Raw genomic sequence first — 72,089 nt, 5'->3', positions numbered from 1 at the left:
CTCTCATGTTATCAACATTCTAATGAAAAAACTTGCCCTTATATCGACTTTAACACATGAAAAGAACAACAAATTACATCTCTGTACAAAGTAGGCTTATGCCATATCTCTCTGTCAAGATCTTTGTTATAAGCAACAGTTGTAAAGCGCATGCTGGATGCTGGTAAAGTGTCACTGTTAAAGTGTAAACTAATATAGTTCGTGTGAAAGTGTTCTGGACATCAAAATGGAGGCAGACAGATACGAAAAAAGCCGCCTATACTGTCGCAGTAAGTAAAAACTAAATTTACATCGATATCGAAAGATAAGGTATAGTCATGGCGATACATTGAAGTGTGACCCATCTTTCTGCCATAGAACCAGCACCCAGCATTATGCTACTACCAGTAATGATGTAACTTCCCGGATTCTGCCGAAATCATCTGAAGATGAACCTGCAAGGGTTCGAAAACCGGTTAATGTAATAAAGCATTATTAATGAAAAAGTGACTGGTTGCAGTTGTGTATAATTTATTTACAAACGATAGTTTAATTTTGTGGCACTTCTTTAATCTTACTGCTTACGGTCTTGGAACAGTTTCTACATCTATACCGATTCCATAGTTATCATTACTATGAGTGGCATATCTATGGCGAACCAGTTCCACAGTTCAAGTTTCCATCGTTAGCTGCTGCTACCGTCGTGCGGGAGATTCAAAAGTTCAAGATCGCAGATCCTCGGAAATTTAAAAACTGTCGGGAAATTTAAAAATTAAAGACTGCGCTGGTGGGAAATTTAAAAATGCAATACGCTCACATTTTCAAAATAAATTTTATTAAATCCAAGATGGCGGAATTAGACCATTTGTACTTTGCCCCCCTTCCTACCCATCTCCCCCCTGCTCTGCAAACAATCACAGTGTAGTATTAAAATGAAATGTGAAAGTGTTCATGCAAAATGGGAGACCTCTGAATTATGTATGTGAGAGCGTGCATGTGCGCGCGCGCACACACACACACACACACACACACACACACACACACACTTTTTAAAAAATGGTTCAAACGGCTCTTAGCACTGTGGGACTTAACATCTGGGGTGATCAGTCCACTAGACTTACAAGGGAACCTCCCCATCGCACCCCCCTCAGATTTAGTTGTAAGCTGGCACAGGGATAGGCCTTGAAAAACTGAACACAGATCAATCGAGAAAACAGGAAGAAGTTGTGTGGAACTATGAAAAAAATAACCAAAATATACAAACTGAGTAGTCCATGCCCAAGATAGGCAACATCAAGGACAATGTGAGGTGAGGAGCGCCGTGCTCCCGTGGTTAGAGTGAGCAACATGAGGTCCTTGGTTCGAGTCTTCCCTCGAGTGAAAATTTTACTTTCTTTATTTTCGCAAAGTTACGATCTGTCCGTTCATTCATTGACGTCTCTGTTCACTGTAATAAGTTTAGTGTCTGTGTTCTGCGACCGCACCGCAAAACCGTGCGATTAGTAGACGAAAGGACGTGCCTCTCCAATAGGAACCGAAAACATTTGATCGCAAGGTCATAGGTCAAACGATTCCTCCACAGGAAAACACGTCTGATATATTGTATACGACACTGGTGACGGCATGTGCGTCACATGACAGGAATATGTTGTCGACCCATCTAACTTGCACGCTTGGCGAATGGGTAAAAAGATCTTCTACCTTGCCCGATTTAGGTTTTCTTGTGGATGTGATAATCACTCCCAAAAAAGTGATGAAAACATAAGAGTTTGTCACATAAACTGCAACAAATGAATGCAACAGTTTCACAGTCGCACAGTTTTCCCTGTGCTCTGTCAAAACATATGTTTTTCTACGTTTTCAAATGTTTCCGTGTGTAGACCGTCAAATCCTGCATATGTCCAAGCAAATCTGAACATGTCCTGGAATTTTGGAGAGCGAAGTTGATTATGTGTGAGTGCCTGAACTTTGATAATTGTCTGAAAATAAAAAATTAAACTTATCACTCGAGAGAAGATTTGAACCAAGGACCTCTCGTTCCGCAGTTGCTTTTGCTAACCACGGGACCACGGCGCTCGTAAGCTCACACGTTCCTTGATGCCTACCTTGTACATGGACTACTCAGTCTGTATATTTTGGTTACTTTTTTCATAGTCCCACACAACTTCTTCCTGTTTTCTCGATTATTCTGTGTTCAGTTTTTCAGGGCCTATCCCTGTGCCAACTTATAACTAAATCTGAGGAGGGTGCGATGGGGAGGTTCCCTTGTTAGAACTACTTAACCCTAACTAACCTAAGGACATCACACACATCCATGCCCGAGGCCGGATTCAGACCTGCGACCATAGCAGCAGCGCGGTTCCGGACTGAAGCGCCTAGAACCGCTCGGCCACCGCGACACACTTTTTAAAAGAGACTTTTTAAAACAGGCAGAAAAATTTTAAAAATTGCGTATTTCTTTGTCAACAAATCTCAAAACACATATACACAGACAACCAAGTACTTACAAAGTGCTCGCCGTACGGGGTAGCCGCGCGATCTGAGGCACGTTGACACGGTTCGAGCGGCTCCCCCCGTCTCAGGTTCGAGTCCTACCTCGGGCGTGGGTATGTGTGTTGGCCTTAACGTAAGTTAGTTTAAGTTAGATTAAGTAGTGTGTAAGCTTAGGGATATTGCCACAAATTTCCAAACAAAGTGCTCAACAGCATCCGAATCCACTTCTTTGTGTCATATTCAAATGGATCTGCCCAAAAAAATCGCGTAAGTGCGCACACACACACTCACACACAGACACACACAAATTATAGACATCCAAAGGAAGCTACCTGCACACTTAGTTGATTGTGCACGTTTGTATACAACAAGGACTATTCAAAGATTAGATTTCTACACTTTTTCACACTGCAGAAATACTCTTACTGGATGACAGGAACTGATATTTTTACATACACAGTTTTCTACTAGGTATAAACGTTAGTTCTTATCGCTGTTTCTGAAATAGACTGTCTTCATGTTGTTCATTCTTCCGCAGTATGTCATTCACGTGGTGCTGTTGTTGAGAAAGTTAAGTTAACGTTCGCTGACAGCCAAGGATCTTGATGTTAGACACATCTTGCAGTCCTTCAGATAAGCCAGCCCTGCCACTCCAAATATGACATTGATCAATGTTGCGCTCAAGAGCTGGTGTCTTTCTCCCTTCGCAAATGCTGACATGCTTCCGGTGTGTATTGCACTTGTGCCATCAACCAGATACTTCAAGTTATGTGACATGGAAATAGAAAAATTCCTGTTGTCTTGATTTGATCTCACTGTGCTTCTTTTCTCCTCTGACAATATCCAACGAGGTATTTTCTTATCCAGCATTAGGCACAGATGGATAAGGCTCTGAAATTGAGAATAATATCTTCATTAAGTGATGGTAAGAGATCATACAAATATTGCATTTACTGTTCTATATTACATACTGATTCATTGTATTTGTTGCAAATATTGCATTTACTGTTCTGTTCTACATTGATTTATTTTATTTTTTGTGGATGACAGCAGTAAATATGAAAATTAATTCACATTAAAATAATCACTCAATTACTTTATATAAAATAATATTTCCTTAGCTAATTTGTCTATGGAATTATGTGCTATTATAAATATTACTAACGAACCCAAAAATGCTTTGCAGCTGTTAATTATGTACAGGAATTGTATTTTTCTTCTGGCAGGCTTAGATGCGGCCCGCCACGAATTCTTCTCCTGTGGCAGTCTCTTCAGTTCAGAGTAGAACTTGCAACCTACATCCTCAGTGGTTCGCTGGATGTATTCTAATCTCTGTCTTGCTCTACAGTTTTTACCCTCTATATCTCCATCTAGTACTATGAAAGTTATTCCCTAATGTCTTAGCAGGTGTCCTATCATCCTGTCCCTTCTTGTTGTCAGTGTTTCCCATATATTTCTTTGTTCTCTGATTCTGCACAAAACCTTCTCATTACTTACCTTATCAATCCACCAAATTTTCCACATTCGTCTGTAGTACCACGTCTCAGATGCTTCGATTCTCTTTTGTTCCAGTTTTCCCACAGTCCATGTTTCACTACCATACGATGCTGTGCTCGAGATCTTTGTATGACAGTGTTAATCAATGGTTCGTCTTTATGCAGTAAGTTTATCACATTTTGTGAAAATGTGAAGTAAATCAAAGTAAATCATCAAGAAATTTTCGAGATTTTTTATTACAACATTTTCTCGAAATCTATTACATATATTTATGTATTGTTTACTTTAAAAGTATTTATAATCTCTGTGCACCTGAATGCTTATCAAAAATTGTGTAAAAAAAAGAACTTTGCAAGATATTTGGTAATAACTTTAAACAACGACTTGTATCTATATATCAGTATAGATCTATGTTTAACTCCGCCCAAACTGGCCTTGGAAGGCCCAGTGTACCGACTGGGCTCAATAACTGTTCGAGATTTTGGTAGGAACTTGGTATTACATACCATATATAATTAAAACATTCGTAGTCTCTGTCTGACCAAACATCTATCAGCGGATTGTGTAAATATTTTAAGTAAATCAGTAAAGAACTTTCGAGTTTTTTGCTAACAATTTTTCCTCCCTTGTATATAGTACACATTTATTTAACACCAAATATGTTTAAAAATGTGTAGCACACGTCTGTCTGAATGTTTATTACGGTAGCATGTAACAAACTGAAGTAGATCAATTACAAACCTTTCAAGATTTTTGATAACGACATTAAACTACAACTTGTCTATAATTGGTAGTATGTATTACCATCATCATCAGTTTTCATTTTCTGACAGAAATTTTCTGATCTCATAAAATTTATTCCATGTTTATTAGAAGCCTTCCTCATTGTCATGTTTCTGTTTCGCGTCTTCTTATAATTTATCATGTTGCCTTCACATAAACTCATGCTGATCTTTGGTTTCTTGCAGTCCTTGACATAGACGATGACCACCACTCTGAATTTAGTTATGATCAGGAACTTTTTTGAAGAGACTACTTGCAACACTGACGGAGAAGAAGTTTTCAGAATACTTCAGTATAAAAATTTTAGAGACTATAGTTAGTCACTTCCTTAACACTTAAATTTTGAAGCTGAAGATGGTTATGTATGTCAGGACTCAAAATCCCTTGATGACCAGACACAGGACAGCACCAGGAACAACACTACTGATGACTTACTTCTACTGGTAGTTGTCCCATATCTATATGTAATTTTCTGCTGAGACATCAATTGCTGACAAGTTCTGACAGCTGGTCAATACTTTTGCAATCTCCCATACGTCACTGCTCTGATAAAAATGCATGTATGCTTTTCTCAGAACACGTTGAAGCTCGAAAAAAATTCATAGTTGGCGATTTGAGACCTGCTGATGCCTTACAGGTCCCCATCACTTGTGTGCGATCACATGTACATGCAGCCCTCACACATACATGCATCTGCTAAGCTCTCACCTTCTGTGACGAGAAGCTAGTAATAACAGGGCCATAATTCATCCTATATTTTCAATTCTCCTCTGAAATCGAATATGATCTCTCGCCATGTGCTCCAAAGGTCTAATGTGTGCCATTCTGTATGCAATAATTATATTAACAGTTTCCAAATTTTTCGAATTTGCGAATGTACCTTTTGTGGAGCTACACTCCTGGAAATGGAAAAAAGAACACATTGACACCGGTGTGTCAGACCCACCATACTTGCTCCGGACACTGCGAGAGGGCTGTACAAGCAATGATCACACGCACGGCACAGCGGACACACCAGGAACCGCGGTGTTGGCCGTCGAATGGCGCTAGCTGCGCAGCATTTGTGCACCGCCGCCGTCAGTGTCAGCCAGTTTGCCGTGGCATACGGAGCTCCATCGCAGTCTTTAACACTGGTAGCATGCCGCGACAGCGTGGACATGAACCGTATGTGCAGTTGACGGACTTTGAGCGAGGGCGTATAGTGGGCATGCGGGAGGCCGGGTGGACGTACCGCCGAATTGCTCAACACGTGGGGCGTGAGGTCTCCACAGTACATCGATGTTGTCGCCAGTGGTCGGCGGAAGGTGCACGTGCCCGTCGACCTGGGACCGGACCGCAGCGATGCACGGATGCACGCCAAGACCGTAGGATCCTACGCAGTGCCGTAGGGGACCGCACCGCCACTTCCCAGCAAATTAGGGACACTGTTGCTCCTGGGGCATCGGCGAGGACCATTCGCAACCGTCTCCATGAAGCTGGGCTACGGTCCCGCACACCGTTAGGCCGTCTTCCGCTCACGCCCCAACATCGTGCAGCCCGCCTCCAGTGGTGTCGCGACAGGCGTGAATGGAGGGACGAATGGAGACGTGTCGTCTTCAGCGATGAGAGTCGCTTCTGCCTTGGTGCCAATGATGGTCGTATGCGTGTTTGGCGCCGTGCAGGTGAGCGCCACAATCAGGACTGCATACGACCGAGGCACACAGGGCCAACACCCGGCATCATGGTGTGGGGAACCATCTCCTACACTGGCCGTACACCACTGGTGATCGTCGAGGGGACACTGAATAGTGCACGGTACATCCAAACCGTCATCGAACCCATCGTTCTACCATTCCTAGACCGGCAAGGGAACTTGCTGTTCCAACAGGACAATGCACGTCCGCATGTATCCCGTGCCACCCAACGTGCTCTAGAAGGTGTAAGTCAACTACCCTGGCCAGCAAGATCTCCGGATCTGTCCCCCATTGAGCATGTTTGGGACTGGATGAAGCGTCGTCTCACGCGGTCTGCACGTCCAGCACGAACGCTGGTCTAACTGAGGCGCCAGGTGGAAATGGCATGGCAAGCCATTCCACAGGACTACATCCAGCATCTCTACGATCGTCTCCATGGGAGAATAGCAGCCTGCATTGCTGCGAAAGGTGGATATACACTGTACTAGTGCCGACATTGTGCATGCTCTGTTGCCTGTGTCTATGTGCCTGTGGTTCTGTCAGTGTGATCATGTGATGTATCTGACCCCAGGAATGTGTCAATAAAGTTTCCCCTTCCTGGGACAATGAATTCACGGTGTTCTTATTTCAATTTCCAGGAGTGTATTTCATCTAACATAATATCCTCATATGCAAATTACTAGTCTTTCACTTTAGTGTTTTCGACAGTTAGTGCTGTAAACTGTAAGCAGTAGTTGCTTCTTCTCGGAGTTCCTGTCGAATAGATATACTTAATTATCATGAATTACTGCAGTGGTAAGGAGGTTTTAAATGTTGTGTCTACCTTAATAAAATCGAAATGGCACAGGCCATATAAAACATGAATATGTACCTTTAACATAACCACTAAACAGTTTGTTAAACTGAAACGGAATCCATTCAGTGTAATTAATAGACTCACACTTATCACTTACTTCGAAATTTTTGAACTACCAGACTGCGTCTTCCAATCGTAAACGTCATCATAATCATCTTCTACATCTTCTTATCCTCCAACTTCTTGTTCTTCTCCTCCTTCTCCTCCTCCTCCTCCTCCTCCTCCTCCTTCTTCCCCTACTCCTCCTCCTTCTTCTTCTTCTTCCTCACTGGAATCATCCCCTTCATCTTCTTTCTTCTCTACCGTATTTTTGTACATTGGTTTTGATGTCTTCATCTTGGTCAGTCTTCTTCTTTCGGAGTAGTTGCCTCACTCTCTGAGAAACAGGTCTGATGGGAAGCTGAAGTGCACTATACATTCAGATGCTATGCTTAGATCTGATTCATTTCGACTCCTTACTCTGATTTTCAGTGAACTAAAGGGATTTTCAAATTTTCTGCAGCCTTTCTAATTGGTAAACCTTCAGCAAAATAGGTTGTTTAGCCATTCTCAAATCTTTTGTAGTCGATTTTCTACCAATGTGAAACACAAAGGAGGTACCATAGGGTCAATGACGGTCAGTTGAGAATGTTGGTCTATGTAAAATTATGGTCATTGCAGATTGTTGGTCAATGGCTGATGATGGTCAGTGGTGAGTACAGCTGATAGAAGTAGTAAAGCAAGGGGAGTGTCACCAAACTCTCCATTGTTGCCAAATTTATTCCAGATGGCGGATCGAAGATGGCAGCGATAGATACGGCAACAATGCAATATGTCGTAGTGGGAAGTTCAAATTCTGGTGGGAAAATAGGTCAACTGGGCTACCTCCACTAACCTAACCCCTCCCCTTCCCCAGAAAATGCCGTGAAGTTCAAATTCCATAAGGACAAAGCAACACACCACAGCTACCTCCACTAACCTAAGAAAATGGGGGGAAAATAGATCACTTGGGCTACCTCCACTAATTTAAGGCATCCGACCACCACCTCTTCCCAGGAAATGGCGGGAAAAGGATTCAGACTGTGCTGGGCTGCTTGATAGAGTTGACATAAGTCTTTATTTTGCAGGCAGTCTTTATTTAAACAATTTGAGGCAGTAGTTCCATCCAATGTGTCCACCATGAAGTCCGGAGTCCAACTGACCTAGTGCACAGCACTGTCACCAGACGGGGCTGTCATCCCTTCTGTGACATAATCCAAGATGGCGGTCTGGGGGGTAAAATTGGCGGGAAAAGGACTCAGCCTGTGCTGGGCTCCTGGACAGAGGAAGGAAGGGGTGTACTTTATTTATTTTGGAACAATTTATTTAGGGACACAATTGACATATTATATTTATTTCACTGATACAAAACACTTGCCCTGACGTGCTTTGGGTCACGTTACATAGCCTACATATCTGCAAACTACTCGTAAATTATCGAAATAATGCAGCACGCTGATCTGCAGACATGAAAACAGCTCGTAAATTACCGAAATAATGCAGTACACAGCAGACAGAGCTGCAAAATACTTGTAAATCACCGAAATAATGCAATACACTGATGTACAGACACGTAGAAAACTCGTAAATTACCGAAATAATGCAGTATGAGCATACAGACATGGAAAACACGCGTAAATTACCGAAATAATGCAGTACACTCATGTGCAGACATGAAAACAACTCGTAAATTATCAAAATAATGCATGTAAAACGCACTGCAGACACACTCACTAATTCTAAACTGTCCAAACAATGCAGTTCATAGCCTACAGACCAGCAAGCTACTCGTAAATTATAGAAGCAATGCATATACAGGGTGTTTCAAAAATGACCGGTATATTTGAAACGGCAATAAAAACTAAACGAGCAGCGATAGAAATACACCGTTTGTTGCAATATGCTTGGGACAACAGTACATTTTCAGGCAGACAAACTTTCGAAATTACAGTAGTTACAATTTTCAACAACAGATGGCGCTGCGGTCTGGGAAAAACTATAGTACGATATTTTCCACATATCCACCATGCGTAGCAATAATATGGCGTAGTCTCTGAATGAAATTACCCGAAACCTTTGACAACGTGTCTGGCGGAATGGCTTCACATGCAGATGAGATGTACTGCTTCAGCTGTTCAATTGTTTCTGGATTCTGGCGGTACACCTGGTCTTTCAAGTGTCCCCACAGAAAGAAGTCACAGGGGTTCATGTCTGGCGAATAGGGAGGCCAGTCCACGCCGCCTCCTGTATGTTTCGGATAGCCCAAAGCAATCACACGATCATCGAAATATTCATTCAGGAAATTAAAGACGTCGGCCGTGCGATGTTGCCGGGCACCATCTTGCATAAACCACGAGGTGTTCGCAGTGTCGTCTAAGGCAGTTTGTACCGCCACAAATTAACAAAGAATGTCCAGATAGCGTGATGCAGTAATCGTTTCGGATCTGAAAAATGGGCCAATGATTCCTTTGGAAGAAATGACGGCCCAGACCAGTACTTTTTGAGGATGCAGGGACGATGGGACTGCAACATGGGGCTTTTCGGTTCCCCATATGCGCCAGTTCTGTTTATTGACGAAGCCGTCCAGGTAAAAATAAGCTTCGTCAGTAAACCAAATGCTGCCCACATGCATATCGCCGTCATCAATTCTGTGCACTATATCGTTAGCGAATGTCTCTCGTGCAGCAATGGTAGCGGCGCTGAGGGGTTGCCGCGTTTGAATTTTGTACGGATAGAGGTGTAAACTCTGGCGCACGAGACGATACGTGGACGTTGGCGTCATTTGGACCGCAGCTGCAACACGGCGAATGGAAACCCGAGGCCGCTGTCGGATCACCTGCTGCACTAGCTGCGCGTTGCCCTCTGTGGTTGCCGTACGCGGTCGCCCTACCTTTCCAGCACGTTCGTCCATCACGTTCCCAGTCCGTTGAAATTTTTCAAACAGATCCTTTATTGTATCGCTTTTCGGTCCTTTGGTTACATTAAACCTCCGTTGAAAACTTCGTCTTGTTGCAACAGCACTGTGTTCTAGGCGGTGGAATTCCAACACCAGAAAAATCCTCTGTTCTAAGGAATAAACCATGTTGTCTACAGCACACTTGCACGTTGTGAACAGCACACGCTTACAGCAGAAAGACGATGTACAGAATGGCGCACCCACAGACTGCGTTGTCTTTCACATCACTTGCAGTGCCATCTGTTGTTGAAAATTGTAACTACTGTAATTTCGAAAGTTTGTCCGCCTGAAAATGTACTGTTGTCCCAAGCATATTGCAACAAACGGTGTATTTATATCGCTGCTCGTTTAGATTTTATTGCCGTTTCAAATATACCGGTCATTTTTGAAACACCCTGTATAACGCTCTGCCAACATACTTACAATGCTTAAACAGCCAAAAATAATGTAGCGCACAAAGACTACGTGCACGTGAAAAACGCTTTCGAGCTATCGTCAACCACAACGTATCAGAGGCTCCAACGCACACATGCACCGATACCGTGGGCCACCACCGGACAGACGAATACAGGGGCGCAAGATATTGCTCTCAGGCCGCTACCACATACAGCCAGTAGGTGAAATTCGCACCTACTTTCAGGTATACAGTTATAATTCTTCGAGTGTTATCCTGACGTCACATGTCAAGTCACCCTCTGGACGCGCATGTGTTTACCATTGCTGGCGCAGTGCCTCTCTACCTGTTGATACTGACGTCACAGGTCGTGCCATAGAAATCTGTTCCAATGCTTCCCAGAATAGCACAGGGTGCATTGTTCCTAGCGATCCTAATGGGGCATCTCTGGCAGCAGGAAATAAATAGTAAAGTGCTGCAGAAGTAGTTAATGGTCGGTTTTGTAGGAGCTTTGTTGATGTCTCAACTTGTACACATGGAAATTCTTGTCCTAACAGAACCTGTTTACGAAAATAGCCCAGAATAATGCCGAATGCATCCCTGCTCATGGTCCTAACGTGGCACCCCGTCCATCATGTTTTACCCTTCCTGGAAATCGTTAAGTCACATCTCCGAATTTACAAACGTTCTCACAACTATGTAGAGCTCCTATGTCGCAGCACAAAGTATGTCTTATGAATAAATGGAGCATTCGGATTGGCTCTCACTGAATCTGCCCACAAAAATTACTGATGCTGACAGTGTGGAAGCACTGTCTGCCTTTTTATCTCTGCAGACGAGATTTTCTGTGGCAAAACTATTTTGTACAGATCGTCGTATTGCACTGACAATTAAACCCCACAAGAGTGACGTAAATACCGTGAAATGTGGAAAGACTCGTGCTTAATTACAGTGCTCTGCCACTGAGGATAGAAGCTTAAATATTGCAGCATAAAGTGATCTCCAACCTGACAATATATCACCACATACTGAGTTGATGCAGTAAATATAAATTTCGTATCATGCACCATACAAAATCACCTCTTTTGCATAATTCATATAGCTATCGACCGCCAGATACTTGCACATATACCACAAAGACAGACAGCATAAGCACATGCACCGTAGGTATACCCCTCGCAGTACTCGATATTTTCCTGCGAGGTTGGGTGGTCATCCAGTGCAACTGATGGTCACAAGTCATCCGCCCCAGCCTCGTGACCATAGCACCACCAGCAGACCGATGTGACTCTCCAAACTGTTGCATAAAGATGGGCTTGTCTTCCCTGGCACAAAGGCGTTAGTCTTTCTGGCCCTGACCTGCATGCTTGCTTGCACCCATCTCGAGACTCTGAGATTACACCAACATTTGTAACATCACATACAATTTACACCATACTTCTCGATATCAAGCACACAGCAATATCGCTTGGATAACAGTAGTATCGCTCAAACAGTATGAGTATAATTCCGAAGATAGAGACTCTGTAGAAACCTAAACTATACAGGGCTATTACAAATGATTGAAGCGATTTCATAAATTCACTGTAGCTCCATTCATTGACATATGGTTACGACACACTACAGATACGTAGAAAAACTCATAAAGTTTTGTTCGGCTGAAGCCGCACTTCAGGTTTCTGCCGCCAGAGCGCTCGAGAGCGCAGTGAGACAAAATGGCGACAGGAGCCGAGAAAGCGTATGTCGTGCTTGAAATGCACTCACATCAGTCAGTCATAACAGTGCAACGACACTTCAGGACGAAGTTCAACAAAGATCCACCAACTGCTAACTCCATTCGGCGATGTTATGCGCAGTTTAAAGCTTCTGGATGCCTCTGTAAGGGGAAATCAGCGGGTCGGCCTGCAGTGAGTGAAGAAACGATTGAACGCGTGAGGGCAAGTTTCACGCATAGTGATGTGAAAGATTCAGTGTTTAAAGCTCCTCTACCAAGAAACGTGCCAGAACTGCGAGCTCGCATCAACAGTGCTTTCGAACTCATTGGTGGGGACATGCTGCGCCGAGTGTGGGAGGAACTTGATTATCGGCTTGATGTCTGCCGAATCACTAAAGGGGCACATATCGAACATTTGTGAATGCCTAAAAAAACTTTTTGAGTTTTTGTATGTGTGTGCAAAGCATTGTGAAAATATCTCAAATAATAAAGTTATTGTAGAGCTGTGAAATCGCTTCAATCATTTGTAATAACCCTGTAGCTAAGTGTAGCATGCTGTAAACCACTGAGTAAGTTGAAACTTATTCCGGCTGCAAAAACCTTTACGTGAGAACTCAAAAAAAAAAAAAAAAGAGGAAGCTGATATTTTCACTCACGAATACCAATGTGATGTAACAGATTCCAAATCATCGCTATAATTTACAAAAGTCAACTAAGGTGTTTCTCATGTCTAGAAAACCATCAAACGTGTCTTCCACCTGTCTTTCACCTGCTAGATGCGCACACCACAATCGATGTTCTCTCGACTAAATAAAGGCGCGAAATGTGCAGAAGTAGTCAATCGGACAATTATCACGGGAGGGAATAATGGTCCAGTGCAAACACACGTCCATATTGAATCTTCTCAAATTTCCATTCGATCACGAAAGCTGTCCATCACCAAGTATTAGTTCGCTATTCAGCCATCTACAGGATGAGTCAGTTAAGTCAGACTGCGTCCCAACAGACTTCTCCTTTCGCACAGCTCCTACCATTAGCCAGAAATGTGAATCATTCCCCTCAGCGCCAGACTCTTCGTTTCTCGCCCAGAGGTCGCCTACCGAAAGGATGTTATGAAGGTCCACCCGTGGCAGACCCATAAGGACCCGCGAATTCAGAGGCCCCCCACACCTACCTCCTTCAACCGTTCCCATATGCAGAACTGTTAGACAGAAAGAAAGTAGTACTGGAAACAGGATAAAATGGGTTGTAATCAAAATAAAACTAACTTCAGCAGCCATCGAATCTTACAACCACTCACTTTTCATGTCCTCATTAAAACTGGAACGCAAAACTGAATTATTTACACACGATGCGCTTATACGTTGATTAAAAAATGAGAAAAAGGCCAAGGTGGGGCCGACGCCTCACGTGGAGAAGGGAGGAAGACACTCCATCCTGAGCGTAAGACACATCAACCCCCGATTTGGTGTAGTAGTACTGGTCTCCCTGAAGGACTGCAAGCTACCATCAAAAGTCTTAACTATCAGCAAAGGCGAACTTAACTTCCTTGACTGTGGCACTGTGAGTGTGATACATTGTGGAAGAATGAAAAAAAATGGTCACAGCTGGTTTCGAAAACAATGAAACGAATAAAAGTTTGTATCTAGTAGAAAAGTGTGCGTACAAAAATATCAGTTCCTATTCTTAAGGTATCAGGTAGCGAGAGCAGGTTTGTAGTGTGAAAAATGTAGCAAATTGAACTCCGGATATTCCTTATTTTTCGTAAATGTGCGCAGTCAAGTAAGTGTACATCTAATTTTCTTTTGCATGTTATAAATTTGAGATGAAATTCGAGATGAAATCCACTACTGATTGAAGAGTGTTTGACATAAAACGCACAGATGATGAGGTAGTATGCCACCGTGCAGAGTAAAACTTGCCTCGTCCACCAGAAGAATATCCGCTGGCGACTTGTCATCCATTTCCATGCATGCCAAAAAACACTACGGGTAGAGTCACAGCACTCTAGAGTCACAGCACTCTAGCCTATCTTGGGACTTCGTTTGGTGCACATTCTGAATCTTGTAGCAATACCAGTGCAAAATGTGTCGGAAATTCTTTTGAACTATTGATCAAGGGAGACACAATTCCCCTGACACAGCTCAAGTACTGGCTGCAGCATTTGAGCATTTAATGCACGGTCGGCTGTAGCTACAGAAACTCCATTAGCAACTGCCACGGGAATGGGCTGCTACCTTCTCCCTGCTGCAGCACCTAATTCACCTGTTTCTTCAAGTTCCATGATCGTATTCCTTAGCACAGTTATTGATGTGGGGGTTTCTGCAGATGTTTGTCAACGATATTCTCGCAATGCAACGCTCCCATTCTGATAAAACAACTTTGCCAGCAGGGCACAGTATTTCCCTTCTCAATAGTCACTGTGTTTCATAACGAAAACTTCAACCTTGTTAACCCTTTTTGCAGCAACAGTCATTTCACAAAGGAAATCAACACGTGCAACGAAGCGAAAAATAGTATACTGACGTCAAAACAGGAAGCGTTTCACATTCTGACTGCTTACAGCATCATATTTTCATCTGGTACCAGAAAATGGAACTATAATTTTTCGGTATACTCTGTGAGCACACCAATTAATGAAGATACTTACGATGTTCCAGCGTCCTGTGATGTATACATCCTACATAGCAGCACTCGGAACAACCTCAATTTAATTATACAGGAAGATGAAAGTCACTGGTAAGCCAGAAACGTATGTGACATAAACCATATTTTGAATTGCGTGTAAAACAGATGAAAGAATGAAATTTACTGATGAGATAGAATTTTAAGTACTTCGTCTACATCTACATCTACATCCATACTCCGCAAGCCACCTGACGGTGTGTGGCGGAGGGTACCTTGAGTACCTCTATCGGTTCTCCCTTCTATTCCAGTCTCGTATTGTTCGTCGAAAGAAAGATTGCCGGTATGGCTCTGTGTGGACTCAAATCTCTCTGATTTTATCCTCATGGTCTCTTCCCGAGATATACGTAGGAGGGAGCAATATACTGCTTGACTCCTCGGTCAAGGTATGTTCTCGAAACTTCAACAAATGCCCGTACCGAGCTACTGAGAGTTTCTCTTGCAGAGTCTTCCACTGCAGTTTATCTATCATCTCCATAACGCTTTCGCGATTCATGAACCATGAACCTTGCCGTTGGTGGGGAGGCTTGCGTGCCTCAGCGATACAGATGGCCGAACCGTAGGTACAACCACAACGGAGGGGTATCTGTTGAGAGGCCAGACAAACGTGTGGTTCCTGAAGAGGGGCAGCAGCCTTTTCAGTAGTTGCAGGGGCAACAGTCTGGATGATTGACTGATCTGGCCTTGTAACACTAACCAAAACGGCCTTGCTGTGCTGGTACTATGAACGGCTGAAAGCAAGGGGAAACTACGGCCGTAATTTTTCCCGAGGGCATGCAGCTTTAATGTATGGTTAAATGATGTTGGCGTCCTCTTGGGTAAAATATTCCGGAGTTAAGATAGTCCCCCATTCGGATCTCAGGGCGGGGACTACTCAAGAGGACGTCATTATCAGGAAAAAGAAAACTGACGTTCTACGGATCGGAGCGTGGAATGTCAGATCTCTTAATCGGGCAGGTAGGTTAGAAAATTTAAAAAGGGAAATGGATAGGTTAAAGTTAGATATAGTGGGTATTAGTGAAGTTCGGTGGCAGGAGAAACAAGACTTTTGATCAGGTGAATACGGGATTATAAATACAAAATCAAATAGGGGTAATGCAGGAGTAGGTTTAATAATGAATAAAAAAATAGGAATGTGGGTAAGCTACTACAAACAGCGTAGTGAACGCATTATTGTGGCCAAGACAGGCACGAAGCCCACACCTACTACAGTAGTACAAGTTTATATGCCAACTAGCTCTGCAGATGATGAAGAAATTGATTAAATGTATGATGAAATAAAAGAAATTATTCAGATAGTGAAGGGAGACGAAAATTTAATAGTCATGGGTGACTGGAATTCGAGAGTAGGGAAAGGGAGAGAAGGAAACGTAGTAGGTGAATATGGATAGGGGCTAAGAAATGAAAGAGGAAGCCGCCTAGTAGAATTTTGCACAGAGCATAACTTAATCATAGGTAACACTTGGTTCAAGAATCATGAAAGAAGGTTGTATACATGGAAGAATCCTGGAGATACTAGAAGGTATCAGATAGATTATATAATGGTAAGACAGAGATTTAGGAACCACGTTTTAAATTGTAGGACATTTCCGGGGGCAGATGTGGACTCTGACCACAAGCTATTGGTTATGAACTGAAGATTAAAACTGATGAAACTGCAAAAAGGTGGGAATTTAAGGAGATGGGACCTGGATAAACTGACTAAACCAGAGGTTGTACAGAGTTTCAGGGAGAGCATAAGGGAACAATTGACAAGAATGGGGGAAGAAATACAGTAGAAGAAGAATGGGTAGCTTTGAGGGATGAAGTAGGGAAGGCAGCAGAGGATCAAGTAAGTAAAAAGACGAGGATTAGTAGAAATCCTTGGGTAACAGAAGAAATATTGAATTTAATAAATGAAAGGAGAAAATATAAAAATGCAGTAAATGAAACAGGCAAAAAGGAATACAAACGTCTCAAAAATGAAGTGGACAGGAAGTGCAAAACAGCTAAGCAGGGATGGCTAGAGGACAAATGCAAGGATGTAGAGGCTTATCTCACTAGGGGTAAGATAGATACAGCCTACAGGAAAATTAAAGAGACCTCTGCAGAAAAGAGAGCCACTTGTATGAATATCAAGAACTCAGATGGAAACTCAGTTCTAAGCAAAGAGGGGAAAGCAGAAAGGTGGAAGGAGTGTATAGAGGGTCTATACAAGGGCGATGTACTTGAGGACAATATTATGGAAATGGAAGAGGATGTAGATGAAGATGAAAAGGGAGATACGATACTGCGTGAAGAGTTTGACAGAGCACTGAAAGACCTGAGTCGAAACAAGGCCCCGGGAGTAGACAACATTCCATTAAAACTACTGACAACCTTGGGAGAGCCAGCCCTCACAAAACTCTACCATCTGGTGAGCAAGATGTACGAGACATGCGAAATACCCTCAGACTTCAAGAAGAATGTAATAATCCCAATCCCAAAGAAAGCAGGTGTTGACAGATGTGAAAATTACCGAACTATCAGTTTAATAAGCCGCAGCTGCAAAATACTAACGCGAATTATTTACAGACGAATGGAAAAACTCGTAGAAGTCGACCTCGGGGAAGATCAGTTTTGATTCCGTAGAAATGTTGGAACACTGAGGCAATACCGACCTTACGACTTATCTCAGAAAAAAGAAATATGGAAAGGCAAACCGACGTTTCTAGCATTTGTAGATTTAGAGAAAGCTTTTGACAATGTTGACTGGAATACTCTCTTTCAAATTTTAAAGGTGGCAGGGTTAAAATACAGGGAGCGAAAGGCTATTTACAATTTGTACAGAAACCAGATGGCAGTTATAAGAGTCGAGGGGCACGAAAGGGAAGCAGTGGTTGGGAAGGGAGTGAGACAGGGTTATAGCCTCTCCCCAATGTTACTCAATCTGTATATTGAGAAAGCAATAAAGGAAACAAAAGAAAAATTCGGAGTAGGTATTAAAATCCATGGAGAAGAAATAAAAACTTTGAGGTTCGCCGATGACATTGTAATTCTATCAGAGACATCAAAGGACTTGGAAGAGCAGTTGAACGGAATGGACAGTGTCTTGAAAGGAGGATATAAGATGAACATCATAAAAGCAAAACGAGGATAACGGAATGTAGTCAAATTAAGTCGGGTGATGCTGAGGGAATTAGATTAGGAAATGAGTCACTTAAAGTAGTAAAGGAGTTTTGCTATTTGGGGAGCAAAATAACTGATGATGGTCGAAGTAGAGAAGATATGAAATGTAGACTGGCAATGGCAAGGAAAGTGTTTCTGAAGAAGAGGAATTTGTTAACATCGAGTATAGATTTAAGTGTCAGGAAGTCGTTTCTGAAAGTATTTGTATGGAGTGTAGCCATTTATGGAAGTGAAACATGGACGATAAATAGTCTGGACAAGAAGAGAATAGAAGCTTTCGAAATGTGGTGCTACAGAAGATTCCTGAAGATTAGATGGGTAGATCACATAACTAATGATGAAGTATTGAATAGAATTGGGGAGAAGAGGAGTTTGTGGCACAACTTGAAAAAAAGAAGGGACCGGTTGGTAGGGCATATTCTGAGGCATCAAGGCATCACAAATTTAGCTTTGGAGGGCAGCGTGGAGGGTAAAAATCGTAGAGGGAGACCAAGAGATGAATACACTAAGCAGATTCAGAAGGATGTAGGTTGCAGTAAGTACTGGGAGATGAAGGAGTTTGCACAGGATAGGGTAGCATGGAGAGCTGCATCAAACCAGTCTCAGGACTGAAGACCACAACAACAACAACAACAACAAATGATCCTGTAACGAAGCGCGCTGCTCTGCGTTGGATCTTCTCTATCTCTTCTATCAACCCTATCTGGTACGGATCCCACACCGGTGAGCAGTATCCAAGCAGTGGATGAACAACTGTACTGTAACCTACTTCTTTTGTTTTCGGATTGCATTTCCTTATGATTCTTCCAATGAATCTCAGTCTTGCATCTGCTTTACCGACGATTAATTTTATACGGTCATTCCATTTCCATTTTAAATCATTCCTAATGCCTACTACCAGATAATTTATGGAATTAACTGCTTCAAGTTGCTGACCTGCTATATTGTAGCTAAATGATTAAGGATCTTTCTTTTTATGTATTCGCAGGACAATACACTTGTCTACATAGAGATTCAATTGCCATTCCCTGCACCACGCGTCATTTCGTTGCAGATCCTTCTCCATTTCAGTACAAATTTCCATTGTTGCAACTTCTCGATATGCTACAGCATTATCTGCAAAAAGCCTCAGTGAACTTCCTATGTTATCCACAAGGTCATTTATATATAATATGAATAGCAACGGTCGGTCCTGCGGCACACCTTAAATCAATCTTACTCCGGAAGACTTCTCTCCATTGAGAATGACATGCTGCTTTCTGTTATCTAGGAACTCTTCAATCCAATCACACAATTGGTCTGATAGTCCATATGCTCTTACTTTGTTCATTAAACGACTGTGGGGAACTGTATCAAACGCCTTATGCGTTTTTGGTGAGCAATTTGAATATAGAAGTGCGTGTGTGTGTGTGTGTTCGTGTGTGTGTGTTCGGTGTGTGTGTGTTCATGTGTGTATGTTTCTGTGTGTGTTTGTGTTTGTGTGTGTGTGTGTGCGAGCGCACAGTTACATAACACTTACATAACCTTGTCCTATTTACAGACCATTTTAATACTATGCTGTGATTGGCCGCAGACGAGGAGGTGTTGGGATGGTGGAGTGGAGAGGTAGGAAGTACAGGTTGACTAATTCCGCGGTTTTGGATTATTTCTGAAAATCGCACCACTTTGAATTTTTAAATTTTTCCACGGCACTGTCTTTATTTTTTAAATTTTCCACCAATTTTTAAATTTCCCGTTATTTGCAACCTTGAATTTGTGAATTTTCTTTGTGACTGCAGCACCGCCTAACAACGGCAACTTCAGCTATGCCCCATGTTCGCTGTAAATAAACGACTACTGTGGAAAAACAAGTATTAGTGTGGAAAATCAATGTATTTAGAATGATTTCAAAACTATTTATACCAGTAATATGAATGTCGATGCGACAGTTAGATCATCAATGAAAGAATATCATCTTAATGTACAGTGAAGCACCAAAGTAACTGGTACAGGCGTTCGTATTTGGACACAGAGATGTGTAAACGGGAGAATACGGCGCTGCAGTCGGCAACGCCTATATAACAAGTGTCTGGCGCAGTTGTTAGATCTGTAACTGCTGCTACAATGGCAGGTTATCAAGATTTAAGTGAGTTTGAACGTGGTATGTAGTCGGCGCACGAGCGATGGGACACAGCATCTCCGAGGTAGCGATGGAGTGGGGATTTTCCCGTATGGCCATTTCACGAGTGTGCCGTGAATATTAACTCCCCGACATCGCTGTGGCCGGAAAAAGATCCTGCAAGAACGAGACCAACGACGACTGAAGAGAATCGTTCAACATGACACAAATGCTAACCTTCCGCAATTTGCAGCAGATTTCTGTGCTGGGCAATCAACAAGTGTCAACGCGCGAGCCATTCAACGAAACATAATCGATATGGACTTTCGGAGCCGAAGGCCCACTCTTGTACCCTTGATGACTGCACGACACAAAGCTTTACGCCTCGTCTGGGCCCGTCATCATCGACATTGGACTGCTGATGACTGGAAACATATTGCCTGGTCGGACGAGTCTTGTTTCAAATTGTATCGAGCCGATGGACGTGTACGGGGATGGAGACAATCTAATGACTCCACGGACCTGCATATAAGTAGGGGACTGTTCAAGCTGGTGGAGGCTCTGTAATGGTGTGGTGCGTGTGTAGTTGGAGTGATATAGGAACCTGATAGTCTAGATATGACTCTACATGTGACATGTACGTAAACATCCTGTCTGATCACCTGCATCCATTCTGGTCCATTGTGCATTGTGACGGACTTGGGAAATTCCAGCAGGACAATGCGACACACCAAACGTCCAGAATAGATACAGAGTAGCTCCAGGAACTTTCTTCTGAGTTTAAACACTTCCGCTGGCTACCAAGCTCCCCACTGTAACACTTCCGTTTTATATTCGACCCGACCTGATCTGATCGAATAGCAGCCCAATAATTGTTATTAATGTGACCGTGTACCTAATGGAGCTGGCAATCGGAATTGACTGCTACGCAAGTTGTTACTTTCCAGTTCGTCCTTCTCAAATGCTGTAATAACGAAATGTCTGGTAACAAGAAAAACACCAACACAGTTTCACTAATCAAGAACCTATATTCGTCTCAAAAACACCAAAAGGAGGAGACAGCCACTGCCTTCGTCATACATATCTAGTTACGGCTAATCTCAGCACAGGCTTCTTCGTTTTTCATTATCGTCACACGTTAATCCATCACTGCAATCCAACACTGCAATCCAAAGAGATGCCGGCGCAGTAGACGCGAAACCAAAATATCGGCACTAGACTATCACTAATCACTTTCGTAACAATACTTCTTTACTTTCCCGGTATTATTCTAGCACAAAGGGGTTAAACCACGGCGATGGCAACTTCCTTTGTCGTTAAAGCCTTGCATTACAACAACTGGCCTCCACACACCTCTACCCGCAACATGGGACTGGCTCAACTCCACACTCGCTCTCGCAACACGACACAATCGATTGTTCGCCCTATCGACCTGTGCCGAGTGCAAACCTATAGTAAGGGCCTACGGACCCCTTACACCACGCATGAACATTATTGACCATATCTGGGATCCCTCATAATGTGCTGTTCAGAAGAGCTCTTCACACCCTCGTACTCTTACGGATTTATGGACAGCCCTGCAGGATTCATGGTGACAATTCCCTCCAGCACTACCTCAGACATTAGTCGAGTCCACGCCACGTCCTGTTACGGCACTTCTGCGTCCTCGCGCGGGCGCTACACGATATTAGACAGGTGAACCAGTTTCTTTGGCTCTTCTGTGTTTATCACTCAATCGCTAAAACGGTCAACCATTCCGACCTACGGATTAGCTAACAGCTTTCAGGTGCAACACAAAATCGATTCTTCAGTATTTTGTATAATTACTGACTGAATTTAAGAATTTAAAATGCTGTCATATTCCGCTGATTAAGAGGTGCAACGTTACGGTACAGCGATAATATTGAAGCTGGATACTGTGTACGTGTCTTGAGGGAAGGTAACTTTAACGGTGGGCAAATTACCCGGACTATATTCGTCCAGTATTTGAGATGACAGCACTTGCCTGGTTCTGAGAAACTCACTGAATTCCAAACCTTTTAGAATCTCTCTCGCTTTTTTGTCTCACAGAATAATGAAAGTAAAAAAAAAATCGCTTAATACAATTTTGCTGTTATGCAATCAAGTTGTAGGATCTGGTATGACGCTTGAACTTATTACGCCTTTATTATTAACTGTATCTGCAACATATTTTGCAGAGAGGTCGCATATACTATTGTTTATACAGTACCTACAGAATAACACCACGGTACGAAACATAGCTCAAGAATTAAGACGTCACAAAGTTTGAGATGCGGGGAAGACTAGCTTAACACATTAACTTATTTGTGAAGTTTTAACCAGTTTATACACGGAAGTTTAATTCTTTGAAGAATCCAGAGTGGTGGGGTTACCGGCCATGGTGTTACCACAGGAAGACAGCGACATTGCCCTGAAGTGGCCTTGGCAAGAGCAGAAGATCTGGATCAGAATACTGAAGCAAAGAGAACACGCCTTAACTGCTCTCTAAACTCTATATACAGGGTGAGTCACCTAACGTTACCGCTGGATATATTTCGTAAACCACATCAAATACTGACGAACCGATTCCACAGACCGAACGTCAGGAGAGGGGCTAGTGTAATTGTTTAATACAAACCATACAAAAATGCACGGAAGTATGATATTTAACACAAACCTACGTTTTTTTAAAATGTAACCACGTTGGTTTTGTTATCACATCTGAACATATAAACAAATACGTAATCAGTGCCGTTTGTTTCATTGTAAAATGTTAATTACATCCGGAGATATTGTAACCTAAAGTTGACGCTTGAAACCTCCGACGTTCAGTTGCGTGTTGTAACAAACACGGGCCACGGAGGACGCATCAATTGACCAGCTCGTTCTCCTGATGTTACACCTCTGGATTTCTTTCTGTGGGGTACGTTAAAGGAGAATGTGTACCGTGATGTGCCTACAACCCCAGAGGATATGAAACAACGTATTGTGGCAGCCTGCGGCGACATTACACCAGATGTACTGCGGCGTGTACGACATTCATTACGCCAGAGATTGCAATTGTGTGCAACAAATGATGGTCACCACATTGAACATCTATTGACCTGACATATCGGGACACACTCTATTCCACTCCGTAATTGAAAACGGAAACCACGTGTGTACGTGTACCTCACCCCTCATGGTAATGTACATGTGCGTCAGTGAAAAAGACCAATAAAAAGGTGTTAGCATGTGGACGTAATGTGCTGTTCCAATCTCTTCTGTACCTAAGGTCCATCACCGTTCCCTTTGGATCCCTACGTAATTCGGTGCTCTCCGATACACACGATCGAACAGCGGAGGAGTGGTACTCAAGCGTCAACTTTAGGTTACAATATCTCCGGATGTAATTAACATTTTACAATGCAACAAACGGCACTGATTACGTATTTGTTTATATGTTCAGGTATGCTAACAAAACTAACGGTGTTCCATTTAAAAAAACGTAGGTTTGTGTTAAAAAACATATTTCCCTGCATTTTTTTATGGTTTGTATTTACCAATTACACTAGCCCCTCTCCTCACGTTCTGTCTGTGGAATCGATTCGTCAGTATTTGATGTGGTTTACGAAATATATCCAGCGGTAATGTTAGGTGACTCACCCTGTATATGTCGGTCATTAGGTATTAAGCTTTGTCACATTCCTAGAGTTACATTTACAGCTACACTCTGCAGACGACTAACATATGTGTTGCAAAGGGTAGGTATTTCATGTCACAAACGTAAGGGCTTCTTATCGTTACATGTCCAGGTGGATCTTGGGAAGAACGACTTCCTCTACGCTCTATACACGCTGATATATGGCTACTTTTAACTTTGTGAAACTTACAGGTTTGATACGTAGCGAACTGAAGGACATTTGCAGTTTCGTCTTGAAAGCCAATTCTTGGAATTTCCTGAGTAATTGTTCGTGACATATTATCTTATAGGGTTCGACCGTCCAGATTTTTTTGTGTTTTTCTTTGATTCTCCCACCAGTGAAACAAAACTAGCACCTGACTTTCCGCCCTGCTTTGCGTACTCTCATTGTGTGATATGGATCCCAGATATTTGAACAATATTCTCACATGGATTGTAGAAGCGTTTTGTAAGCAATTACTCTTGAATAGAGGCAACAGTTTTCTGTTTGTGAACGTGGACTTTTCGAGCGTATACTACTGATTAAAAGATTTCGGTGATGAAATCTTTCCAGGCGAGTCGTGACGTCGTGTTGTCGCAACGTTTCGAAGAGTTTTCTACACGTCATCTTCGGGAAAAGATGACGTGTAGGAAACTCGTCGAAACATTGCGACAAAATGACGTCACGACTCGACTGATAACCTGGAAAGATTTCGTCAGTGAAATTCGCTGAGAATGCCTGCATTCCCAAAGAGCTCTCTGGTTGCCAGCCAGGTGCGAAGCTTTAGAAAATCGTGGGCACGTTACTTGTCGATACGTGGCTCCACGTTGGATGGAAGCCTGAGAGCTGTCCCTCTGCAGTTTCCCGTTCCCCAAAACAAGCATTGACGCCATCTTCTTGACAAACAACTGAGGTTGATCTGCGATCGCACATCTTATCTCTCTACATCGTTACCCCCAGACATTAATGTTACATTTTGACTCTAATTGAGACTCAGTAATCGTGTAGCCAAAGTCTGCCTCACTGCTATCAACGTACTGTGTAGTTAACAAGTTCATGTGTTGTATCCAGTAATTGTACAATGCTGGTATTATGTCAAAATCTAACTGGAGACAAATATATTGTCATAAAACCTTGACATCGCTATTGATACTATCATTTAAGTTACAAATTTGAAAGACCAAGAGAATTGTTTGTATTCACTGACAGAAATGGACAGTTATTCACTATAAAGCACCAGTCGGACATTTATCAAACGTTTTGAAGAGTTTCTTCGCGTAACGGGTACTATGCGATTAAACTTTCAGACCATTCAGGGATGATGTCCACCATGAGCGTCTGTACGGTGAATGGCCCCCACATGCGCGAATACGATGTTGTATTGATGGCGTCAAGAAAGCAGACCGCCTCCGAATGTCAGTTAGAGGAACGTCTAGCGATGCCTGAAGCGCATGTTGTGTCAGTTCGCGAAGACTTCTAGCTGAGGTTGGTCTCTAAATTGCATAGCAGACATGCTCTTTGGGTGACAAAAAAGGGGGCCCGACATTCTTCAAGGCACTCGAGGTGTGAACTGCAATTTGAGGTCTTGCGGTTTCGTGCTGGTTTATGCCATTTGTTCTCCTGCTCATGAAAGTTGCGGCAATGTTGTTCGCCATTCTCATTACATACTGGCGAGCATTCACATACAAAAATTAATAAATCAGTCCTGTTGTCGTATCTAATAGCTGTCGACAACATGATTCCGCGTGCTGGAGAAGTGTGATGCTTTTGAAAACAGTCTCGCCACATATGTAATCAGTAGTGAAACTTCCAGTTAATCAGAAAGTTAAATTATATCGGAAAAATTGATATACCATAGCAGTACTAATTGTCAGTAGATAACTAATGCATTCTTGCTGTTTGGTTACTGTTAAGGTAACTTGCCAGTGAACGGCTCAAAAAACAGTAATAATTTTCATAAAGTTTATGAGGGTCTAACTACATAATATGAACTCTGAATAGAAAGAAATTTTAGGACACTGAAAGTGTTTTAAGGATGAAGATTTTGGCATAAGAATAATCACAATAGTTTTGATATAAACGTTATTATATAAACATTTATGTCGGTCAGTAATTTAAAATTTTTCCTGCCAGTCTACGTTCGAAGTCTATAGACTCATTAACTACTTTTCTTAGATGCTTAAAACTTTGTGCACACGTTTATGACATTGTTATCTAAAAAGTAGACTACACTCAAATGATTTCAATCAATAGTTTTTATACTAGAAATACATAAACTAGACAATCGAAATTAAGGTAATTTTTTATAATTAATAAGGGTATTTTTTCCTCCTGGTGATAGTAAGCTGGTGTCTGTAGCCTACTTTTCTCCAAAAAGTTTGATTCTTGGGAATTCAGTTTAAATCTACACTCCTGGAAATTGAAATAAGAACACCGTGAATTCATTGTCCCAGGAAGGGGAAACTTTATTGACACATTCCTGGGGTCAGATACATCACATGATCACACTGACAGAACCACAGGCACATAGACACAGGCAACAGAGCATGCACAATGTCGGCACTAGTACAGTGTATATCCACCTTTCGCAGCAATGCAGGCTGCTATTCTCCCATGGAGACGATCGTAGAGATGCTGGATGTAGTCCTGTGGAACGGCTTGCCATGCCATTTCCACCTGGCGCCTCAGTTGGACCAGCGTTCGTGCTGGACGTGCAGACCGCGTGAGACGACGCTTCATCCAGTCCCAAACATGCTCAATGGGGGACAGATCCGGAGATCTTGCTGGCCAGGGTAGTTGACTTACACCTTCTAGAGCACGTTGGGTGGCACGGGATACATGCGGACGTGCATTGTCCTGTTGGAACAGCAAGTTCCCTTGCCGGTCTAGGAATGGTAGAACGAAGGGTTCGATGACGGTTTGGATGTACCGTGCACTATTCAGTGTCCCCTCGACGATCACCAGTGGTGTACGGCCAGTGTAGGAGATCGCTCCCCACACCATGATGCCGGGTGTTGGCCCTGTGTGCCTCGGTCGTATGCAGTCCTGATTGTGGCGCTCACCTGCACGGTGCCAAACACGCATACGACCATCATTGGCACCAAGGCAGAAGCGACTCTCATCGCTGAAGACGACACGTCTCCATTCGTCCCTCCATTCACGCCTGTCGCGACACCACTGGAGGCGGGCTGCACGATGTTGGGGCGTGAGCGGAAGACGGCCTAACTGTGTGCGAGACCGTAGCCCAGCTTCATGTAGACGGTTGCGAATGGTGCTCGCCGATACCCCAGGAGCAACAGTGTCCCTAATTTGCTGGGAAGTGGCGGTGCGGTCCCCTACGGCACTGCGTAGGATCCTACGGTCTTGGCGTGCATCCGTGCGTCGCTGCGGTCCGGTCCCAGGTCGACGGGCACGTGCACCTTCCGCCGACCACTGGCGACAACATCGATGTACTGTGGAGACCTCACGCCCCACGTGTTGAGCAATTCGGCGGTACGTCCACCCGGCCTCCCGCATGCCCACTATACGCCCTCGCTCAAAGTCCGTCAACTGCACATACGGTTCACGTCCACGCTGTCGCGGCATGCTACCAGTGTTAAAGACTCCGATGGAGCTCCGTATGCCACGGCAAACTGGCTGACACTGACGGCGGCGGTGCACAAATGCTGCGCAGCTAGCGCCATTCGACGGCCAACACCGCGGTTCCTGGTGTGTCCGCTGTGCCGTGCGTGTGATCATTGCTTGTACAGCCCTCTCGCAGTGTCCGGAGCAAGTATGGTGGGTCTGACACACCGGTGTCAATGTGTTCTTTTTTCCATTTCCAGGAGTGTACTTTTCATTGTAGCAGCAGCGCGGTTCCGGACTGAAGCGCCTAGATCCGCTCGGCCACAGCGGCCGTCCTTTGTTGCTCCATGTGAACTCATACGGCGAGAGCTGGGGACACGGAATGCACCCAGGAACATTGTAGAACATGATCGTTTTGGTTTTCGAGGTGTTATGGTGTGGGGAGGCATATTGCTCCATGGGCGCACTGGCCTCCAGTTCTTTCAGCACAGTACACTAAGCGGTCACCTTGTTCTGACGATGTGTTCCCTCGCCAGATCCGTCTTTTCACTGGTGGTTTCGGCCCTTACTTCATTTCCGCTGATGACAACCCGCCACCACATCGAGCGAAGCAGACGGGGGAGACAGAGAATAATCTGCGAATGGCCTGACATGCCCGTTCCCTCGACTCATATCCCATCCAGCACGCGTGGGGAGCGTTGGGGAGCCGTATTGCTGCACATTCACATACACCAACGAGCATCCAACACTTGGCAGCCGCCATGGCGGGGATGTAAAAAGCCCCACCACAGACGCTGCTCACCAGGCCTTGTGGCCAGCATGGGAGCGCGTTGCGCAGCGTGCACTGCCGTGCATGGTGACCAAACAGTCTGTTACGAAGCACGTCACGCCTTTTGTACACTACTGGTCATTAAAATTGCTACACCAACAAGAAATGCAGATGATAAACGGGTATTCATTGGACAAATATATTATACTAGAACTAACATGTAATTACATTTTCACGCAATTTGGGTGCATAGATCCAGAGAAATCAGTACCCAGAACAACCACCTCTGGCCATAATAACGGCCTTGATACGCCTGGGCATTGAGTCAAACAGAGCTTGGATGGCGTGTACAGGTACAGTTGCCCATGCAGCTTCAACACGATACCACAGTTCATCAAGAGTAGTGACTGGCGTATTGTGACGAGCCAGTTGCTCGGCCACCATTGACCAGACGTTTTCAATTGGTGAGAGATCTGGAGGATGTACTGGCCAGGGCAGCAGTCGAACATTTTCTGTATCCAGAAAGGCCCGTACAGGACCTGCAACATGCGGTCGTGCATTATCCTGCTGGAATGTAGAGTTTCACAGGGATCGAATGAAGAGTAGAGCCACGGGTTGTAACACATCTGAAATGTAACGTCCACTGTTCAAAGTTTCGTCAATGCGAACAAGAGGTGACCGAGACGTGTAACCAATGGCACCCCATACCATCACGCCGGGTCACACGCCGGTATGGCGATGACGAATACAAGCTTCCAATGTGCGTTCACCGCGATGTTGCCAAACACGGATGCGATCATCGTGATGCTGTAAACAGAACCTGGATTCATCCGAAAAAATGACGTTTTGTATTCGTGCACCCAGGTTCGTCGTTGAGTACACCATCGCAAGCGCTCCTATTTGTGATGCAGCGTCAAGGGTAACCGCAGCCCCGGTCTCCGAGCTGATAGTCCATTCCATGCTGCTGCAAACGTCGTCCAACTGTCCGTGCAGATGGTTGTTGTCTTGCAAACGTCCCCATCTGTTGACTGGGGGATCAAGACGTGGCTGCACGATCCGTTACAGCCATGCAGATAAGATGCCTGTCATCTCGGCTGCTAGTGATACGAGGCCGTTGGGATCCGGCACGGCGTTCCGTATTACCCTCCTGAGCCCACCGATTCCATATTCTGCTAACAGTCATTGGATCGCGACCAACGCGAGCAGCAGTGTCGCGATGCGATAAACCGCAATCGCGATAGGGTACAATCCGACCTTTATGAAAGTCGGAAACGCGATGGTACGCATTTCTCCTCCCTACACGAGGCATCACAACAACGTTTTACCAGGCAACGCTTGTGAAATGCTGTTTGTGTATGAGAAATCGCTTGGAAACTTTCCTCATGTCAGCACGTTGTAGGTGTAGCCACCGGCGCTAACGTTGGGTGAATGCTCTGAAAGGCTAATCATTTGCATATCACAGCATCTTCTTCCTTTCGGTTAAATTTCGCGTTTGTAGCACGTCATCTTCGTTGTGTAGCAGTTTTAATGGCCAGTAGTGTAATTTCCAGGGGACTCTCATAAATCGCAGTCACTTCAATGTAATCGTTGTCTTTGAATAAAAGTGTCATTTCCGTTCGTCTCATTGTGTATTTCTTTGAGTTACATTCTGTATCGTCTTGTAACAGTTCTCTCTGTATATGGTCCAAGTTTTATCGAGCCGTGCCAGCGACACGTGGTGCGAAAATTACTTTCCTCCTTAAGTTTTGCACGCCAGTGCACTTGTATGTGCTGTGGTGTTAAACAGCAATTTCTGTATGCAGACGCCGGTCGTAGGGGTGGAGGTTCTTCTATGCAAATGAGGGTTGTGATGAGTGGCGGTATTCTATGCAAATAACGTGAGGGCGGGAGAGGGATTTTTTTTCTCGCTGCCTGTCAGCAGTAGAGATGGGCAAAACTGTTCTTTTCAGAGATTGGATCAGAACTGTTCACTCCCTGAAATGAATTAGCTCTTTTTCATGACTCACCACTCATTTAGAATGGAAAATAAATGGAAGGCACATTGCCCTTTAAACTTGGTTTATTCCAGTACTATACCTGTATTTTGATCTTATTTGATCCTATTTTGAAGTAACACAGATAATGAGTAAGAATTTTGTATTGTTTATTGAATATTCCATGATATGACAAAGTGTTTGATTATTGATTTATTTTGCACTATCGTGGTTTTTTGGGTGATCGGAAAATGTTGTAACTTGAGATTTACATTAACAATATATTTGGCTATAATGTATTAAAATTTCATTAACCTCATACAAATACATCGCAAGCCATATATTTTTAAAGTGAACGTTTCCTTCCGAAGACGCCTAAAATCGCAAAATCCGTACCAGAATAAGAAAAAAATATATAAATTTGACTGTAAAACGAAAGTGCTGCATATAGCCTTACGCAGAATAAAACAAGGAAAATATTGGTGTATCACATTTTGCGATACGTTTATCGGTTCGCTCGTAATTAAAGCGTAAATTCGAGTGTCCATAATAAAAATCCTATAGTAAGAGGAGTCATCAGGAACCTAATCTAATCAGTTTAAACAAATAAAAATAAAATAAAAACAATTGATGTATACATAACATAATAATGTAATATACATAGCGGTATTACTATGAAGAACAATATCCAGTAGGGACGAACTCGGATGCAGAGGCGCTGAGTCGAGCAGGTCGAGCTGCGAGCTGTATTTCTGCGTGAGCTGAGACCGCAGAGACCAGAGTGACACCTGAGTCGCTTTGCTCAACGCTCTGGCTAGAGTCGAGACGGTGGGGTGAGCGTTGAGCGGGCGAGTTCCGAGGGTGGAGGGAGCGGTGAACTCACCTGCTCCGAGACAAATCGTCCGTTCCCTTGCGAGCAGGTTGTTGCAAGTAGTTCCTATGTTATCCGCTAGGTGGCTCTCTGTCCTGTTGCTCGCATCAACTGCCCAGAGGGCAGGACGTGCGACTGAAACGATCGCCGACAGAGTGCGATGCCAAGTTAAGCTGCGCCAGACACTCACTGCACGCGACAGAGGACGCACAGAGACGGCACTGCATATGTGAAACACAAAATCCAATGGGGCATTGCACAATGCAGGCAGCCAAGGTAGAAGCAGGGCAGAGGCTGGCGCTGGCTGTGTTGTCTGGTGTGCACTGTGCTCTGACCAGCAGAGGCGCTGCTGATATGCTCCGTCTCTCCCTCCCTCTCTCTCTCTCTCTCTCTCTCTCTGCCGTGGGAAACGTTTGGAGCTACCGTTCTTTTTTTCTGAATCACTGATTGTTCACTGCTTTGAAAGATTCAACTCTATGAATTAGTTCAAGAGCGGATCCCCCATCTCTAGTCAGCAGTAGCTTCAGCCCACCACCACTGAGCTGCACGAAGCAGCGAACGGTAAGTGCTTCGTGCGCCGTTCCCAAAAGAATGCTCAAAGAACTGTCAAACGACACTGATATCTGGACATCACTCAATGATACAACTCAGAGCAGAGAAAGAAATATACGTTCTTTTGTCATCATGGTCCCTACGTCTTTGACATATGACCATCCAGCATTCACTGAATCTAAAACTGCCAGCCTGACTGACTCATAAAATATCTCAATGTGAGACTTTTTTGTATAGTTTCTCATCAGAGACTACGTTTACATTCCTTCGCTTTCTCTAATATGTAAAGAATTGAGATGGAATCGTGCCATGGTGATCCTGAACGTGGTCATACACCTGCTCGATAGGGCTCGGTAAGAACGGAACAACCAGAAATGTTTTGTGTAAGAGCATTTGAACAGCTTTAATGAATGTTGGGAACAGCATCATGCAATAGATAGCTGTACCCAATTTTATTTTGACAGTTTATTTAGGACGTAATCTGACCATCCTCGGGCAGTAAGAGGTGTGTTTAGCTGTTTATTTCACAACTGCAGTAACCCACCAAAATCTTGTAATGCTTCATTTTGGTATAACTCGTAATATCACACTCATGTACTTCTGTCTTCCAGAGAAGGCGCTAGTGTTGTTCCGAGAGACTTGATTGTTTACATCGAAGGATTTTAATATTTTGATTAATTCTTGCAGTTGAACAATGGACAGTTAAACGCTTCTTTTACGGCTCCAGAATGGTTGGATCGCGACCGAAATCTGATGTTAAAATAAAATTAAGCACAGCTGTGTGGTTAATGACGCAGTTCCTGATGAAACAACCCTCTTAGAGTTTATTACATGGCATGTTCCCTCAAACATCAATCGTATACGTACAGCTAAAGAAACAGGAAAAACATTCATTGTTCAAGTTGACGTTAACGTCACACACTTCACGTAGTTCATTATTTGTGAGAACACGGTTCTTTAAAATCACCTAATACAACCAAATTACGTAGTGAGCCTCGAAACGCCGTAGCTGACGTATTATGTTTCAGATCACATGTGGATGGCTCAAATAGCTCTGAACACTACGGGACTTAACTTCTGAGGTCATCAGTCCCCTAGAACTTAGAACTACTTAAACCTAACTAACCTACGGACATAACACACATCCATGCCCGAGGCAGGATTCGAACCGGCGACCGTAGCGGTCTCGCGGTTCCAGACTGTAGCGCCTAGAACCGCACGGCCACTCCGGCTGGCTCAGCACTATGGGACTTAACTTATGAGGTCATCAGTCCCCTAGAACTTAGAACTACTTAAACCTAACGATCCTAAGGACATCACACAGATCCATGCCCGAGGCAGGATTCGAACCTGCGACCGTAGCGGTTTATCAGGGTAAACATTTTATGGTGACATGAGTTAAGCACAGAAAACATGTGCACTTCACGAAAATGTGCAGCAGTGTAAACACAAGCCATGTTAATCAATTGATTCTTCCGTCACGTCTTGGTACAACTTCTTGAGTATAAGTGAAAAGCACAAAATTTTGGATATTCTATCGGGTTTGTGTGCTGTAGCGCATCCACAATATTGTACTTTCCGTTTACAAAAATCAGATCAGCTAAGCTCTAAGGCGCAGGGTAATATACCTCCTGAGGTACTAACTTAGTCCAACTTCGGCATATTGGAAAGTCGTTGAGAAATAATCTCCAACTTTTACTTATATGGAAAATGCACAGTTTACCAGTAAGATAGCAAATCTGCTTATAGCAGACTTCTACTCTCGTCCACAGGCATTGGCCCAGAGTGAAACTACTACAAGTTTCAACTCAGACGCCACCGAAACATCCAAAGATCGCCGGCCAGGTGAAGAAGCAACAATTGAAGACTTCCTTCCAGCTCCAGGGAAAAGTGACTCTCCGCAGACCATCAGCACCCGACCAGTACCCCGACAAATATTTGCTTGATAGTTGATGTTTACGTGAATGAAACTGAATGCACTTGCAACTACTAATTTACAGATGTGGGTTATCGCATGCCGGCCGCTGTGGACGAGCTGTTCTAGGCGCTTCAGTCTGGAACCGAGCGACCGCTACGGTGCAGGTTCGAATCCTGCCTTGGACATGGATTAAGTAGTTCTAAGTTGTAGGGGACTGATGACCTCAGATGCTAAGTCCGATAGTGCTCAGAGCCATTTTTGGTTACCGCACTTTTACTCTTTCACGTCAATATTCTTATAGTATCCTGATGGCGATTAAAATCTCAGAAACATGAAAGCGGCACACAACAAATGTCAAATTGGGATGAAGTGCACTATGTGCTTGTATAAAATGTATTCGTGCAAGGTAAGTGGGCGTAACGCCATTTACCTTACGTATATTGAGGAGTTTCTGATTCAGAAATCGCGTTGTTAATGTTGACTGTTTGTGAGAAGATCGTGTTATGTTTCGAGTATGAAGGAGAAACATCTCCCGGCATGTGTCGAAATTCGGCTCATGAAGGATCATGGTGTATCTGCTGGATCTACCACAGGTGGGTGCCGAGGAATAGGTGCGTGGCTGCTGAGACAAAAGGCATGTGTGATCAGCAGCACAAGCAATCTGAATAGCACAATAACTTCACTTAACTTGACACAGGTAGTCCTTTCTTGTTTTTTTTTTTTTTTTTTGGTCATCAGTCTACTGACTGGTTTGATGCGGCCCGCCACGAATTCCTTTCCTGTGCTAACCTCTTCATCCCAGAGTAGCACTTGCAACCTACGTCCTCAATTATTTGCTTGACGTATTCCAATCTCTGTCTTCCTCTACAGTTTTTGCCCTCTACAGCTCCCTCTAGTACCATGGAAGTCATTCCCTCGTGTCTTAGCAGATGTCCTATCATCCTATCCCTTCTCCTTATCAGTGTTTTCCACATATTCCTTTCCTCTCCGATTCTGCGTAGAACCTCCTCATTCCTTACCTTATCGGTCCACCTAATTTTCAACATTCGTCTATAGCACCACATCTCAAATGCTTCGATTCTCTTCTGTTCCAGTTTTCCCACAGTCCATGTTTCACTACCATACAATGCTGTACTCCAGACGTACATCCTCAGAAATTTCTTCCTCAAATTAAGGCCGGTATTTGATATTAGTAGACTTCTCTTGGCCAGAAATGCCTTTTTTGCCATAGCGAGTCTGCTTTTGATGTCCTCCTTGCTCCGTCCGTCATTGGTTATTTTACTGCCTAGGTAGCAGAATTCCTTAACTTCTTTGACTTCGTGACCATCAACCCAGATGTTAAGTTTCTCGCTGTTCTCATTTCTACTACTTCTCATTACCTTCGTCTTTCTCCGATTTACTCTCAAACCCTACTGTATACTCATTAGTAGTCCTAGAGTGTCTGTTATTCAGGGCCAAATCGTCATAAATGATCGCAGTAGAGAGAGACTTCTACAAACACTACTGCGGCTTCGGTTCATAGACTTGGCTGGCCTCGTTGCTGCATCTGCTCATGCCGGCTCGATGGTGGCTTAGATGCATGCATAAGGTGTGTACTCGAGCCGACCGCGGATTGGCAGGGCTGTTCCACGGTTTACTACCAGCCTCGGAATGCGTTTACTTGGTGTGGTATCGATACCGTATGGCCGGCCGGAGTGGCCGAGCGGTTCTAGGCGCTACAGTCTGGAGCCGCGCGACCGCTACGGTCGCAGGTTCGAATCCTGCCACGGGCATGGACGTGTGTGATGTCCTTAGGTTAGTTAGGTTTAAGTAGTTCTAAGTTCTAGGGGACTGATGACCTCAGCAGTTAAGTCCCATAGTGCTCAGAGCCATTTGAACCATTTTTGATACCGTATGACACCACACTCCTCCCCACTTTGTCCCAAAACTCGAAGGCCTGCTGGGCGCAGCTGTCACTGAGGAGGCAGCAGCCGCCGAAACTGAAAGAATGCTGGACATTTGCCACGCCAGACATTTGCCACGCCGGACATTTGCCACACTTGCCCCTTCGCCAGGTAGTGATCCCTCAGGTAAAGGACACCCTTCCTCGTACTTTTGACCGCTTTCAAACCGCCGTCTCCACATCTTACTCGATACAACCAGTACGTAAGGGACCTTCTTCTTCGACATCTTGGCGAAATACAGAGCTTGTTTTCCGAAATCGAAATATTTATATCTTTTGGGAAACGAAAGCAATTCTGACGATTATGTCAGTATGTAATTAGTTCTGCCAAGTATAAATATAGATCCCTCTGTCTGTACGGTAGCTTCCTTTCACGCTTACTGATTGCGATAGAAACAGTCCATCGCCATGGGAGCAACAAGACAGGAATGCTGTAAAGAGAATGCGAATGTACGCTAATCATTTCTTTTTGATCGCTGCATTTGTGCCTACTTTAATTACTACAACTGTATGCCCAAAAGACAATAATGAAAGAAGAAATGGGTATGTAAATGTTTGAAAAGAAGAACGACATACTCCATATTAATTTACTCTTTTAGTGGGACAATGTTCAAAACATTATTGAAAGTACATTCATAAACAGAGATAAGAACATCTATGATTGACATGTCATCTAAAGTCGATGTACAATTTTAAAATGTTAGAAATAAGGAAATGAAGTAATACAAAATGCTATGCTTGTAACTTACGTTGTTGTTCTACATTGTTTAGCTCTGGTATTAACAGGGTCGCAGAGAAAGCATCCTAGGTTTTGGAGTGAAAAGCCGTAATTGTAATGATCTCCACTACAACAGAAACAAGAAGCACAACTTAAGGATAAATAATGTAATGTGTGTTCCAGCTCACAAGCGACATTGAAGCACGTAGTTCCTGTGAATTAGTATCGACAGAGGTTATATTTGACAACTGGAATAAATTAATAACTGACTCCTTTTACCGACCCCCGGTCTCGGATGAAACAGTTGCTGAACATTTCAAAGAAAACTCGAGTCTCATCGCATATAGGTACACTACTCATAGTTGGCAGTGACTTCTGTTCTGTCGCAGAGTTCCATATGTTGACAAAAATACATTTTCAGACCCTACTGTAGACAGAAAACAACTTCCATAATTGTTTGTAAATACTTTTTATAAAATTATTTTGAACAATTAGTTCATGAGGCCATTCAAATTGTAAATGGTTACGAAAACACACTTGACCTCTTAGCCACAAATAATCCTGAGCATCACGACGGGTACAGGATTTAGTGAACACACAGAGCCGTAGCAAGGCTCAATTCTGTAACAAAGAAATTCACCAAAACTAAACGCGAAATATATATATTTATAAAAGCAATTAAAAATTCGGTTGACGGCTTTCTAAGAGACAGTCTCCAATCCTTCCAAACTATGTAAGTGAAGACCGTATGTGGCTTAAGTTCAAAGAAATAATATCAGCAGCACTCGAGAGATTCATACCAAATAAATTAATATCAGACAGAACTGATACCCCACGGTACACAAAACACGACAGAAAGCTGCTGCAGGAGCACTGAAAAAGGCACGTATAATTTAGATGAGCACAAAATCTCCAAGATTGGCGAAGTTTTACTGTGGCTCGAAATTTGGTGCAGATTTCGATGCGAGATGCATTTAATAGTTTCCACAACGAAACTCTCTCTAGAAATGTGGCGGTAAATCCACTGAGATTCTGGTCCTATGTTAAGTAAACCAGCGGAAAGGATCAGTAAGGAGGAGGAGGAGGGGCAAACAAGGGACCCAACCCTTCGGAGCAGGTAAAATCGTGTCAAATGTCCGCCGTGGCAAATATCCGGCGTGGCAAATGTCCGGCGTGGCAAATGTCAGCACACCAACTGAAAGCAGTGCTGTGCCGCTGCCCGCCCCCTAACACCGATCTTGCGAACGGCCGGAAACGCCCGGCTGAGGAACCAGGGGTGAGCAATCACGCCCAGGGACGGCACACCTTCCTCCATTGGTTAAGGCGCTACGGCGCCTGGAGGGTCCACTGAGGACCAATGCAAGGCAGCAGTATTCTACCAATGAAGAGGACTCTGCTTACCTCTTTCTACCTATGATCTAGCTAGTGTAACAGTTCCATTTGATACCCGCACGAACTGTTACACTCAGGTATTTGCTTGACTTCACAGATCCTGACTGTGACTCATTGATATTGTATTCACAAGATACTACGATTTTTCGTTTCGTGAAATGCACAGTTTCACATGTCCGGACATTTAAAGCAAGTTGCCAATCTTTGCACCACTTTGAAATCTTATCAAGATTCGACTGAATATCTGTGCAGCTTCTTTAAGACAGTATTTCATTATACATAACTGATCTGCAAAATGTCTTAGGTTGCTGTTAGTATTGTGTGCGAGGTTATTAATTAACAATATGAACTGGAAGGCTCCCAATGCACTTCTGTGTGGCATACCCGACGAAACATTTACACCTATCGGTGGTTCTCAAGCCAAGATAATATGCTACGTTCTCGCTACCAATAAATTCCCAAATCGGTCACATATTTCGCCTCATATCCCATACGATAGTACTTTCGATAATAAACTTAGGTGTGATACTGAGTCATATGCTTCTCGGAAATCAAGAAATGCTTCATCTACCTGATTGTTTTGGGCTCAAATGGCTCTGAGCACTATGGGACTTAACATCTGTGGCCATCAGTCCCCTAGAACATAGAACTACTTAAACCTAACTAACCTAAGGACATCACACACATCCATGCCCGAGGCAGGATTCGAACCTGCGACCGTAGCGGTCATGCGGTTCCAGACTGAAGCGCCTAGAACCGCAAGGCCACACCGGCCAGCCTGATTGTTTTGATCCATGGCTTTCAGGATGACATTTGAGAAAAGTGTGAGTTTGGTTTGACATGATCGATGTTTTCGGAAAACATGATGGTTAGCAGGGAGGGGCACAATCTATTCGAGATTTGCTATAAGACTGAAAACCAACACTGTAACTTATTTAAAAATATTGAAGGTACGTGCTCTTCAGGGACAACACTTTTAGATTTTTTTTTTTTTTTTTTTTTTTTTTTTTTTTTTTTTTTTTTTTTTTTTGCTAGTTTATTCAAGTTGCGAAGACATTTAGATTCTTGAATGTCAGTTTAAACATTAAAAAAAAGAATGGCTCATTAGTAAAAGACTATCCTTCACTTGAATTTAATCGAACGTTATCATTATATTCAGACTTAAAATTTCAATACTGAGCTTCGTTATTCACATAACATACGAATCGCTATAGTTACGTTATTAACTGCATTAGATGTGTGTAACTGTATTAGGTGGTATATTCGAAGATTTTTGATCTGCATTGTTGATCGTGTCCAGCTTCGTGAAGACATGTGGTGTTGTCTTGAGATTTGTTGTTGTTGTGGTCTTCAGTCCTGAGACTGGTTTGATGCAGCTCTCCATGCTACTCTATCCTGTGCAAGCTTCTTCATCTCCCAGTACCTACTGCAACCTACATCCTTCTGAATCTGCTTAGTGTATTGATCTCTTGGTCTCCCTCTACGATTTTTACCCTCCACGCTGCCCTCCAATGCTAAAATTGTGATCCCTCGATGCCTCAGAACATGTCCTACCAACCGATCCCTTCTTCTAGTCAAGTTGTGCCACAAACTTCTCTTCTCCCCAATCCTATTCAATACCTCCTCATTAGTTACGTGATCTACCCACCTTATCTTCAGCATTCTTCTGTAGCACCACATTTCGAAAGCTTCTATTCTCTTCTTGTCCAAACTAGTTATCGTCCATGTCTCACTTCCATACATGGCTACACTCCATACAAATACTTTCAGAAACGACTTCCTGACACCTAAATCTATATTCGATGTTAACAAATTTCGCTTCTTGAGAAACGCTTTCCTTGCCATTGCCAGTCTACATTTTATATCCTCTCTACTTCGACCATCATCGGTTATTTTACTCCCTAAATAGCAAAACTCCTTTACTACTTTAAGTGTCTCATTTCCTAATCTAATTCCCTCAGCATCACCTGACTTAATTTGACTACATTCCATTATCCTCGTTTTGCTTTTGTTGATGTTCATCTTATATCCTCCTTTCAAGACACTGTCCATTCCGTTCAACTGCTCTTCCAAGTGTCTTGAGATATGTATCTGTTTAATGACCTGATTGTGTATTACCTATTACCTGATACTTGGCAAGTAGTAATCTATGTTCAACGTGAAGCAAATATTTTACATACTTCCTGGTTAGTTCGGAGTGTGCAAATCGTTAATGTATGTTTCATTTATTCTAAAGTTTATGGCGAAATATGGTTTGAGTGGATTTGTATCACGTACCGTATGTAACATGAATAGGAGCTTTGTTTCGTTAGTGCACTAACTCTGACAATGCAACAAGCCTCCTCCAGTCCCTGGATGATAATCGAAGAAAGATCTGGCATGAAACAGTGGGGTCCCTAGATTACACCCATTCTAGCAGAAAAGCCTGGTCTATCGTCAGGAAATTAGACTCATCAAACCCTACAACAAAAAGATCAAAAAATGCCATCAATTTGAATGACTACGCTAAACACCTTGTGTCATTTACAAAGAATATAAAGGACAAGCAAGTCAAAAGGGATATCAAACTACAGCTGAACACCAAGAAAAGAGCAGCCCTACAGTCTTCCGAATTCTCTACTCCATTTCAAGAAGAGGAAACTAAAGCTGCAATCAAAAGTATGAAACTTGGAAAAGCAGCTGGATATGATGGAATATACCCAGAATTCCTGGCTCACTGTGGACCAGCTACAGTAAAATGGTTGACCAACTTCCTTTCAAACATCCTGCAAACTGGAAACATCCCACATCTGATGAAGAAATCAAAAATATTAGCCATACTGAAACCAAATAAAGATCCCACAAAAGTGGAAAACTATCGTCCAATAGCACTCTTAAGTATCACTTATAAACTCCTTGAGCGTCTGATCTACAACAGAATCTGTGAAACAATCAACCATCATATTCCTATCGAGCAAGCAGGATTTAGACCTGGGAGAAGTTGTAACGATCAGGTACTATCTCTCACTACGCACATTGAAAATGGGTATGAGAAGAAATCAGTAAGTGTGGCTGCCTTTTTGGATCTATCTGCTGCCTATGACACTGTTTGGCGAGAAGGACTCCTTTTAAAATTTGTGAGTGTTATCCCATGTCGTAAACTCACGGCCTTACTCAACAATATGCTAAGCAATAGGTACTTTCAGATCTACTTAGATAATGATAGGAGCAGAATGTTTAAACTAAATGACGGCTTACCTCAAGGGTCTGTTCTGGCTCCCCTCCTTTTCAATTTGTATATACACGACTTACCAGAAACATCTTCAAGGAAATTCATATATGCTGATGATATTTGTCTGGTGACTCAGTGCTCCAATTTTGCTGATGCTGAAACTATCTTATCCACTGATCTGGAAGCCTTAGACAAATATTTCAAGAAATGGTGCCTCCACCTAAATCCTCAGAAAACAGTTATATCTGCATTCCACCTACGTAACAGACAGTCAAATTACAAACCAGAAGTTGTATTCAGAGACCAAGTGTTGCCATACTGTAGTACACCAAAGTACCTGGGATTAACACTAGATAGAACTCTGTCTTTCAAGCAGCATTTATCAAATGTGGCTGCTAAAGTTAAAACTAGAAATAATATTCTTCAGAAGCTTGTTGGTACATCATGGGGAGCCAATACTAACGTCCTGAGATCTACAGCATTAGCTCTGTCATATTCTGTTGCTGAATATTGCTGCCCAACCTGGATCAACAGTGTTCACACTAAGAAGATAGACGTGCAACTCAATCAGGCAATGCGATTAATCACAGGATGTATTCGGAGCACAAACACGCTGTGGCTGCCTGTTCTAAGCAATATCCCACCTCCAGCCCTAAGAAGATCAGAAGCTCTCCTAAAGACGTGGAAAAACATTCAGCAGAACCCCCAGCTCCCCATCCATCAAGATATTGTACAAGGAACACACCAACGCTTGAAATCGAGGAAACCACCATGGCGCACAGCACTCGACCTTGAAGGATCTGCTTTCAACATTAACAGTTCATGGAAACTCCAGTGGGAACAGTCTTCAGTAGCCAATAAACATCTAGTCGAGGACCCTTCCAAGCAGACGCAAGGATTTGATCTTCCAAGGCGTCAGTGGAGGATCATTAACCGCATTCGAACTGGACAAGGCAGATGTGGCTATCTACTGCACAAATGGGGATGGGTTGGCTCTGCAAATTGTGACTGTGGTGCCCCCTCACAGACGATTCATCACATTGTTGCTGACTGCCCTCATCGTACTTTCAGAGGAACTTTAATGGACATTCACCGTACATCGAATGATGCAGTCAAGTGGATTGAAGAACTAGACATAGAGCTGTAAAATTGTACGAACTTGTGATTGTACATTTTAGTCCTGAAAATATTGTATATAAATGTAAATCAATGTACACATCATACGATAAATAAAATAAATTGCTTAATTAAACTCGTAAGAGTTAAATTGAACCCTTATATATTGCTGATTTGGCTATTTCTGAGGATATTCCTTAATACGCATTTAAATAATACTCACAGCAATGATTTTAATGTGTTTCGTCACCTGTTTTAGCGATCGACCAGAGAGTAGTGATGTCCTTAGGTTAGTTATGTTGAAGCAGTTCTAAGTTCTAGGGGACTGATGACCATAGATGTTAAGTCCCATAGTGCACAGAGCCATTTGAACCATTTGAACCAGAGAGTAGTTGCGTGCGCATCTTGGGGTGCAGCATTTAAAAAGTAGATGACCCGATAGCCAACACCCGACGGTCACAAAATAAACTCACGCGAATGTTCGCAGCACAACCCCAGTTTGGCTTAGGTGTAGGTGAGGAACCAAAAAACAGATCATTAAAGTAGGAACGGAATGAAATCAGGTTACTATCGCTACGCGTGGACCTAAAGAACATTCTTTTCAGTGTCACGGTTAATGGTGTGTTCGATTTCGTTAAACTGTTTCAGTACCGTAACAGACCAGTGGGGCCGGCCGAGGTGGACGAGTGGTTTTAGGCGCTACAGTTTGTAACCGCGTGACCGCTACGGTCGCAGGTTCGAATCCTGCCTCGGGCATGGATGTGTGTGATGTCTTTAGAGTAGTTAGGTTTAAGTAGTTCTAAGTTCTAGGGGACTGATGACCTCAGAAGTTAAGTCCCATAGTACTCAGAGCCATTTGAGCCATTTGGAGATCAGTGGGTGAAAAAAGGTAATGTGGCTAACAAAAGTGGAAATAAGACTAAGGCTAGTTTATGTTGAGAAATGGTAGGGAAGTCTTGAAGTTAACTGCCATTGTCATTTAAGATGTATAACGAAAAGCAATAAAGAAAATGAACGACTCTGAAAGTAGGAATAAAAATGCAATGGTAACAGTCAGCGCTACAGTCATTAGACGGCATAAGGTTTCTGAACGAAGAATGTAGACGATTTGAAGGAATTTTCATTTACAATGGACGGCCTATTGAACTTAGGATTTGATTTATGGATAAAGAACAGTGAAAGATAAACCAAAAGATTTATCCCGAATGAGATTTTCACTCTGCAACGGAGTGTGCGCTGATATGAAACTTACTGGCAGATTAAAATTGTGTGCCCGATCGAGACTCGAACTCGGGACCTTTGCCTTTCGCGGGCAAGTGCTCTACCATCTGAGCTACCGAAGCACGACTCACGGCCGGTACTCACAGCTTTACTTCTGCCAGTACCTCGTCTCCTACCTCCCAAACTTTACAGAAGCTCTTCTGCGAACCATGCAGAACTAGCACTCCTGAAAGAAAGGATATTGCGGAGACATGGCATAGCCACAGCCTGGGGGATGTTTCCAGAATGAGATTTTCACTCTGCAGCGGAGTGTGCGCTGATATGAAACTTACTGGCAGATTAAAACTGTGTGCCCGACCGAGACTCTAACTCGGGACCTTTGCCTTTCGCGGGCAAGTGCTCTACCGTCTGAGTTACCGAAGCACGACTCACGCCCGGTACTCACAGCTTTACTTCTGCCAGTACCTCGTCTCCTACCTTCCAAACTTTACAGAAGCTCTCCTGCGAAACTTGCAGAACTAGCACTCCTGAAAGAAAGGATATTGCGGAGACATGGCTTAGCCACAGCCTGGGGGATGTTTCCAGAATGAGATTTTCACTCTGCAGCGGAGTGTGCGCTGATATGAAACTTCCTGGCAGATTAAAACTGTGTGCCCGACCGAGACTCGAACTCGGGACGTTTGCCCTTCGCGGGCAAGTGCTCTACCATCTGAGCTACCAAAGCACGACTCACGCCCGGTACTCACAGGTTTACTTCTGCCAGTACCTCGTCTCCTACCTTCCAAACTTGACAGAAGCTCTTCTGCGAACCATGCAGAACTAGCTCTCCTGAAAGAAAGGATATTGCGGAGACATGGCTTAGCCACAGCCTGGGGGATGTTTCCAGAATGAGATTTTCACTCTGCAGCGGAGTGTGCGCTGATATGAAACTTCCGGCCATGGCAATGCGGAGTTGCTTCTTGTGTGCGTGCGTGTTTTTTTTTTTGGGGGGGGGGGGGCGGGGGAGGGTAAAATGACGATAAAATGTCTGTTGCTTATGGCAAAAATATGGCCAGGTGAAGATACTGCGCATAATGGAAAAAAGGCAATTTTAAAAAGGGTGATGTCACGAAAGTGTAGATAGGATGTGAAGTTTACACCACACTGATGCTAAGTGGACTAAAACCATTGCACAGAGGGGTAGTAGGCACATACCAGTGTGGACGCTCAACCACCGAGCATATACTCATGCTAAGGCAAATGATGCAGAAGTTTTATAAATTAGATAGAGACCTACACCCTATATTCATAGGTGAGACGTAGAGTTGGCCTCAATAGGGTGATGGAGATGGCTGGAAATGAGACAGTCCTTGCATTTGCAAATGATGTGGCGATCTAAGCCGGGTGCAGTCGTCCACCCTGTTCAAGAGGAAGCTTCTCGGCCCGCAAGGTCTGGGCATTCGCAGAGGGTGGGATTGACGGTAGTTGGGAGCTCCAACGTTAGGTGCGTAAGGGGCCCCTTAGGAGCTGCCAAGGAGGGAAGGAAGCCAGAGTGCACTTCGTGTGCATACTGGGGGGAGTCATTCCAAATCTGGAAAGGGTGCTTCCGGATGCCATGGAGAGTACAGGGTGCAGGTGGTGGCTCATGTCGGTACCAATGACGTGTGTCGCTTTTGATCGAAGAGATTCTCTCTGGCATGGTAAAGACTGCCGGTCTTGCTTACGAGATTAAGACGGAGCTCACCATCTGCAGCATCGTCGATAGAACCGACTGTGGTCCTCTGGTGCAGAGCCGAGTGGAAGGTCTGAATCAAAGGCTCAGGCGGTTCTGTGACCGTGTAGGCTGCAGATTCCTTGACTAGTGTCATCAGGCGGTGGGTTTCCGGGTTCTGCTTAATAGGTCAGGAGTCCACTACACACAGGAAGCAGCTACACGGGTAGAGGGGGCTGTGTGGAAGGGACTGGGCGGTTTTTTTTAGGTTAGAGTCTCTCAGGAAGTCACAGAAAGGGCGTCCGTCTAAAAGGGGGCAGGTAAAACACGGTAAGGTAGTTGTAGAAACTATCGATATTGTAGCTGTAAATTGTCGTAGATGTGTTGGGAAAGAACAAGAGCTCCAAGCCCTAATACAAAGCACTGAAGCTCAATAGTTATAGGTACAGAAAGCTCGCTGAAGCCGGAAATAAGTTCAGCCGAAGTTTTTGAAGCAGTCAAACAGTGTTCAGAAAAGATAAATTAAATACAGTTGGTGGCAGAGTATTTATTGCTGTCAGAAGCAGTTTACCTTGTAGTGAAACTGCAGTAGATAGCTCCTGCGAAATATAATGGGTAGAGCCTATACCTGACAATCTATCTAAACTGTTAATTGGATCGTTTTACCGACGGCCCCGACACAGAAGATATAGTTGCTGAACAGTTCAAAGAAAACTTGAGTCTCATTTCAAATAGGTACCCCACTCATAGAATTATAGTCAGTGGTGACTTCAATCTACCCTCGATATGCTGGAAAAATTATACGTTTAAAGCTGGCGACAGGCATAAAACGTCATCCGAAACTATACTAAATGCTTTCTCAGAAAATTATTTTGAACAATTAGTACATGAGCCCACTCGAAGCGTAAATGGTTGCGTAAGCATACTTGACCACTTAGTAACAAAATGGCTCTGAGCACTATGGGACTTAACATCTGAGTTCATCAGTTCCCTAGAACGTAGAACTACTTAAACCTAACTAACCTAAGAACATCACACGCAACTATGCCCGAGGCAGGATTCGAACCTGCGACCGTAGCAGCAGCGCGGTTCCAGACTGAAGCGCCTTGAACCACTCGGCCACATCGGCCGGCAAACGAGATGCAAAATATTTAGGTAAGATACCTGTATGGTGCGAAAAGTGGCAATTGGCTCTGAAGAAACAAAAGTGTGAAGTTATTCACATGAGTACTAAAAGAAAACCGCTAAATTTCGATTACGCGATAGCTCACACAAATCTGAATGCTGCAAATTCCACTAAGTACTTATGGATTACAATTACAAATAACCTAAACTGGTATGATCACATAGATAATGTTGTGGGTAGAGCAAACCAAAGACTGCGATTCATTGGCAGAACACTTAGAAGGTGCAACAGGTCTACTAAAGAGACCTTGTCCGCACTATTGTGGCGCATTGCTGTGCGGTGTGGGATCCGCATCAGGTGGGAATGACGGGTGACATCGGAAAAGTACAAAGAAGGACAGTCCGTTTTGTATTATCGCGAAATAGGAGGGATAGTGCCACAGACATGATATGTGAGTTGGAGTTGCAATCATTAAAAAAAAGGCGTTTTTCGTTGCGACGGGATCTTCTCATGACATTTCAATCACCAGTTTTCTCCTCAGACTGGCACCCACCTACATAGGAAGAAATGATCATCACGATAAAAGAAGAGAATCAGGGATGGCACAGAAAAATTTAAGTGCTCGTTTTTCCCGCGCGCCGTTCGAGAGTGGAACGGTAGAGCGACAGCTTGAAAGTGGTTCACTGAACCCTCTTCCAGGGTATTTTATTGTGAATAGCAGAGTAATCACGTAGATGTAGTTGTAGATGTGGGCGAAACTCTAATGAGATGACAGCGCATACATCTCGATTTATACTAGAAATGGGCAAACTAGAGTCACTCGCCAACAATGAGAAAACAACATGTATGTTAGTCTCGTCGACAAAATTATATAGACCCCACCAGTATAGACGGTCACAATTTAGAAAGAGTCGAAACAGTCAAGACCTTTGGGTCAATATTTTCGAATAAAAGTGAGACAGAGAGGTAAATTCGACAACGACTACTAAGAGCGAACCAGGTGTACTACAGTTTAAACCATCTATACATGTCAGGCATTGTAGCCCAGTAAAGCAAGATGCAGCTGTACACGTCACTAGTGCGATTGGTTTATGATCTGGAACGTTGTTGTTGTTGTTGTTGTTTTTGTCGTCGTCTGCAGTCCCAAGACTGGTTTGATGCAGCTCTACATGCTGTCTATCCTGTGTAAACCTTATCATCCCCGAATAACTATTACAACCTACATCATCCTGAATGTGTTTAGTGTATTCATCTCTTGGTCTCCCTCTACGATTTTTACCACCGACACTTCCCTCCAATACTAAATTTGTTATCCATTGATGTCTCGGAATGTGTCCTATCAACTGGCCGCTCCTTCTAGTCGGGTTGTGCCGCAAATTTCTCTTCTCATCGGTTCTGTTCAGCACCTCGTCATTAGTTACGTGATCTACCCATCTAATCTTCGGCTTTCTTCTGTAGCACCACATTTCAAAAGCTTCTATCCTCTTCTTGTATAAACTGCTTATCGTCCTGGTGACACTTCCTTACATGGCTACACTCCACATAAACACTTTCAGAAAAGACTTCCTAACACCTGAATCTGTATTCGATGTTAACAAATTTCTCTTCTTCAGGGACGCTTTTCTTGTCATTGCCAGTCTACATTTTACATCCTCTCTACTTAGTCAGTAATCAGTTATTTTGCTGCCCAAATAGCAAAACTCATCTACTATTTTAACTGCCTCTTTTCCTAATATAATTCCCCCAGTATCACCTGAATCTGATTTAGAATACAGAAATTGTAAGATGGGAAAGAAGTCACAATGAAGATTCGTTTGTTGTTGTTCTGGTCTTCAGTCCCGAGACTGGTTTGATGCAGCTCTCCATGCTACTCTATCCTGTGCAAGCTTCTTCATCTCCCAGTACCTACTGCAACCTACATCCTTCTGAATCTGCTTAGTGTATTCATCTCTTGCTCTCCCCCTACGATTTTTACCCTCCACGCTGCCCTCCAATACTAAAGTGGTGATCCCTTGATGCCTCAGAATATGTCCTACCAACCGATCCCTTCTTCTGGTCAAGTTGTGCCACAAACTTCTCATCTCCCCAATCCTATTCAATACTTCCTCATTAGTTATGTGATCTACCCATCTAATCTTCAGCATTCTTCTGTAGCACCACATTTCGAAAGCTTCTATTCTCTTCTTGTCCAAACTATTAACCGTCCATGTTTCACTTCCATACATGGCTACACTCCATACAACTACTTTCAGAAATTACTTCCTGACACTTAAATCTATACTCGATGTTAACAGATTTCTCTTCTTCAGAAACACTTTCCTTGCCATTGCCAGTCTACATTTTATATCCTCTCCACTTAGACCATCATCAGTTATTTTGCTCCCCAAATAGCAAAACTCCTTTACTACTTTAAGTGTCTCATTTCCTAATCTAATACCCTCAACATCACCCGACTTAATTCGACTACATTCCATTATCTTCGTTTTGCTTTTGTTGATGTTCATCTTATATCCTCCCTTCAAGACACCATCCATTCCGTTGAACTGCTCTTCCAAGTCCTTTGCTGTCTCTGACAGAATTACAATGTCATCGGTGAACCTCAAAGTTTTTATTTCTTCTCCATGGATTTTAATACCTACTCCGAATTTTTCTTTTGTTTCCTTTACTGCTTGCTCAATATACAGATTGAATAACATCGGGGAGAGGCTACAACCCTGTCTTACTCCCTTCCCAACCACTGCTCCCCTTTCATGTCCCTCGACTCTTATAACTGCCATCTGGTTTCTGTACAAATTGTAAATAGCCTTTCGCTCCCTGTATTTTACCCCTGCCACCTTTAGAATTTGAAAGAGAGTATTCCAGTCAACATTGTCAAAAGCTTTCTCTAAGTCTACAAATGCTAGAAACGTAGGTTTGCCTTTCCTTAATCTTCCTTTAAGATAAGTCGTAAGGTCAGAAGATTCGTATCGGCTCTTTAATAAAGCTGATACTGGGAGACTGATTCCAAGGAGAAGACTATAGTGTGCAGGACATGTTCTCTGAACAGAGGGTACTCACCCTAAATGCATCAGCCTGCTGGTAGACACCCAAGAGGTCCTCCGCGAACGAGGTGGAAAGACAGGACTTTAAGAGCCTCGGAAGAAGCAGATCCAACATTGAGGATGCCCGAGACAGAAGGGAATGGGCAGACACATGTAATCAATTTTTGTGTTGTTACAGTTCTATTTAGTCATGATTCATAGACTAGATGTGTTGATCATTATATTTTATGTTTACGTATATGTGTATTTTTGTCTTCTGCATTGGGCCTGTGACCTGTTTATGCACAATATATGATGATGATGTGATGATAACGGTATGACTTCAGGCTTACTATCGAAGTTGTTGTATTGAGTTACTTGATTCATTTGTAGAAGTTTATCTCTGCTAGAGCGAAAATGTAGAATACAAAAGTGCTTTAGGTACGTTCCAATAATACAGATTCTTTCTTCGTTTTGTATTTTACGGCTCTGTAATATTCCTCTACGACTGCTAAGATTGGTTCAGGTGTTCTGGAATCTCCTTGAGTGATTCCCTTTTCAATCTCGAATTTCTCATTGTCGCGATGAAGTCTAACGGGAGCCAGGACACTAACATATCATACATTTTACAGTTTCCTAGCACATGTTGAATGAATATCTTATTTTCCACGACCTGCTGAATATTACAAGTTTTATTTGCACTGAGACACATTCTCTCTTAGAGCTTGTGATACTCATTATTGCGTTCCAGAATTTCATTCACTACTGGCAAATTACATGTTTTGCTGCACCTGCTTAAAAATCCAGTTTGTTCTTGACAGAAATGTTTCTTTCATTGTGGTTGCTGACACATTTAATGAATGCCCTGTACGTTAGAGCAAGACGCTGACTGGCCTGCAGCTTCCTGTGGGCGTTCTCTGTCTCTTTCCTTGTCAAACAAAACTGTTAGAGCGTAGTTCAAGTACTGGGAAATTTTATACCCCACAGACGTTCTACAAAGAAAAAATCTCCACATACACGATTTTCGTTTCACTAACGGTAATCTCTTTGAGAAGAAAATCACTCTCTTGTCGACTTCTGGTTACAGTTCACATTTTATCAACGAATTGTGTAGTATTTGATATTCTTTTCTTATCCATGTAAATATTTGTGCAGCTGTTGACGCATTCTGTTTATCGTGTGTGTACGCGCGCTATGTAAATATTTGTTTCCATGTGTTGCAGTGGTATCTCCGTTCTATATATCACATTTAAGTAAGAAGGACAGAGTTTAATTTCAATTTGTAACGACTAGAGGCATTTCGTTTAATAATTATTTTTTATTTGTTCGTATCCACAAATGATAATGTGTAATTTCTACTGCGTCTTGGTTAAAACTTGTGCTGTTTCTCTTTTTCCAGATATATTTCTGTAAAACTCGCGTAGACAACAGGTTTCTCTGCAAGTATGTAAAAATTAGACAGATGCACAGTGAGACAGATTGTTTTTGGTGACTTCCGCCCATTTGTTATGACATGTTTTACATTATATACAATAACAGAATAGAATAATAACAAATAAAAATAGGAACGCAGATAAACTGCTACGAACTGCATAGTGCACGAACGCATTATTGTAGCCAAGATAGACACAAAGCCTACACCCACCACAGTAGTACAAGTTTATACGTGAACTAGCTCCGTAGATGAGGTGGAGATTGAGCAACTACAGGATGAGATAAAAGAAATTATTCAGATAGTTAGGGGAATCGGAAATTTAATAGTCGTGGGGGTCTGGAACTCAATAGCAGGAAAAGGAAGAGCAGGAGAAGTAGTAGGTGAAAATGGATGCTCAGAGAGTAATTGAATCATAGATAGCACTTTGTTTAAGAATTATGAAAGACGTTCGTACACATGGAGGAGACTTGGAGACACCGGAAGGTTTCAGATTGATTACATAATGGTAAGAACCAGTTTTAAATTGTAAGACATTTACAGGGTTAGATGTGGACTCTGACCACAATTTATTGGTTATGAAATGCAGATTAAAACTGAAGAAACTGCAAAAAAGCAGGAGATGGGACCTGAATAACCAGAAGTTTCAGAGATTTTCTGAGTGTTTCAGAGGGAGCATTCGGGAACGATTGACAAGAACAGGGAAGAGGAATACAGTAGAAGAAGAATGGGTTGCTTTGAGAGATGAAATAATGAAGGCAGCAGAGGCTCAAGACGATAAAAAAACGAGAGCTAGTAGAAATCCTTACGTAACACAAGAGATATTGAATTTAATCGATGAAAGGAGAAAATATACAAAATCAATAACTAAAAAAGGCGAAAGGGAATACAAACGTCTGAAGATGAGACCGACAGGAAGTGCAAAATGGCTAAGCAGGAATTGATAAAGTGTAAAGACGTAGAAGCATATATCAGTAGGGGTATTTGTATAGAGTGTAGTCATGTATGGAAGTGAAACATGGACGATAAACAGTTTAGACAAAAAGAGAATAGAATATTTGAAATCTGGTGCTACAGAAGAATGCTGAAGATTTGATGAGAAGATCATGTAACTAATGGGGAAGTGCTGAAGAGAATTGGGAAGAAGGGAAATTTGTGGCACAACCCGACTGGAAGAAGGGATCGGTTGCTAGGCCACATTTTGAGGGATGAAGGGATCACCAATTTGGTACTCGAGAGAAGCGTAGTGGGTGAAAGTCGTAGAGGGAGGCCATGTGATGAATACACTAAGAAGATTCAGAAGGATGTAGGTTGCAGTAACTACTCGGAGATGAAGAGGTTTGCTCAGGATAGAGTAGCATGGTGAGCTGCATCAAACCGGTCTTTAGACTGAAGACCACGACAACAACAACAGTAATAGGAAACATTACGATCCACTGCTTGTTTCTTGGTATTGCTGTGTGTGCTGCGATTCTGCACAACATCCAGGATATCTCCACATATCCCTCTAAGACCGCTTTTGTAAGCCTTTAACGGTTGTTACATTGGTTTTCTTCATTCAACACTAAAATTTTAATTTTAATTTTAATTCCACGAAAATGTTAATTTCAGACTGATGGGAAAAGGCCGACAAGTGGGGAACAATGCTTTTACTAATAATTTTGGAAAAAAATTTCATGCTAAGAGCGTCCGAGCCGTCACCCATCTTCGAGTCACGGGGAATGCAATACTCGGGAGAGTCACGTGAATATGGCGGAGATGTGGGACAGTGCTCTGAGAGGCACGGAAACTACAGCTCACCGTTGTCTCGCAGAAACAGTAACATGAAGAGATCGTATTTGTCAGTCGTTGTATTGTAGGCTAGGGCTGCTGCAGTTATCATTAATATTTTAAAAGACTGAACGGCAGAACAGTACTGATGGGGATCACTACTATTGTTGCTCGCTACTTGTTTGGGAACTAACTAATTGTCGCGGCCAGACGGTAGCAGACGCTGATGTTCTTCACAACTAGCGTCCTAGCATCCGTCCTGTGCAGGGTGTCCCATTTATCTTGACCACCCTAAATAACTGTTTGTCCAGCTGCAAATTACAAAATGTTTCAAGAAAATGTTCTTTAGCCATCAGGGGGACATCAATCAGCATGACTGCCTTCAATGTAGCTTCGTTTTTTACAAAGATATGAATAGCAGTATGACTTTTTTAAGTGGAACCGTGTACTTTTTATTCGGTAATTCATCTTCTCTCCTAAAGACCTATTCAAAAATGTATCAGTCTAACATTCACTGAAACACAACGTTATTAATTCCATGACACAACACTGACGTCGACGCTCCCAGCGCTTAGTGCAGGTACTCGGGGTAATGGAACACATCCACGTGCTAACTAACGTTGGCAGAGGACAAATGTAAACATAAGTAAACGCACACCCGTCATTCCGTCAACCATCGTCAGTTGAAGAGTTGTGTGAGTAGAATGTACACCAGGGCTTAACAACTGGCCGGTTTTGAGCGCGAGTACTCACGTCTGCTCAGGCACGTGCTCGCGAGCAGGTGTAAGGTCGTGGAGACGGAGGGAGGGGAGGGAGGGGAAATGTGCGCGCACGTATGAATAGGACCGCAGCGTGCCTATTGAATTCGCGCCGACTGTGTAAACGTTTAAAGTACTACGATCAGCTCTAACAGTCACTTCGCTCGTTAAGAATCATGTCAAGTCGCCGTTGTGTAACCCCAACCATGCTTTCGCAGTTCAACCCGCATTGGGAGGAATTGTATCTGTTTCCAGAAAAAGATGGTGTTGCAAAATGTTTAGTACGTCACAAAACGCTGAATTCTTTTAGGAAATTTAATTTGCAGCGACATTATATGTCGTACCACTCGAAAGACTACGGAAGTGGAAAATGTGATGGACCAGATCGTGCACAGGAAGTTATTAAACTTGAAAAGAAGCTATCCGAAGAAGATTTGGATGACGAAGAAAAATCAACTGAGGCAGCTCTCAGAGTGAGCTACAAAATTGCTTTGTTTTTAGCAAAATCCCTGCGCCCCTTCACTGATGGTGATTTAATAAAAGATGTTTGGTAGTTGCAGCGGAACATTTGTGTCCATATCAAGTTGAACAGTTTCGGATTGTGCCATTATCTGACATGACCATTATGCGTCGCATACAGGACATGGCAGACGACGTCCAGAGCCAGCTTGCAAATATCTATAAAGATTTTATGGCGTATTCTCTAGCTCTGGACGAAAGTGTTGATATCACTGGAACAGCGCAGCTTTCTATATTTATTAGAGGTGTTAGTAGAGATCTTCAGGTGAGGGAGGAGCTCCTCGATGTAGTAGCCATGAAGAACACTACAGCCGGAGGTGATATTTTAAGTAGTGTTGAAGAAAGTGTTGGAAATATAGGATTGTCGTGGAATTCTTTCGTTTAGTGTCTACAGACGGTGCACCAGCGATGACAGGGAAAAAATTAGGTTTCGTTGCGCTGTTGAAGGAGAAAATGCAAAAACTGACCGTGCCAAATGAAATAAGGGGCGTTCACTGTGTGATCCACCAGGAAAACTTATGTGCAAAGAGTATCACTCTAAAAAATGTGATGAGTGTTGTTGTTCGTACAACCAATTATGGGCTACAACACAGACAATTTAAAAGCTTTCTTGAGGATGTAGCCTCCCTTATTACAGCGAGGTCCGCTGGCTTAGTCGTGGCGAATTATTAAATCGAATTTTTGCCTATTAGATGAGATAAATATGTTCATGGAAACAAATAACATGTGTGTTCTTGAATTGAAAGAGCCTTTGTGGAAATGTGATCTCGCGTTCTTAGCAGATTTAACTAGCCATCTGAATGCTTTGAACATTTCACTACAAGGTAAAGATCTGCTAATTACTCATTTCATAGATTGAATACGAGCTTTTAAAATGAAATTGACACTTTGGGTGAGTCAGCTGGAAACAGGAAATCTAGCTCATTTTCCTAAATTATCATCCATGCAAGATGTTCACAAAGACTGTGAACGTTATTCACATAGTTTAGTTGCCCTTAAGGAAGAATTTGATCAACGCTTTCAAGATCTGACAGCACTAGACAGTGATTCTGATCTGTTCTCCTCTCCATATTCAGCGAATATTGAAGAGATCCGTGTTGAGCTGCAACTAGAAATTATTGACCTGCAGTGTGATAGAGAATACAGAGACAAATTTCAGAACAAGAAAAACATTTTGGAATTTTACAGACACTTGCCTCAGGATAAATTTCCTCATTTGCACAAATTGGCGGCTACAATAATATCAATGTTCGGTTCCATGTATGTTTGTGAATAACTGTTCTCTGCAATGAAATGTAACAAGACGCGCCTGAGAAACGCATTGTCTGATCGAAATTTAAACTGCACGCTGAGCCTACGATGCACAAGAACAATTACTCCGAACATAGACGGAATTGTAAAGGGCAAAAAGTACAAGATAACAGAGAATCCCACACTTCAGTGACACCTTTTATTGAGTAACAGTTCACGAATTAATACGAATGTAGAGGCATACACTAAGCTAATAAAATTATGTGGCACGTGTCCATTCTCCTTTATTTGTTTCATTAGTCACAGTAATAATTCGTGAGTGATATCCATGCAGGTGGCCGCGGATTTACATTGACCGGCGGCAGCTGTTGTGTGCCCCACATGACTCTCCCCACTCTCCGCTCTGGTCCAGTAGTGGGGGTAGCGTGCTCACGCTGCTCCGTGCTTGCTCCTTGCTGCCCACAGCTTGCTCCGCAAGCACGCAAGCACGTATGTTGTGAAGCCCTGATGTACACCAACGAAGAGAAGGTAGAAATGCTACTCATCTATGGGGAATGTAAGTTAGCAGAACAGTAATTGCAATAGCGTTTTCTTATGTATGGATACATTTAGTACAGTTTAGACCTTTTAAATACTGTTGTGTAGAGTAGGCATACAGTAATGGCTGTCCTTCCTGCAAACTGCATCGAAATAACGTTTCTTTTATTGTTGTTGTTGTTGTTGAAGGTAGGCGAAATGCTACACAAGCAGCTGATCTGTACAGAGAGCGATATCCTGACAAGAACCCATCTTCCCGACGGATGTTTTCTCGCCTTGTTGCGACGCTTCAGGAAACAGAAATTTTCAACACATGACAACGCAATCGTCGTAGCACTCGCACAGACGAAGCTGCCGACGTTATTGTTCTCGCTTCCGTTGCTATGAATCCACATATGAGCACACGACAGCTTGAACACGAGATTGGCGTTCTTAAAACCAGTGTACGTCGCATTCTTACATGTCACCGGTTCCATCCTTAACAAGTACACCTACATCAAGAATTGCATGGGAATGATTTCCAGAATCGTGTACAGTTCTGTCAGTGGGCACAACAGCAAATCCTCGCCAACCCGAACTTCTTCTTCAGTGTTCTGTTTACCGATGAATGTTTCTTCTCGAACAAACGACAGGTAAATACAAGGAACATAAATTATTGGTCCAGCGACAATCCACTATAGCTTAGATATGTGGAACATCAGCGTCAATGGAGAGTTAACGTCTGGTGTGGGATGCTTGGTACTGCATATTTCATCAACCGTAGTCTAAATGGCACAGCGTATGCCAACTTCTCAGACGAATTCTTCCTCCTCTTCTGGATGAAGTGCAGCTGAGGAACCAGAATGCTTATGTGGTATCCACATTATGGATGTCCAGCGTGCACGTCGTGTTCTAAACCGAAGGTATCCTACCAGATGGATTGGTCGAGGAGGGACAGTTACTTGGCCTGTTAGGTCTCCTGATTTAAGTCTTCTAGACTTTTTTTCTTTTGGAAATGCATTAAAGACGTTGTCTATCGCGATATTCCAACAACTCCAGAGGACATGCAGGAACGTATTGTACTTGCTTGTAATTCTCTTCAGCAGGCGACACTGGAAGCAGTAAATTCTTTCACTGCCGGCAGTTGTGGCCGAGCGGTTCTAGGCGTTTCAGTCCGGAACCGCGCTGCTGGTGTGCTCACCGGTTCGAATCCTGCCTCGGGCATGCATGTGTGTGATGTCCTTAGGTCAGTTAGATTTAAGTAGTTCTAAGTCTAGGGGACTGATGACCTCAGATGTGAAGTCCCATGGTGCTTAGAGCCATTTGAACCGTTTTCTTTTAAATTCTTTCATTCAACGAGTGCACCAATGTATCTGTGTCCAGGGTCACCACTTTGAGCATCAATTAATGTTCTACTCTTGGGCAATGGTGCAGGAGAGTGGAAGTCAATTTTGTGTCATGTTTTTACTTGGTTTTCATTTGTTTTCTGACAACTCCAGCAAGTGGACGAGTTTGTGATCCCGGGCTGAAAGTCAGTGTTGTGTTATGTAATTAATAACGTTGTGATTCAGTGAATGGTACACAGTGATACATTTTTAATAGGTCTTTAGGAGAGGAAATGAATTACCGAAGAAATGCAGGATGCCATTTAAAAAAAGTCTTACCACACTTCATATCTTTGTAAAAAACAAAGCTACAACGAAGGAAACCTTGCTGATTGATGTCCCCCTGACGGCTAAAGAACATTTGCTCGAAACATTTTGTACCGAGCGAGGTGGCGCAGTGGTTAGCACACTGGACTCGCATTCGGGAGGACGACGGTTCAATCCCGTCTCCGGCCATCCTGATATAGGTTTTCCATGATTTCCCTAAATCGCTTCAGGCAAATGCCGGGATGGTTCCTGTGAAAGGGCACGGCCGATTTCCTTCCCCATCCTTTCCTCACCCGAGCTTTCGCTCCGTCTCTAATGACCTCGTCGTCGACGGGATGTTAAACACTAATCTCCTCCTCCTCCTCGAAACATTTTGTAATTTGCATCTGGACAAACAGTTATTTAGTGTTGTCAGAATAAATGGGACACCCTGTATATTCCCCCTTTGATATTACTACCGATCACGCTCGCCTGTCCAAATTTGTTCATTGAATGCAGAGCGTGCGAGGAGCCGAGGCTGAATTCTCCCGCTTCAAGGCAGAACACGTAACGGCTGCAACCATCCACAGACCCGGTGACCTGACGGTGGTCAAGTCACAGCGCATGTGTCGTCGTGTGCTGCTCTCTCAAAGTGAGTGTTCAATGAAAGTTGCTAACAAGTGGACTAAGGCACTGTAATTACCGAATGAGAAGTCCCGTTTAAAATTCAGGGTTTCCAGCGACCTTTCATTGTAAATGATTAGGAATTGGCAGATAAAGTCACAAACTGCTTGTAACGCCGCAAATGCATATCCTCCTATTTCCATCTATTGTACTATAAATTTGTTTTCCTTATTTTTGTTACCTGAATATATGACATTTCTGTGTCTTTGCATATTGTAATTGTTTTACTATTTGTATATATATATATATATATATATATATATATATATATATATATATATATATTTATGCATTTATGTCGATGTATAATTGGTTTGTTTCGTAAATATTATTTGTATTTTTACGCTGGGTCTTGCCTAGGGAAAACTGCTATCGAACGATTACATCGATAGGTCGTGTGAAGAATCAAAGTGTGTAGGATCTTTGGTAGTGTTAACTCTGCCGCGTGGAGCGCGGGCTGAGCAGAGAGGGTCTGGCTGGGGTGGTGCAGTGGAGCAGGTGTGTTGTGTGAAGCTCCCGCGAGTTGCCGCGCTTTGGGGGTTGGGCAGCATGTGATTGCGCTCGACTTGCGATGATAGTTTCTGACATGGTGTCGCGGACGGGAAGCATTAGCTGGCGCACCTCAAGAGCCCGTTTCGTCTGGTGACCGTGTCGAGAAGAAGGCGCGCCAACATCCAGCTTCTGCAACAGCGACGGCCGACAATGAGTGACTGTCGCCACCTCCTCGATCGACGGCTTCAAACCTTCAATCAACCAACAAGGAAGACTGGACGCACGTAAAGTTTTAGAACTGTATGGCAGACCTCAGCTTTTAAAATTGTTCCATTTGCCTCGCAAAATTACAGCAACTTAGCATGAACCTTTGTTGCTCATTGTTGCATTTCCAAGCAGGGTCAATTCCTTTTCCGGAATGAACCCGAGTGTCGTTGAAATTCAAACGCCAGTATCATTTTATTTCACTGCTTTAATTTCAAAGTTCAGTTAAGGTATTCATAGCTGGCTACAATATTCAGATTACACAAGCGCAAATTAAGAGTGCGAGTTTTGTTACCATATTTTAGCTTACCTGTGACTGCAGTTCAGCTTGGTACGTACTAAATTTTACTATTGTTAATTGTTCAGAATCATTTGATTCAAGTTCAAAGTTAAATCTCTTATTTATAAATTGCGTAGATTCAAGTAGCTTTTGAAATGATTGTTGAGGTAGTCCAAGACTAACCGTATTTTACTGAATTTCGATGTGCTTCAGAAAGAAAGCTCACTATTAACTTCAGTCACTAAATTAACTTTCGATTTTCCGGTTTTATTAATTCTTTTGCTAAATTAAGTCAGAGTGTAGCGAAATTTATTACTTCTGACAAACTTTCAGTTTTCACACTACACTTGTCAACCTTCAGTTGCCACGCTTCTAGTGCCAATTATATGTGTAATAACCTTTCTTTTTCAGTTACTATAGTAATTGTCCTTAGGACTGGCGACCGTAATTTTCCCCAAATCTCAAATATCTAATTACCGCTAGTTAATTGTTAAAGTAATGGCCGCACATTTACTTTCTTTATTAACTTTACCCCTTTTCAAAATTAATTTCCACCTGTTTCATTAGCATTTTTCCTTTCATTTAGATGTAACCCTTTCCTCCCTCTTTACCAACAGATTAACTTCGGTGACGATTGCTTTTCCCAAATCTCCATTAGGTACACGCGGTTTAATTTTTCACTGTCATTAAGGTCGATAAGTGAGGGGGAGGTTACATGCTAACCAATGAAACGGTAAAAGATCGAGAAGTTTGATGACAGATCGATACGGAGTCACGTTAATTTGTTCACAGTTAACAGTGTTGACACGGTTCACACAGTTTTATATATGCAGCACATAATAAATTAACTCCCGTTCACAAACTCTGATCTGCCTTGTGCACACAGCCGCGGCACATTAATATTTGCACACTCGTGAGTAAATAAGGTCTCGTCCGTGCTGCGCTGCGCTGCATACTGAACCAACGCGTCCGTCCCACGCCGTCCTTACAGCTGCCGCAGCCCGCAGACACAATCAGTTCGGCTCTTATTCTTGGCACGCCGAAAGCGCACGAGATGCTTCGTCTGTATTGCATCGTGTTAACGTTATGAAACTGATGTAACGGAAAGAATATGAATATTTTGTTTAATGCCTTACTAACACCTTTCGCCAAGATGGTTATCAATCAAAATTTATACAGGGTGTTACAAAAAGGTACGGCCAATCTTTCAGGAAACATTTCTCACACACAAAGAAAGAAAATATGTTATGTGGACATGTGTCCGGAAACGATTACTTTCCATGTTACAGCTCATTTTATTACTTCTCTTCAAATCACATTAATCATGGAATGGAAACACACAGCAACAGAACGTACCAGCGTGACTTCAAACACTTTGTTACAGGAAATGTTCAAAACGTCCTCCGTTAGCGAGGATACACGCATCCACCCTCCGTCGCATGGAATCCCTGATGCGCTGATGCAGCCCTGGAGAATGGCGTATTGTATCACAGCCGTCCACAATACGAGCACGAAGAGCCTTTACATTTGGTACCGGTGTTGCGTAGACAAGAGCTTTCAAATGCCCCCATAAATGAACGTCAAGAGGGTTGACGTCAGGAGAGCGTGGAGGCCATGGAATTGGTCCGCCTCTACCAATCCATCCGTCACCAAATCTATTGTTGAGAAGCGTACGAACACTTCGACTGAAATGTGCAGGAGCTCCATCGTGCATGAACCACATGTTGTGTCGTACTTGTAAAGGGACATGTTCTAGCAGCACAGGTAGAGTATCCCGTATGAAATCATGATAACGGGCTCCACTGAGCGTAGGTGGAAGAACATGGAGCCCAATCAAGACATCACCAACAATGCCTGCCCAAACGTTCACAGAAAATCTGTGTTGATGACGTGATTGCACAATTGCGTGCGGATTCTCATCAGCCCACACATGTTGATTGTGAAAATTTACAATTTGATCACGTTGGAATGAAACTTCATCCGTAAAGAAAATATTTGCACTGAAATCAGGATTGACACATTATTGGATGAACCATTCGCAGAAGTGTACCCGTGGAGGCCAATCAGCTGCTGATTGTGCCTGCACACGCTGTACATGGTACGGAAACAACTGGTTCTCCAGTAGCACTCTCCATACAGTGACGTGGTCGACGTTACCTTGTACAGCAGCAACTTCTCTGACGCTGACATTAGGGTTATCGTCAACTGCACAAAGAACTGCCTCGTCCATTGCAGGTGTCCTCGTCGTTCTAGGTCTTCCCCAGTCGCGAGCCATAGGCTGGAATGTTCCGTGCTCCCTAAGACGCCGATCAATTGCTTCGAACGTCTTCCTGTCGGGACACCTTCGTTCTGGAAATCTGTCTCAATACAAACATACCGCGCCACGGCTATTGCCCCGTGCTAATCTATACATCAAATGGACATCTGCCAACTCTGCATTTGTAAGCATTGCACTCGTTCGTGATGAACAATAACCTGTTGATGCTACGTACTGATTTGCTTGATGCTAGTACTGTAGAGCAATGAGTCGCATGTCAACACAAGTACCGAAGTCAACGTTACCTTCCTTCAATTGGGCCAACTGGAGGTGAATCGAAGAAGTACAGTACATACTGACGAAACTAAAATGAGCTCTAACATGGAAATTAAGCGTTTCCGGACACATGTCCACATAACATCTTTTCTTTATTTGTGTGTGAGGAATGTTTCCAGAAAGTTTGGCCGTACCTTTTTGTAACACCCTGTATACGAAAGTATGTTAATAAACGTTAAGTTGTCTATACCTCAAATGGCTCCCAGAGCCAGTAGTGTCACAACGGACAGGAAGTTCAACACCACGTGACATAGTGCCGGTAATATTATTCAGAACATACATTTTTCGGTTTTGATTAAGTGAACTATGGTTTAACTGTTTAAATAGTGAAATGAAATTAAGTTATTCTCTTTTTCTTTTCAGTAATTTAGTGCAGTTTGGAGTTCCTTTAATTGCTGCGTGAAGCGTTGACAAATACAGTATGCGTCAAAAAAAAAAATGTAAACACACTTTGAACTGTTATAAACAATTTATTACCCATTCTACAAGGTTAAATATCTATGAGAAAGTAATGTTATGTTTCTTCAACAGGTGGCAGCAGTGGGAAGGAAGTAACTGCAACATGGCGGACGTGCGTTTAAGCTTTGAAGCGCGGAAGCAGATAATTAAGTGGTACTGGAAGTTTGAGAATGTAGCTGCGGATCGAAGACAGTGGAGAAGTGAGTATGGTACAGGACCACCTTCAAGGTTAACAATTACACGTCTACGAGACAAATTCGAAATTCATGGAACAGTGTGTGATGTGCATAAAGGTCGATCAGGGCGACCTCGTACAGCTACAAGGGATGATTCCACAACTGCGGTCTTGGAACTGTTTCAGCGTTCGCCTCAAAAATCTTCAAGGCAAGCGGCACGTGAGAGTAATGTAAGTGCTAGTAGTCTGCTACGCATTCTGAAAAAAGGCAAGTTTCAAAAAAAAAAAAATGTTCAAATGTTTGTGAAATCTTATGGGTCTTAACTGCTAAGGTCATCAGTGCCTAAGCTTACACACTACTTATTCTAAAGTATCCTAAGGACAAACACACACACCCATGCCCGAGGGAGGACTCGAACCTCCGCCGGGACCAGCCGCACAGTCCATGAGACTGCAGCGCCTACGACCGTTCGGTTAATCCCGCGCGGCAAGTTTCGTGTGTACATTCCAAGGCTGGTGCAACAGCTAAGTGACGACGATCCAGATCGAAGGTTAGAATTTTGTGAATGGGTTCAGGAGATGGTGAGACGTGAACCGGGATTTATGGCTAGCATAATTTGGTCGGATGAAGCCCATTTCAAACTCAATGGAACTGTCAATAGGCACAATTGTGTGTACTGGGCTGAAGATAATCCTCACATTAGAGTTGAAAAGGCTGTGAATTTGCCTGGTGTAAATGTGTGGTTTGTCTGCAAGGGGACTCATTGGGTCTTTCTGCTTTGAAGGTACTGCTGACTCCATATTCCCCGCCATTCGTGCATTATACGGTAATGATGTGTTTTATTTCCAACAAGATGGCGCCCCGCCGCACTATCATAGGGACGTACGAGCATACCTGGATCACAATGTGCCAGGCGAGTGGATAGGACGCAGGGGACCAATCGAGTTTCCTGCACGCTCTCCAGACCTCACGCCGTTGGATTTCTTCTTATGGTGCACAGTGAAAGATGAGGTGTACCAACGTAAACCACGTAACCTGGACACACTTAGGAATGAGATTCAGGCGGTGTGAGCAGAAATCTTATGGGACACTTTGGTACGATGTGCGGAATCTGTGATGACTCGTACTCAGAAATGTATTGATGCTGAAGGCCACCAGTTTGAACATTAATCACATTTGCAAAGTACATTTATTTTTCCAATTGGAATTTAAGCTTTCCATGTCCAGAAATTTAACATTGTTGAACTGGAAATAAATTTTCTATGACGCTTCAAAGTGCACAGACATTTTTTGACGCACCCTGTATATGATCTTTGACTTATCATTTCGTATTCTTTTGTTTTGTCAGCGACGTCCGTAGCGGCGGAACATTTTTATAGCAATATGTATTGAGGAGGTGGTGCACCACAACTCGTAAATATTTGAAAAGTATCATGGTTGCCGCCTCGAGCTCCTGATAAAATTCTTTACGGAACATCCAGTTTCGGTCGGCACACTGTCATCAGGTTGTTAAAAGCATTTACAGCATCACATTACGCGAATACAAATCACTGATGTCAGATGAACGATACCATGAATTTGTCACTGCTTATATATTGCCAATTTAATTTATCTTACAATACGGCAACATAATAAAAATTGTCACTACGTACTGAAGAGCCGAAGAAACTGGTACACCTGCATAATATCGTGTAGGTCCCCAGCGAGCACGCAGAAGAGCCGGAACACGACGTGACATGGACTCGACTAATATCGCAAGTAGTGCTGAAGGGAAACGAAACCATGAATCCTGCACAGCTGTCAATAAATACAGGGTTATTACAAATGATTGAAGCGATTTCACAGCTCTACAATAACTTTATTATTTGCGATATTTTCACAATGCTTTGCACACGCATACAAAAACTCAAAAAGTTTTTTTAGGCATTCACAAATGTTCGATATGTGCCCCTTTAGTGATTCGGCAGACATCAAGACGATAATCAAGTTCCTCCCACACTCGGCGCAGCATGTCCCCATCAATGAGTTCGAAAGCATCGTTGATGCGAGCTCGCAGTTCTGGCACGTTTCTTGGTAGAGGGGGTTTAAACACTGAATCTTTCACATAACCCCACAGAAAGAAATCGCATGGGGTTAAGTCGGGAGAGCGTGGAGGCCATGACATGAATTGCTGATCATGATCTCCACCACGACCGATCCATCGGTTTTCCAATCTCCTGTTTAAGAAATGCCGAACGTCATGATGGAAGTGCGGTGGAGCACCATCCTGTTGAAAGATGAAGTCGGCGCTGTCGGTCTCCAGTTGTGGCAAGAGCCAATTTTCCGCGGGCTACGCGTGAAACTTGCCCGCACGCGTTCAACCGTTTCTTCGCTCACTGTAGGCCGACCCGTTGATTTCCCCTTACAGAGGCATCCAGAAGCTTTAAACTGCGCAGTTAGTGGATCTTTGTTGAAATTCGTCCTGAAGTGTCGTTGCACTGTTATGACTGACTGATGTGAGTGCATTTCAAGCACGACATACGCTTTCTCGGGTCCTGTCGCCATTATGTCTCACTGCGCTCTCGAGCGCTCTGGCGGCAGAAACCTGAAGTGCGGCTTCAGCCGAACAAAACTTTATGAGTTATTCTACGTATCTGTAGTGTGTTGTGACCATATGTCAATGAATGGAGCTGCAGTGAATTTATGAAATCGCTTCAATCATTTGTAATAGCCCTGTACATGAGAGTAGGAGGGTGTAGATATCTGAACAACACGTTGCAAAGCATCCCAGGTATGATCAGTAATGTTCATGCCTTGGAAGTTTGGCATTCGGCGGAAGCGTTTAAACTCAGAAGAGTGCTCCTGGAGCCACTCTGTAGCAATTTTGGACATGTGGGATGTCGCATTGTCCTGATGGAATTGCCCGAGTCCGTCGGCTTGCGCAATGGACATGAATGGATGCAGGTGATGAGACAGGCTGTTTACGCACATGTCACCTGCCACAGTCGTACAGGGTGTTTCAAAAATGACCGGTATATTTGAAACGGCAATAAAAAGTAAACGAGCAGCGATAGAAATACACCGTTTGTTGCAATATGCTTGGGACAACAGTACATTTTCAGGCGGACAAACTTTCGAAATTACAGTAGTTACAATTTTCAACAACAGATGGCGCTGCAAGTGATGTGAAAGATATAGAAGACAACGCAGTCTGTGGGTGCGCCATTCTGTACGTCGTCTTTCTCCTGTAAGCGTGTGCTGTTCACAACGTGCAAGTGTGCTGTAGACAACATGGTTTATTCCTTAGAACAGAGGATTTTTCTGGTGTTGGAATTCCACCGCCTAGAACACAGTGTTGTTGCAACAAGACGAAGTTTTCAACGGAGGTTTAATGTAACCAAAGGACCGAAAAGCGATACAATAAAGGATCTGTTTGAAAAATTTCAACGGACTGGGAACGTGACGGATGAACGTGCTGGAAAGGTAGGGCGACCCCGTACGGCAACCACAGAGGGCAACGCGCAGCTAGTGCAGCAGGTGATCCCACAGCGGCCTCGGGTTTCCGTTCGCCGTGTTGCAGCTGCGGTCCAAATGACGCCAACGTCCACGTATCGTCTCATGCGCCAGAGTTTACACCTCTATCCGTACAAAATTCAAACGCGGCAACCCCTCAGCGCCGCTACCATTGCTGCACGAGAGACATTCGCTAACGATATAGTGCACAGGATTGATGACGGCGATATGCATGTGGGCAGCATTTGGTTTACTGACGAAGCTTATTTTTACCTGGACGGCTTCGTCAATAAACAGAACTGGCGCATATGGGGAACTGAAAAGCCCCATGTTGCAGTCCTATCGTCCCTGCATCCTCAAAAAGTACTGGTCTGGGCCGCCATTTCTTCCAAAGGAATCATTGGCCCATTTTTCAGATCCGAAACGATTACTGCATCACGCTATCTGGACATTCTTCGTGAATTTGTGGTGGTACAAACTGCCCTAGACGACACTGCGAACACCTCGTGGTTTATGCAAGATGGTGTCCGGCCACATCGCACGGCCGACGTCTTTAATTTCCTGAATGAATATTTCGATGATCGTGTGATTGCTTTGGGCTATCCGAAACATACAGGAGGCGGCGTGGATTGGCCTCCCTATTCGCCAGACATGAACCCCTGTGACGTCTTTCTGTGGGGACACTTGAAAGACCGGGTGTACCGCCAGAATCCAGAAACAATTGAACAGCTGAAGCAGTACATCTCATCTGCATGTGAAGCCATTCCGCCAGACACGTTGTCAAAGGTTTCGGGTAATTTCATTCAGAGACTACGCCATATTATTGCTACGCATGGTGAATATGTGGAAAATATCGTACTATAGAGTTTCCCAGACCGCAGCGCCATCTGTTGTTGACAATTGCAACTACTGTAATTTCGAAAGTTTGCCTGCCTGAAAATGTACTGTTGTCCCAAGCATATTGCAACAAACGGTGTATTTCTATCGCTGCTCGTTTAGTTTGTATCGCTGTTTCAAATATACCGGTCATTTTTGAAACACCCTGTATCTAGACGTTTCAGGGGTCCCGTATCACTCCAACTGCACATTCCCCGCACCGGTACAGAGCCTCCACCAGCTTGAATAGCCCTTGCTGACATGCAGGGTCCATGAATTCATCAGCTTGTGTCCATACCCGTACACGTTCATCCGACTCGATAAAATTTAATACGAGACTCATCCGACCAGGCGATATGTTTGCAGTCATCAAGTCGGTGTTGTTGGGCACAGGCGAGGCGTAAAGCTTTGTGACGTGCAGCCATCAAGTGCACACGAGTGGGCCTTCGTCTCCGAAAGCCCATGTCGATGATGTTTCGTTGAATGGTTCGCATGCTGACACTTGTGGATGGCCCAGTATTGAAAACTGCAGCAATATGCGGAAGGGTTGCACTTTTATCATGTTGAACGATTAAGTCGCCATTGGTCCCGTTCTTGCAGGATATTTTCCCGGCCGCAGCGATGTCGGAGATCTGATGTTTTACCTGATTCCAGATGTTGACGATACACTCGTCTAATGGTCGTACGTGATAATCCCCACTTCATCGTATTTCTCCCCCCTAATCTTGCCAATCGTTCTCTAATGCTATCTCCGAAACTCTCTACACCGTCTGGTTCTTCCAGTTTATCCAGGTACCATCTTTTTAAATTCCTACCTTTTTTTCAGATTCTTCAGGTTAGATCTACAGTTTATAACCAATACAATGTGGTCAGAGTTTACATCTGCCCCTGGAAACGTCTTACAGTTTAAAACTTGGTTCCGAAATCTCTGTGTTGCTATTATATAATGTCTGAAAGCTTCCAGTGTCTCCAGGCCTCTTCCACGTGTGCAACCTTCTTTCACGATTCTTAAAACCAAATGTCACCTATGGTTAAGTTGTGCTCGGTGCAATATTTTACCAGGTCCCTTTCTCTTTCATTCCTTACCCCAGTCCATATTCACCTACTACTTTTACTTCTCTTCCTTTTCCTACTGTCGAATTCCAGTCCCCAATGTCTATTAAATTATCGTCTCCCTTAACTATCTGGATAATTTCTTTTACTGCATCATAAATTTCTTCAATCTCTTCATCATCTGCGGAACTAGTTGGCATATAAACTTGTACTACTGTAGGCTTCGTCTCTATCTTGGCTACTATAATGCCTTCACTATTCTGTTCGTAGTAGCTTATCCGCATTCCTATTTTTTATTCATTATTAAACCTACTCCTACATTACTCAAATTTAATTATTTTTCTAAAAACTGACCAAAAGTGTTGTTGCTCCTGCCACCGAACTCCACTAATTCCCACTACACCTAACTTTAATCTATCCATTTCCCTTCTTAAATTTTCCGATCTACCTGCCTGATTAAGGAATCTGACATTCCATGCTCCGATCCCTAGAACATAAAAAATGACAGCAGTGACGAATTCATGATTTTATTATCTGACATCAATGATTTTATATTCATATTTTAAACTGAAATACACAGTTTTGATGTTCCACAAAAATATCTATTTAATCGTTATTAATCGGCTTTTCTCTTTCTAGATCATCCTCAGGTAACTTAATACTAAACATGCAGCCACATGACATGAGCGAGAGTTCAAAGTTACTTTCCAAATATATGTGACTTTTTACAACGATACAAAACATAACCGTAATGAAATTCACAAAAGGAGGCTCTGAAACATTTCCTCTTACGTAGCTTTAAACTAAAAGATTGACAGTATAGGAATGTAGTGAGTAACGGCAGAGACTACTAAATTAAATGGACAAATACTCCATGTGTCATCTAAAGACATAAAACTAACGTTACTCGAATCAATGTTAACTAACTCCAATCAAAGAATCCTCAGCTGGTCCTTCCTTGATGATCAAACACAGTTCCATTACTCACACTTACTAAAGAAGCAGTAGCCAGTTAATATTTCTCTCACCGTTACACAGTATACTTGTTACAACTGTTCCACACACACATTCCAATTACTCATTTCCCCCCTCAGCTCCTCCTCCATTCTAAACAGTTCAAATGGCTCTGAGAACTATGGGACTTAACATCTGAGGTCATCAGTCCCATAGACTTAGAACTACTTAAACCTAACTAACCTAAGGACATCACATACATCCACGCCCGAGGCAGGATTCGAACCTGCTACTGTAGCAGCAGCACGGTTTTGGACTGATTCGTCTAGAACCGCTTTCTATCTCGGCCTGTTCGTCACATTCACCAATTTGTCCAATAGCATAGTAGAATGTGCCTTTACTCTCTTGTACAGTACTTCTGGCTTATACATTCCTATACTTTTAATCTCTCAGTGTAAAGCTACATAAGATTCATTTTTCCAGAGACTTTTTTGCGAATTTCAATATGCTTGCGATTTTGTTTTGGTATGTAGATGTAAAAAGTCGCATGTCTTTGAAAAAGTATTTTTATGCAGCTTTGAAGTCTCGCTGATGTTGTGTAGACGATCTGTTGAGTATTAAATTATCTGAGGATAGCCTAGTAACTTCATTTCGGTGTATTTAAATTTTTAATATTAATGTATGACGAGATAAAAGAAATTATTCAGGTAGTGAAAGGAGACGAAAATTTAATAGTCATGGGTGACTGGAATTCGTCAGTAGGAAAAGGGAGAGAAGGAAACATAGTAGGTGAATATGGATTGGGGGGAAGGAATGAAAGAGGAAGCCGCCTTGTAGAATTTTGCACAGAGCATAACTTAATAATAGCCAACACTTGGTTCAAGAATCATAAAAGAAGGTTGTATACCTGGAAGAATCCTGGAGATACTAGTAGGTATCAGATAGATTATATAATGGTAAGACAGAGATTTAGGAACCAGGTTTTAAATTGTAAGACATTTCCTGGGGCAGATGTGGATTCTGACCACAATCTATTGGTTATGAACTGCAGATTGAAACTGAAGAAACTGCAAAAAGGTGGGAATTTAAGGAGATGGGACCTGGATAAACTGAAAGAACCAGAGGTTGCAGAGAGTTTCAGGGAGAGCATAAGGGAACAATTGACAGGAATGGGGGAAAGAAATACAGTAGAAGAAGAATGGGTAGCTCTGAGGGATGAAGTAGTGAAGGCAGCAGAGGATCAAGTAGGTAAAAAGACGAGGGCTAATAGAAATCCTTGGGTAACAGAAGAAATATTGAATTTAATTGATGAAAGGAGAAAATACAAAAATGCAGTAAATGAAGCAGGCAAAAAGGAATACAGACGTCTCAAAAATGATATCGACAGGAAGTGCAAAATGGCTAAGCAGGGATGGCTAGAGGACAAATGTAAGGATGTAGAGGCTTGTCTCACTAGGGGTAAGATAGATACTGCCTACAGGAAAATTAAAGAGATCTTTGGAGAGAAGAGAACCACTTGTATGAATATCAAGAGCTCAGATGGCAACCCAGTTCTAAGCAAAGAAGGGAAGGCAGAAAGGTGGAAGGAGTATATAGAGGGTTTATACAAGGGCGATGTACTTGAGGACAATATTATGGAAATGGAAGAGGATGTAGATGAAGACGAAATGGGAGATAAGATACTGCGTGAAGAGTTTGACAGAGCACTGAAAGACCTGAGTCGAAACAAGGCCCCGGGAGTAGACAACATTCCATTTGAACTACTGATGGCCTCGGGAGAGCCAGTCATGACAAAACTCTACCATCTGGTGAGCACGATGTATGAGACAGGCGAAATACCCTCAGACTTCAAGAAGAATATAATAATTCCAATCCCAAAGAAAGCAGATGTTGACAGATGTGAAAATTACCGAACTATCAGTTTAATAAGTCACAGCTGCAAAATACTAACGCGAATTCTTTACAGACGAATGGAAAAACTGGTAGAAGCCGACCTCGGGGAAGATCAGTTTGGATTTCGTAGAAATGTTGGAACACGTGAGGCAATACTGACCTTACGACTTATCTTAGAAGAAAGATTAAGAAAAGGCAAACCTACGTTTCTAGCATTTGTAGACTTAGAGAAAGCTTTTGACAATGTTAACTGGAATACTCTCTTTCAAATTCTGAAGGTGGCAGGGGTAAAATAGAGGGAGCGAAACGCTATTTACAGTTTGTACAGAAACCAGATGGCAGTTATAAGAGTCGAGGGACATGAAAGGGAAGCAGTGGTTGGGAAGGGAGTGAGACAGGGTTGTAGCCTCTCCCCGACGTTATTCAATCTGTATATTGAGCAAGCAGTAAAGGAAACAAAAGAAAAATTCGGAGTAGGTATTAAAATCCATGGAGAAGAAATAAAAACTTTGAGGTTCGCCGATGACATTGTAATTCTGTCAGAGACAGCAAAGGACTTGGAAGAGCAGTTGAACGGAATCGACAGTGTCTTGAAAGGAGGATATAAGATGAACATCAACAAAAGCAAAACGAGGATAATGGAATGTAGTCGAATTAAGTCGGGTGATGCTGAGGGAATTAGATTAGGAAATGAGACACTTAAAGTAGTAAAGGAGTTTTGCTATTTAGGGAGTAAAATAACCAATGATGGTCGAAGTAGAGAGGATATAAAATGTAGACTGGCAATGGCAAGGAAAGCGTTTCTCAAGAAGAGGAATTTGTTAACATCGAGTATAGATTTAAGTGTCAGGAAGTCGTTTCTGAAAGTATTTGTATGGAGTGTAGCCATGTATGGAAGTGAAACATGGACGATAACTAGTTTGGACAAGAAGAGAATAGAAGCTTTCGAAATGTGGTGCTACAGAAGAATGCTGAAGATAAGGTGGGTAGATCACGTAACTAATGAGGAGGTACTGAATAGGATTGGGGAGAAGAGAAGTTTGTGGCACAACTTGACTAGAAGAAGGGATCGGTTGGTAGGACATGTTTTGAGGCATCAAGGGATCACAAATTTAGCATTGGAGGGCAGTGTGGAGGGTAAAAATCGTAGAGGGAGACCAAGAGATGAATACACTAAGCAGATTCAGAAGGATGTAGGTTGCAGTAGATACTGGGAGATGAAGAAGCTTGCACAGGATAGAGTAGCATGGAGAGCTGCATCAAACCAGTCTCAGGACTGAAGACCACAACAACAACAACAATATGTTCTTCAAAGTACGACGGAGTGTTCCGTAAGTATGATTTCAAATTCGCCTAATATGATGCGGCAAATGCTTTTGAGAACATGATAATGATCCTTCGACCTAAACTGGTTGTTAAATAAAGAAATGCGTCACCAACTCGATTTTTTTGAAATTTTCGTGGCAGTCGGATTCGAATGCTAGGGCTCAGGTTATGTTTCTTTGACTGGTAATTCAAATTTTCCAGGCTATTTTAATTTTAGGCCCCTGACTACCGTGGCTCACCCGAGAAAACTTGCTACTGGGCTTCAGCGCTCGGGATCTGAGGGGACTCATTAACTTTTAAATAAATTCAAGCCTCATTTTTAAGAAAGGCTGCGGTGACGGCCCCTCTTTTTCCTCCTTCCCCTTCTCTTTATTACACCCAGTAATTGCCTTCGCCCTCCCACGCTGCTCGGCACCTCTTCATTTCCCATTCTCTCCTTCCGACTTACCCCTTCTATCCTGCGCCAAGACCACGTCTCAGAAGGCCGCAGTCGTGCTCAGCCTTTCTCTCTCACTGACCGCGTTCCAGCACCACAGAGGAGGGCTCTCCAGACAAAACAGTTGGTCTTTTTCTCGTACATTTCGCCATATCTTTACTGAAAAGTCTCCGTTTTATCAGAATGATTCTTTCAC

Source organism: Schistocerca cancellata, chromosome 8 (genome assembly GCF_023864275.1).
Source record: "Schistocerca cancellata isolate TAMUIC-IGC-003103 chromosome 8, iqSchCanc2.1, whole genome shotgun sequence".
NCBI lineage: Eukaryota > Metazoa > Arthropoda > Insecta > Orthoptera > Acrididae > Schistocerca > Schistocerca cancellata.
Note: the sequence above shows the minus strand (reverse complement) of the source record.